The 72,089-nt window shown below is 36.8% G+C and overlaps 2 protein-coding genes across 2 annotated transcripts; both read left to right on the plus strand.

Moving 5' to 3' along the window:
• Positions 1-47,609: 47,609 nt before the first annotated feature.
• NPY2R (neuropeptide Y receptor Y2) lies at positions 47,610-48,764 on the plus strand. The gene has a single exon (XM_060011656.1). The coding sequence runs from the start codon at positions 47,610-47,612 to the stop codon at positions 48,762-48,764; it is 1,155 nt and encodes a 384-aa protein (XP_059867639.1).
• A 3,205-nt stretch (positions 48,765-51,969) lies between these two features.
• LOC132426237 (F-box only protein 22-like) lies at positions 51,970-53,860 on the plus strand. The gene is given in 4 exon segments (XM_060013154.1): positions 51,970-52,002; positions 52,566-52,750; positions 52,819-52,955; positions 52,958-53,860. Coding segments are annotated over 4 exon segments (1,104 nt in total). The 3' UTR covers positions 53,707-53,860.
• The last annotated feature ends 18,229 nt before the right edge of the window (positions 53,861-72,089 follow it).

Here is a 72,089-nt window from a genome sequence, read left to right on the forward strand (position 1 = left end):
GAGCCTTGTTGGGTAGAGAAATTTTGGCTGTAGATTTTTCCCTTTCATCACTTTAAATATATCCTGCCATTCCTTCTGGCATGCAGAGTTTCTGCTAAAAGATCAGCTGATAACCTTATGGGGATTCCTTGTATATTATTTGTTGTTTTTCCCTTGCAGCTTTTAATATTTTTTCCTTGTATTTAATTTTTGACAGTTTGTTTAATTGTGTTTTGGCCTGTTCTTCCTTGGGTTTATCCTGTATGGGACTCTCTGTGCTTCCTGGACTTGGTTGACTATTTCCTTTCCCATGTTAAGGAAGTTTTCAACTATAATCTCTTCAAATATTTTCTCAGACCCTTTCTCTTACTCTTTTTCTTCTGGGACCCCTGTAGTTTGAATGTTGGTGCACTTAATGTTGTCCCAGAAGTCAAGACTGTCCTCAAGTCTTTTGATTCCTTTCTCTTTATTTTGCTCTGCAACAGTTATTTTCACCATTCTGATTTTCAGTTCACTTATCTTTTCTTCTGCCTCAGTTATTCTGCTATTGATTCTTCTAGTGTATTTTTAATTTCAGTTATTGTGTTGCTCATCACTGTTTGGTTTTTCTTTAGTTCTTCTAGGTTTTTGTTAAACATTTCTTTTATTTTCTGCATTCTATTTCTGAGATTTTGGATCATCTTTACTATCATTACTCTGAATTCTTTTTCAGGTAGATTACTGTTTTCTCTTCATTCATTTGCCTTGTGGGTTTTTACCTTGCTCCTTTATCTGCAACATATTTCTTTATCTTCTTTATCTTCTCTGACCTCACCCTGAGGTCTCCTTTCCACAGGTTACAGGTTCATAGTTCCTCTCGTTTCTGGTGTCTGCCCCCAGTGGGTGAGTTTGGACCAGTAGGCTTCCTCATAGGAGGGACTGGTGCCTGGGTTCTCTTGGGTGGTACTGGATCTCTCCCCTTGAATGGGCAAGACACATCAGGTGGTGTGTTTTGTGGTGTCTATAGGCTTAGTATGACTTTAGGCAGCCTGTCTTCTGACAGGCGGGTTTGTGTTCCTGTCTTGCTTTTTGTTTGTCATGGGGCATTCAGCACTGAAGCCTCTTGACAGTTGGGTGGAGCTGGGTCTTGGAGTTAAGATGGAGACCTCTAGGAGATTTCTTGCCAATTACTATTCCCTGGGGCCAGGAGTTCTCTGGCATTAGAGCATCCTGGTCTTGGCACTCCCACCCCAGAGGCTCAGGCCTGACCCCTGTACCAAGATGCCACAAACCACCAGCTTGGCAAAAAATGGAAAAAAGAGACAAGAGAAAAGAAAAAAATGGTGGAAGAAAACAAATGAAAACAAACATACTTACAAAACTCAAGAAAAAATAGCAAAGATAAAAAGAAGCAAACAGCAACAGCAACAATTAAAAACAAACAAACAGAATCACAGAGAAATGGTAAAAGCAAAACCAAACAAACAAAACTAAAAGAAACAAAGAAACACATACACAATAAGAAATGAAAACAAAAACAGAGAAAACAAACAACAAAAGAACACCAGACAGACAGAAGAATCCCAAAATGATATCAAACAAATAAAAACAAAACTAATGAAAAGAAAAAATAAAAAGCAAATCAAAAGCAGAATGCAAAGTGAAGGAAAAGCAAAGAAAACAAAACAAACACACAAAAATGATAAAAAGAATAAAAGATAAAAAAAGATAAGATCAAGTAGAACACAGGAATAAAAGATTAAAGAAATAGAACAAAAGAAAGAAAAAAACACAGAACTGCAAAAACGTAACAGAAATAGAAACATTAAAAAATAAAAAGTATATTAAAAATATTTTAAAAATAAAAACAAATAATAATTAAAAAACAATAGAACAACACAAAAAATAGTAATAATCGTATTTTCATGGGGTCTCAGTTGTCAGTGCCCTTGCCCCCACCGTGAGTTACAGCCAACCTCTGCCTCCCTGGAAAGCCCTCCAAAACCTCTAGGTCTCTGGTTCCACTGTGGGCACTGTGGGACAGCTCAGACTCTGACCTGGCCCAACTCCTATGTATACTAGTCCTCAAGGTCCAAAGCTGCTAGAGTTAGACTGGTTTCAGTTTTGGGAACACTCATTGTCTGTTCAGATATTCCATAGATGCAGGTTTACCAAACTGATTGTGGGGATTTAATCTACAGTTTGTTCAGCTGCATGAAAAGATTTTTGTTCTTCTTCCTTAGTCACCCTGCCTCTGAGGCTCAGCTGTGGTTTTAGCCCCACCTCTGTGTGTGGGCCACCCACAGTAGTCTGCTCCCAAAGCTATTCTGGAGCACTTGGTTCTGCCCTGGTGAGGACATGGCATGTGGTTGGTATGACTGCCTGGTTTGTGGGGGTCCCATTAGTGACAGGTGCGTGGGAAAGCTGGTGGCTATGGGTGCGACATATCTGGCCATAGTGGAAGCTTTTCCTAGCACCTGTTGGCTGGTGTAAGAAAGTAAGCCCTGGTGGTGGCTTTTCTTAGTGCCTGGTGGTGGGTGCAAGAAGGCTAACACTGGTGGGGCCTTTCCCTAGCCCCTGGAGGTACAGGTGACCAGTGAGTGGGGAGAGAGAGGCTGCAATGGCAGCTCCACCCCCTGTGCATCACTCAACAGTGACACCTTGCTTCTATGGCAGTCTGGATTTCCTCCAAAAGCATTCTTGACTGCGTATTTCCTCCCTTCTGTCCCCTCAGGCTGTCTCCTCTCAGCCAGCTCTTCCTGTCTCATCTTGTCTAGCTTTCTGTGATTGTGGTTCCTGTCCCTCCGGCTGCAAGGTTGTTGTTCTTGCTTCTGCTATTTACCTGCTGGTGGATGAGGATGTTTACAAGGTTTGTGCAGGCTTCCTGTTGGGAGGACTTGGTTCCTGCCTGCTGGTGTGTGGAGCTGGATCTTGTCCCTATGGTGGGCAGGGCTATACTCAGGAAGACTTTAAGCAGCCTGTCTGCAGATAGGTGGGGCTGTGTTCCCACCCTGTTAGTTGTTTGGCCTTGAGGCATCCCAGAACTGGAGCCTACAGGCTGTTGGGTAGGACTAGGTCTTGGAGGGGGAAATGGCGTCCTTCAGGAGGGCTCACACCAATGAGTATTCACGGGAGCTGCTGCTGCCAGTGTCTTTGTCCCTGCAGTGAGCCACAGCTGCCTCCCACCTCCACATGAGACCCTCCAATACTAGCAGGTAAGTCTGGCCCAGTCTTTTGTGAGGTCACTGCTTTTTTCCCTGGGTCCTGGTGCATACTAGACCTTATGTGCCTCTCCAAGAGTGAAATTTCTGTTTCCCTGAGTCCTTTGGAATTCCTGCAATTCCCCACTGGCCTTCAAACCCAGATTCTCTGGGTGATCCTCCTCCCATTGCCAGACCCCCAGGCTGGGAAGCCTGATGTGGGGCTCAGGGCTTTCACTGTTTTGGGAGATCTTCTGTGGTATAATTATTTTCCAGATTGTGGGTCACCCATCCAGAGGGTATGGAATTTGATTTTATTGTGATTGCACCATTCCTACCATCTCATTGTGGCTTCTTCTTTGTCTTTGGATGTAGGGTATCTCTTTTGGTAGATTCTAGCATATTTTTTAATCAATGGTTGTTCAGTAGTTAGTTGTGATTTCAGTGTTTCTGTAAGAAGGGCTGAACTCATGTCCTTCTACTGTACTATCTTGCTGGCCAGTATTATTCTTTAAATAATTTTAAAAATTAATGTTTTTATTTCCTTCATTCTGTCTTAGGAACATGGCAAACTTGAATAACATGTGTATTAGTCTGCTACCACTGCCACAAAGCCCCAGACTGCGTGGCTTAAACAACAAAAATTTTTTCTCACATTTCTGAAGGCCAGAAGTCCATGATCATGGCCTTGGCAGACATAGTTTCTTCTGAGGCCTCTCTCCTTGGCTTGTAGATGGTCACTTTCTCCCTGTGTCTTCATGTGATGTTTCTTTTGTGAATCTGTGTCTTAATCTCTTTATATAAGGACACCAGTCACAGTGGGTTAGGGCTCACCCATATGACCTCATTTACTTTAATTACTTCTGTTAAGGACCTATTTACAAATACAGTCACATTCTGAGGTTCTGGGGGTTAGAACTTCAACAGAATTCTAGAATTTGGGGAGGACAAAATTCAGGTATAATAACAAATGAAATGAAAAACATTTATATTTTTAAATCGTAATGACTCTGAAGTACCAGGTTATCTCACTCAATACCAAGAAAATATCCTCTTAGTGAGATCGTTTATTTTCATCCTTCTTCTCACACTATTCTTTTCAGTCTTTGAAAAACAACACAGTCTGTACAGAGAGAGGCAAACATCATTATTGGGAAGTTTAGAGTAAATTTAAAAGAAAATTATGACATAAGGAAAAAGAGATTAAAATTCTATGCTGCACTTTCCCTTGAATCACAAAAAGTAAAGCACCAAAAGATTTTTGTCCTTTCAAAGAAGGGTATACCCTATGACCATCTCCTTTTCTCCTGTCTTTACTCCCAGCCTTAAGTTCATGTTCTTTGCCCACCAATTCCTCTTTCAAGCCTCTCTGCTCTTATCTCAAGCTCCTTTGCATGACAAAATTCCACTTTATTCCACAAGGGTGGACCCACAACATTCATTCTGCCACAATGCCCTATGAGTCACGCAGATCCAGAAACAACACAAGACTCCAGTCTTAGAGACATCAGTCTCTAAGCTTTGCAGAAAACTGAGGTGGAGGGGGGATAGTCAGTTGGGAGATGATTGTGAGAAAGGGATTTGTTCAGTCCCATGTTCAAAGACAAACGTTGGTTCTGAAATCTAAATGTCATTTTGTCTGCCAGTGTGCTACTCTCAGTGTATCTATTCTCCCAAAAGAGAGACATCCATTTATTTTTACCCTGGAAGTAGGATGGAAAACCTTGAAGATAAGATTAACAATGCCTCTCCCACTATTAATGTTTTTCTGTTTCCTTGCATATTTTGGGGGGTGGGGGTGGCAAAGAGAGGGTAACAAGGTAGGGTGACAGTGTAGGAAGAACAGTGTTCAGGAATTCAAGTCTTGGGACTTCCCTGGTGGCTCAGTGGTTAAGAATCCACCTGCCAATTCAGGGGCACAGGTTTGATCCCTGGTCCGGGAAGATCCCACATGCCGCAGAGAAACTAAGCTGGTGCACCACAACTACGAAGCCTGCATACCACAACTACTGAAGCCTGTGCACCTTATAGCCTGTGTGCTGCAAATACTGAGCCCATGCACCACAACTACTGAAGCCCATTCACCTAGAGCCTGTGCTCAGCAACAAGAGAAGCCACTGCAGTGAGAAGCCTGTGCACCACAATGAAGAGTAGCCCCTGCTCGCCCCAACTAGAGAAAGCCTGCATGCAGCAGTGAAGACCCAATGCAACCAAAATTTTTTTTAAAAGGAATTCAAGTCTTGGGCTGATATCTCTGTGGCTCTGGGATTCAGTTTCAATTACACTGTTAGTATTCAGAGTCTTTCTCTGATAGAAGGCAAGCAGTTTGAATATGTTACTTCTGTCTACTTAATTGTAAGTTTCATGTAGTTTATGATGACTAATCCTATGCAGTACTTCATGGTCTGTAAACCCTGTTTTAGGATACATTTAAAATGTTCAAGGGATTGGGGTATATTTTTTTAAGCCAGTCACATCTCATTTTTTCACCATCTATTTAGTGAAGAGTTACTTCATTTAAGGATAGAACATATTTAAATATCAAATAAGGAAATACATTGTTAAAAGTGAAATCCATATAAATATCTTGAGTAAAAATTAATAATAACCTCCTAATTATAGCCTATGATTATTAGCTTCCAATGAGAAAATATAAGTTCTAATGACAGGAAGCATTATCAAAGAAACAGAAATATTTCATAATAAATGGTCCAACCTATCATGTATCTATAACAATTCTAATCTGTACATACCTAATAACTTGACCTCAAGCTACAAGGCAAAATTTGACAGAACTAAAGGGGGAAATGCATATCAAAATTCACAATGTAGATTTTAGTACACTGCTCCTAGTCCCTGATGGAATAAAAAGGGGAAAAAAATGAGTCAGAATATAGAAGATAATTTTTTAAGGGTAAAATTATTACTAGTCAGAATCATAGCCAAGTTTGGGGGTACAAAGGAGACTTTTGGGATTCTAGTAAATGTTATATGTGTAGACATGGGTGGTGGTTACAGGAGTGTGTTCACTTTGTGACAGTTCATTGACCTGTATCCTTACAATTGATGCTTTTTTATGGATGTTCTACTTCAATTAAAAAATTAATTTTTTTAAAAGGAAAGACTTTACCTCCAATAATCCCCTTTGCGTACTTAAATTTGCTTACACAAATACAAATATTTTTGTTTTCTTTTATCATATACAGGAAGAAAGTAACATTCATTGAATGTACACTGTACAGCTGGCAGCATAAGCTGGGTCTTGTTTTCCTCTGGCCAAAGATATTTGGATTTGGAACATGAAGTTTGAAAAGGAAGAAAATCCTTACCTGTCAATTTTCTCCTCCCCACATTTCAGTTGTGAATAGTAATTTGGAGGAAAAAAATGTCACTGAGTAAGTAACATATTTTTTCATGGACAAATAGAAAATTCAGAATAGAGAAATCACAATGTCAAAACCTTTGGTAAGAATAAAAATGTAATGTTCATGAGTCTGTAGAAGAATCAAAATTAAATATTGTTAATTCAGATTTCAGTAATCTTCAATAACAGTGACAATAGTAACAATAATAGCCAATTTTTTTTAACATTTACCCTATGTCATGTACTCTGTTAATTATCTGTAGCAGGTTAAAACAGCACACATAGATTATCTCAGTTTCTGGGGGAGGTCAGAGTTTGGGCATGGTTTATTCAGGTTTTTTGCTTCAAGGACTCCAAGAGCTGTAATCATGGTGTCAACCAGGGCTGTGGTCTCATTTGAGGATTAATTCGGGAAGGATCTGATTCCAAGCTCAAGTATTTGTTCACATCATTCAGTTCCCTGTAGGCTGACAAATCGAGGGCCTCAGTTTCTTGCTGGCTGTTGGCCAGAGATCACCTTCAGTTCCTTGCTATGTGGGACTTTCCAATATGGCCACTTCTTCAAAGCTGGGAAGGGAGAGTCTCCTCTCAAGATGATGTTACAACCTTATATAATATAATCATATACATATAATCACCCTCTCATCATCTTTGCTATACTCAACCAGAAGCAAGTCACAGGTCCTACCAACACTGAAGGGTAGGGTACCATAGAAGGTCATGAATAGCTTTGTGGAGATTACGGGGTCTATCTTAGAGTATGTCCTCCATATGTACAATTCACATGGGTTATCTCGTTTATTCTTCACAATAGCTCTATGAGGTAAGTACCATAATTGCCTCTATTTTACAGATGAGGAGACTCTGGCCCAGAGTTAAATAATTTGTCCATCTATATGTGTTGAAGCTGTGATTCAAGTTGAGGCATCTAGAAATTGAGGTTATTTGCCTTTACTGGGTTGTCTTATTATTTCATAATTAACAAAAATTTCATAATAAAGTATATTACAAAGGGGGAAAATATTTTCAACTACTTTAGAAAGAATACATTTTTTTAACATCTTTATTGGAATAAAATTGCTTTACAATGGTGTGTTAGTTTCTGCTTTATAACAAAGTGAATCAACTATACATATACATATATCCCCATATCACCTCCCTCTTGCGTCTCCCTCCCACCCTCCCTATCCCACCTCTCTAGGTGGTCACAAAGCACTGAGCTGATTTCTCTGTGCTGTGCGACTGCTTCCCACTAGCTATCTATTTTATATTTGGTAGTGTTTACATGTCAATGCTACTCTCTCATTTCGTCCCAGCTTACCCTTCCCCCTTCCTGTGTCCTTAAGACTCTGTAGGAAACTAAGATCCCACATGATGCATGGTGTGGCCAAAAAAATGAAAGAAAAAGAAACCTGAGAAAGAATACATTTTTAATAGATCATTAATGGACTTAACCCAAACAAGGAGTAAGTATATTACTTACTACTCAAACAAGGAGTAAATTCCCTCTCAAGATTAAAAAAATTGAGCCTGAAATTATTTTTTGTCGGTTTATTTGTATTAAATTAATGAAAAACAGAGACTTCTAGTATTTTATTCACATATTCATGTTGGTTACAGGACTGTGCATTTTAGTGATACAGTTTCACATATCAAAGATATATTTAAACCAAGAGATGGAACTTATTTAAAATATTCATTACCCTTGTTTCAGAACATGATTTTGAATTTTTTTAATCACTTTTCTAAAAGGAAAGTGAGAGAGAGAGAGAGAGAGAGAGAGATTACCTGATCCTAAGCATTTCATTACTAACTGGGTTAGATTTAAATCATGTAATGGCACACTTAGGTAACTGCAGTCGTGAGGAGTAAATTCCTTGTGAATTCTTCTCATTTTATCCATTTGAGTTCTATGAAATATAAAATAAGTGTCAGAAAGTAAGGTTTTAGTAGACTAAATAACACATTTTGGAAAACACTCACCAAGATACAGTACTCATTAGTAAATATTTTGCAGTATTTTTCCCAAATAACTAATAGCAGAGAGTGATGACCAATAACTCTAATTCTAGCTTTCACTGAGAGTGTCAGTGGTACGCAGACCATGGGAGACATATATGTTGATAGGGCAGTGAAGGATTGCCTAATTAAATATTTGCAAGTAAATATTTCAGAAATAAATAGCATTACAAAAAAATCAGCATTATGCCAAGCAGTGAGTAACAAATTATGTACCATGGAAATGAAATTTTGAATTGGTTGAGCAATTTGCTCAAGTGTACACAGCAAGTGAAAAATATCCAGGATTTAAACCCTGGCAATTTGACCCAGTAAAATCTTCATCCAGTGTTTCTCAATCCAGGCGCTCATTAAAGCTTTGAACAAATATAAATATTTTTGCCACATATAAGACTAATTAAATTACAATCCCAGGGCTTGGGACTCAGGTATTTGTACTCCAGGGCTTCCCTGGTGGCGCAGTGGTTGAGAGTTTGCCTGCTGATGCAGGGGACACGGGTTTGTGCCCTGGTCCGGGAGGATCCCACATGCCACGGAGCAGCTGGGCCCGTGAGCCATGGCTGCTGAGCCTGCATATCCGGAGCCTGTGCTCCCCAACGGGAGAGGCCACAACAGTGAGAGGCCCACGTACTGCAAAAAAAAAAAAAAAAAAGTACTCCAGGGATTCTAATGTATAACAAGGGTTGAAAAGCTGGGCTTTTTTCAATACATTGTCTTGCTCATATATCACTAAATTTTAGTACTCCATCAATTCTCTTAGTTATGTCTACTTTTCTCCTGTTTTTATTGTTTGTTTTTGTTTTTTAGACTTCATAATTAAGAGGACATAAATATTATGTATTTGGGAAACATATTCAGAATAAGCTTCAGACACAAATTCTCATGGAAACCTATCAAACATAAACAAGTAACAGAATGTGCATTTTTCTTTTTACAACAGTATCTTTTTAGTTTTGATTAATTTTGTTTCATCTCCTCTGTGTTACTTAAAAGAAAGATTTCATTTCTCCTGTGATCTTAATTCAAGCCAGTAAACATGGGTATGTTCTTTTCTTTTCTTTTTTTTTAGATTAAAGTGTTTTTTTTAAAATAGATCTTTCTTTCCAGCATTTACTGTTTCTAGATTTTTAAAAAATTTTTATTTATTTATTTATTTTTGGCTGTGTTGGGTCTTTTGTTACTGCGCACAGGCTTTCTCTAGTTGTGGCGAGCGGGGGCTACTCTTCGTTGCGGTGCTCGGGCTTCTCATTGTGGTGGCTTCTCCTGTTGCAGAGCACTGGCTCTAGGCATGTGGGATTCAGTAGTTGTGGCTCATGGGCTCAGTAGTTGTGGCTCACAGACTTAGTTGCTTCGTGGCATGTGGGATCTTCCCAGGTCAGGGCTCAAACCCATGTCCCCTGCATTGGCAGGCGGATTCTTAACCACTGTGCCACAAAGGAAGCCCTCTAGATTTTTTGATAATGGCCATTCTGACCAACGTGAGGTAATACCTCATTGTAGTTTTGATTTTCTTTCTCTAATAATTAGTGATGTTGAGCATCTTTTCATGTGCCTCTTGGTCACCTGTATGTCTTCCTTGGTGAAATGTCTATTTAGGTCTTCACATGGATATTTTATAACCCCAGTGCTCATGTGCTTTAATAATTGTTCTAATCGCTTCACAAAACAGAGATTTAAACTGTTCAAACCACTTTGGGATTAAGTTCAAATTAATCGTTGTTCAAACGTCAGCACAAGCTGAAATTTTAAGGGCATCTATAGGTGGTTCATTTACCTGATTTCTGAGCCATAAAAGATTTTTCCTGGCCTTCTGATAAAAGTTTCACATTGATATTACTCAAGAAAATTCTAGGCCTAGAACATTGAATTAGTGAATTTCTGTCACTGATTTTGAAGAAACTAAGAACAAAATTTTCCTTAAATAATTAACTCCAGTTACAAGTTAACTAAAATATATGTACCAGGTACTATGCTAGGTACTTTTATTATCTTATTTATTTCTCACAAATATTTTATTCCTATTTTCCAAAAGCTATTATTTCCCACTTTATAGGTGAGAAAACATAGGTCTCCTAGCTAGTGAGTGACAGCTCAGATACATCTAGACTGAGATATTTGGAATATCAGACTATGCTTTTAAAAATATATTTCATATCCGTATTTTCAAATGTGTTTTCAGTCAAAATATATTTTATGAGGTACACAGCCTAAGAAGAATACTTTTATTATGTAAAGCATAAAGGAAGACTGTAGGTTAAGAAAATACATTTTGGGAATTGAAACTATACTGACACATTCCATGAAGAATATTCTACTCCATCCCTAAAAACTCTGAGATACAATCAAAAAGGAATCTGAGAACAAGAGCAAAAAGTCTGGAAGAGTCTGCTTGAGGAAATACAATTTGAAAAGTTCAAGAGAAGTAAGAATATAAATGTGGAATTTCTGATACTCGGGCATTGCCATGATTTAAATAATTACTTATGATAACATGAAAATTATCCCACAATACTAAATTTGGCCATGATTGATTCTTATTTATTATGACTCTTTTATTACAAGGATGTGAAATTATACAGAATAGAACTGAGTTATTCTGAAACCACTCTCTAATAGAAAACTTTAAGATCTTTAAAAATGGATTTGGATCTTAATGCTCTATATGAAAGGGAAGAGATACCTCATTCTATGATCATTTTCCCACAGCTTGAAAGTTTTGTGCAGAATATGACTGAAATGTAGGGCAGTAATTTTATGCTATCATTAAGGCAAATTTGGTTAGATAAGAGCTATTTGCAGTTAACAGAGTGTGATTTTCACATTACAATCCAAAAGAGTATGGAGAAAGAAAAAGAAGTGATGCCAAGTTTGGTATAATTTGCCCAAGTGTTTGTTAATGCACAGGAGAAATGCAATCAGTGAAAACTGCATTATTTTCAAAGTTTTTAAAAGCTAAGGGGAAAATAAGATTAATCTATGTGAATACCAATTAAACCCCAATAAAGAAAATAGTTCTAACTGCATTAAAACTAACCTCAGTTCTGGGGTCTGATCATGTTTTTACTATCCAAATCTTATAACCTGTCTTCTCAGTATTGCTGAGAAAGTGGAGAGATCCTTTTGCTTCAAATTTGAATATTAGATTTTAATGTTGATAATGACAGTTAATTGCAATATCTAGATGGTAGTCACTTAGTTTTTATGCATAATTTTTGTTAAAAGCCTGGTCTCAAGTGTAGCTTTTAATGAAAATGACAAAATGGTAAACTACTAGTTACGCTTGGGTCACATGCCCTAGAAAGTGATGTGTACTAGTTTGTATTGGTTGCAAGTAATGTAAATTGAACACAAACCCATTTAAGCAAAAAAAGAAAATTTAGTGGGTCATATACCTGGGAAGTACAATGGGTGGTGCCTCTTTCCCGCCATCTCTCAGTGCTGCTTTCAGCTGTGTGGTTTCATTCTCAGGCAAGGTCTTTCTAAGCTCCAAAAAGAAAAACTTGAATTTTCCATATGCTGGTGACAATTTGCATAGCATTTACCTTGCATTAGGTCTTATAAGTAATCTAGAGGTAATTTAAAGTTTATGGGATGATGTATAGGTTATATGCAAATAATATATAATTTTATATAATGGACTTGAGCATCCACAGATTTTTAGTATCTGTGGAGGTCCTGGAACCAGTCCCCCATGGATACCAAGGGACGGTTGTATTTTAAAGCCTATTTGAAGCATATTAGACACATAGGCATTTAGGATTATCAAGACTTCTTAATAAATATAATTTCTTCTCTTTATTTTAAGAGTTCCTTTTTGTTTATGCCCATATTCTTTGTTCTGAAGTCAGCTTCGTCTGATATTAGTTTTCATTATATTTGGAAAATTTTCAGACATTATTCCTTCAAATTTTTTGCTGTCTTTCCTCCTTCTCCTTTGGGATTCCAATTGCACAAATGTTAGGCAACTTGATGACCCACAGTTCACTGAGTTACTATTCATGTTTAGTGTTTTTAGATATATTCTTCCTTTTTGCTAGCTTTGATTGTTTTACCTTCAAATTCACCATTCTTTTTTTTCCTGCAGGATCTAATTTGATGGTAATCTCATCTAGTAAAATTTTTATTTTGAATAATGTATTTTTCATATCTAGAAGTTACCTTTTTCATATGATCCATCTCCCTCTTAATTATGAACATTACGGTGTTTCTGATAATTACTGATAATATTCAACATACTTAAAATGGTTGCGTCATTGTCCTTGTAACTGAGCAGGATCCTATGGGGCCTTCCTGAGGCAGGTCTTTCCCCCATATCCTCTGCTTTAGTTCCTCTCTCGAGTACCTAGATAACAACAAATGGAAGTTGTTAACTACTTGGTGACCATGAGTACATAACTCCAAAACTCTTGGAGCCTAAGGACTGATAATGTTAACACCTGTGACACCACTTTGTTACCTCCCCATCAAACAATCAGAGAATTGTGCACAAGCTGATCCCATACTCTGTGACCCTCTTCCCTCACCTGGCCTTTAAAAATACTTTGCTGAAACCCTTCAGTTAGTTTGGGGTTTTGTGGGGCATGAGCCACCTATCTTCTTGCATGACCCTTGCAATAAACCGTTCTCTGCTCCAAACTCTGACGTTTTGGTTTGTTTGGCTTTACTGTGCGTCAGGAACATGATCTTGTGGTTGCTAACAATCTTGTCTGCTAATTCTATCATATTTGCCATTTCTGGGTCTGTTAATATTAACTGACTTGTTTCCTGCTTGTGGGTCACATTTTCCTATCTCTTTGGCTACTTATATTTGACTACATGCCAGGTATCATGATTTTTATATCGTTGAGTGCCTAATTTTGTTGAATTCCTTTAAATACTGTTGGAATTTGTTCTGGCAGGTAGTTGAGTAACTTGTGGGACAGTCTGAGTCATTTAAAACTTACTTTTATGCTTTTTTTTAGGGGCCTGTCTAGAGTATCCTCTACTCTTGGGTAAATTTAGTCTCACCTCTAAGACATGACCCATTTTAGGATCTCTATTGATTGCTCTGTGTATCTAGTGGGTCCTCTCAACTCTGGCTAGTGGGAACTCAAGTGATTCATTTCTCTGGTAATTGTTCTTCCCAAAGAAGTTCTTTTTCTAGTCTGATGAGGTCTCACCCTATGCATACACAGACTGGTGTTCATAGACTCAAGAGGTCCCTATGCAGATTTTATAACTCTTTCACTGCAATGTTCCTTCTTTTATGACTTTCTGTCTTGTAAATCCTTGACCCCTTGGCTTCCCCAAACCCTGATCACTGTCTTCTCAACTCAGTGAAAACAATTTCACTCCCTCTGTAGCAGTCGAAATTTTCTCTGGGAGGAAAGTTGGTGGGATCACAGTGCTTACCTTTGTGTTCACTTTCTATCAAGGACCACAGTCCTGAACTGTCTATTTTTTAATCTGTAAGTACAGTTGTTTCCCTTTTTTTTGGGGGGGGGTTAATTTTCTAGTTGTTTACAGCAGGAAGGTAATTCCAAATTCTGCTACTTTCACATGGAAATGCTATCAGTAATTTTGAAAATAACATTTCCTCTATGAATGTTACCTTCCTTATAAGACTTACATGTGCAATATGGAAGTATTTTTTTCTTTTAACAAAAAAGGGTGCTCACATCCACTTGTCATGAAAACTTGCTTGAATGCAATTCATTACACAGATGATTTTCTACATTTTTCCTCATCTAGAAACAATATAATTGCTCATTAGAGTAGATAGAATTATTTTATTTGGTTTTTCTTTCATCATTGTACTTCTCATACAGCTGGCAAAATTAATTTTTCACCAATTGTATGGTTTATACAGTTCCTAATTTTGTTATTTTCTAAGAAACAATGAAATCTTTATCCTTTTGACAAGCTTATTTCTAATATTCTAGGGAGAAAAATTACTTCCTAAGTCTTTAAATCTGGGAACTTCAATACACATATTTGATTTTTCATGAGTATTTTTTCTTTGCAAAATATTAAGCTTTGTGTTCTCATGGTAATAGAGTACGAATGTTAGTACCTGTCCATTTTTATGCAAAATTAGAAAACCCAATTTTAAATATTCACTTGAATATTGACAATTTTTCTTTATATTTGACATTTTAAATTATATGATATAGACAGACAGGTAGATAGATAGAAGGATGGATAGATAGGTAGGTAGATAGAGAGAGGGTAGATAATCTGTGATAGTAATGAAGCTGAATCCAGCCTCTGTACTCCAACACTGAATTAAATCTTGGAGACAGTGTTTTGGGTGAAGTAGGAAAGAATAGTTTTATTGCTTTGCCAGGTAAATGGAGCCACAGCAGGCTAATGACCTCAAAACTGTGTGTCTCAACCTGGAGGGGATGTTATAGTAATGGTTCAAAGAGGGCATAATCAGCTCATGGACATTCTTCTGACTGGTTGGTGGGGAGGTAATCAGGAGTCAGAGTCATCAACCTTCTGGTTCCAACCTATCTGGGATCTATGTGACTGTGGGCAGCATACAGTTAACTTCTCTCATCTGGTGGGGGTTTCAGTATATGCAGAACAGCTCAAAGATATAGTTATGTGTATCCCTTGCAAGGGAACCAGGACCCTGCCCCAAGGCTGCACTACTGTTTCTTGACTGATCTTCCCTTGTCTCTGCATCCTCTCCCTTTCCCGATTACCAACTGTTTGAACCTGCCTGTTGGAACTCAGGGAAGGTCATGGAGGCTGAATGAAGCTTATTTCCTGTAATCAAGAAATGAGGGACACAGAAAGTCTTTTGTGCCCAGGATCCCCACAGGGTTGTGCTGTTTTAGTAACACCTATAAATTTGAACTGATAAAATTATGCTATGGTAATTCAAATAAAATAAGCAGCCTAATGGTGATGAAACTTACCAAAATGATGAGCAACTCTCAATAAAGTTGAGCACATAAACAAATTAAAGTATTCCCTCAACTTCTATGTCTCTGTATTACTAGAAAAGTCAGAATGTTTTAAAACTGCAAAAAAAAAATACTCTAATTTTTATATGACATGGAGGTAGTTCCCAGGCTCAGCAAAGTTTTTACATTCACAATTAGCCTTTAGTACATTCAGAAACTCTATGGTACACAGGATAACTTTTTGTACTGAGGACTTGTCCTGATACTTCAGGATGCCTAGAATTCTACCCATGATCTCACTCACTAAATGGTAGTAGTATCCTCCCATCCTTGTGTCTTCCAGAAAATCCCTCACAAATTTTCAAAACATACCGTTTAGGATGGTATTACCAGCAGTGTGAAATATTCAGAGTTAGGGAAAAATAAATGTTAGTGTGCATGTGTAATGTGCCAACCATTCATCCATCCCCTTAAATCTCTTTCCTAGAAGAGCATAGAGAAAACCTCCCTCACCAGGACATTGAGAAAAACTTTGATGAGAACAGCACAAACTTCTTTGAGAAACATGGTAAGGGATATTTTTTGAGAGCAAGGATAAATATGAAGAGGCTGCTATTAAAACAGGTTCCCTGGTTTCAATAGATAATGGAACCCCCAATGGAAGAAAGCTGAAAAATAAAATTTAACTGTCAGAGGAAAAGTGGGTATGTTTTCCATAATAGGCAGTAGAATTGGAATAATAAGCAGAATGATTTGATTCACCTAATAAGTTAATGGCTAATGGTTAATTACTCATGAGGTACTTAATACCAAAAGAGTTGTCCTCCCTCTAAGTTACTGTCTAAATTAAATCATATAAATTCTTGATTCCTGTCACCTTGCTCTGCTTCCACCCCACCAACACCACCACCAAAGGAGAAAAAAAAAAAAGAAAAAAGAAGGAAAGGAAAAGAAAGCTGGATTGGATCTGATTTTAGTCATCATGAGAGAAAGTCATAGACTCTTTCTCATTTCTTGGACCTGAGTCAGTTCACAGACCTATAACTCCTTCAGTGAAGAGAAAGTGATCCCTGAGGCTCAGAAGTCACTCTGTTCCATTATTCACGGTAAGGGTTAACTAGGGTAACTTAGTTTAGGTAATAGCCTATGTAGGTAATAGCCCATGACTCCAAAATGTAACAATTACCCCAATTCCTGAATGTACAGTAAGAATTAGTCTACTCAGCAACTCTCATAATCCCCACATTGACTGTCCCTTCTGTGTAATGATGGCTATATTGAAGGGCTAAGTAATAGTGTGTGAGACCTTCTTTTCTTGTCCAAAGTGACTGCTTTCACCAGGAAATCACAGATATTAGTGCCACCATCAAATGGAAAAATTATTCAGGAGTAAGTGATTCATCATTTGTGAGTATCTTTGGATTTCAGAGGTAACAAAAAACTGCATTTGGTCATATCCCTCAGCTAATATACTAACAATCCAGAAACTGGATTCAATTTGAATGGTGCCCAGGGAAAGAAAAGCATTTGTGACTTGATCACAGAGCACCACAAACTGATGTCACTTGGCAATGTTGATCCAACAGATCTAATGATGCTTTAGGTGTGTCTATGCTATGCAGATCCTTTCACAACCCCAACAGGAGAATCACAATGACAGTCCTTTGGGTTTTAAATAAAAGTCTTTTTGGTCAAAAAATTTTGTTTGAGATACAGCCCATTGGTTTCCAATAGAAACTACGAAGAGAGTGACCATCTGACCATGGCACACCAGGAGAACATGCAATCCAAACTTCCTATCATGAGGTCTTTTGTTCTTAATCTACCAAACCGCAAAGTTAGATTTTCCTAGTAGCACTACATCATCAAATAAATGTGTTAAAAGCAATCCTGTTGCCTGAATAAGTAATGACTATACACATTTCATAAGCAATTGGCTTGCACTCTGTATGTGCTGTTGCAACTTTGACAAACTGATGCCTCTCTTTCAGGACACATTGAAAGTCTCTTGTGGGAATTCTCTATGACAATGTGACTGAGAATAAAAACTATGAGTTGCTCAAGTCGGACACAATTCAAGTGGAATATCTGGATTTCACTGTTTTTTCTGGAAGAAGAGATGGCCAAAATCATAGACTTACATATATTTGTGGGCAATTTCTAATGATTTTTTTGAAGGAGCTATAGAAATGGTGATAAGGAGGCTTGCAGGAGGAAGGTATCCATGGATGTTCCAGAAAGGGCCTGGACTGAAGACATTTGTGAAACTTTCTCAAAGCCTGAAGGCCCTCAATAATCAAGTGATAAGAAGCATACTCTGCAAAGTGCTTACTTACTGGATTCATGAACAAAATGCCAATAGTTATAAGGATAAAATTTACACATGGACTCAACAATGTAGACTGCCTTTGCAAAACACTGTATCCTCAAATCCCCTAAGTTACACTCTAAACAGATCAGCACACCCCTTACTTCACAATTAAAATAAAAACTATAGAGTGTATCTTTAGTGAATTGTATCCTCTCCGCAACCTACAAATATATAAAGTTAACCTTCGTCCTCTTGCCACCACTCGAGACTTAGATTAAGAGCTGTCCATCTAGTTTAGGGATAATACCTCTCCTCTGCTCTTGACTATTTTGTTCCATTTTATTTAAGACCAGGTTCCATCTATTATTCCTTTTGACCTTTCTACAGGTCCTTCCTAACTACAGTCAAGTTCTATCAGTCTTTAAAAAAACGCTCTTTTAACACTGCACCTCACCTTTAGCCACCAATCAATATTTCTCCTTTCATACCCAGCTAAGTCCCATGATAGATGGCTTAATGTGGCTGCCCCCATTTTCTCAAGTCTCCTTCACCCTGAGAATCCAAAGGTCGTTCTTTGAATCTATTCTTACCAGATTAGAGCCATAGAGTATTGAGTGATTACTGATGCCAGAGGAATAACTTCTACTTAGAAATGTTTGACGATATCTCTGGTTGAACTTTGAAGATGCTGTGTTATTTGATTTTATTTCAAGGCTAAGAAACAAAGCCCAGTAAACTATCTCAACCTATCCATAAATTTGGGTGAATTTTTCTCTCCTAGAGATCATCCAAAGTATTTACTGTTTCTGCCAAGAATGACCTCCATTGAGCTGTGAAGTAGGGATCCCCTAACACATAAAAGAGGTATGAGACCTATACAGTAAGTCTCCTACATACGAACCTTCAAGTTGTGAACTTTCAAAGATGTAAACCTGCGTTCACATGTCCAATCACCTAAGTTAGTTCATGTGTCTGGCGTACATTGTCACATGCGTGCATCCTCTACAAGTGGTTGTGTGTTTGTGTACTTTACTGTACAACACTGTATAGAGTACAGTATCTTTATCTCAAGCCCAGGATGTCCAGAAGCAAACGTAAAAGCAGTGGTGATGTAGCTGGTACTGCTAAGAAACGTCAAGTGACAATGATGGAAACAAAAGTGAAAATAATTGAGAGAGTGGAGCAAGGCAAAAAGATGGTAGACATTGCTTGTTCTTATGACATGTATTCTTCAACCATCAGCACGATTCTAAAGAACAAGGACAAGATCATGGAACATGTGAAGCCTGCTGTGCTGATGATATCGACAATACTGTATCCTAAAACCTTTACTAGATACCTGGTTACCTACTGGTGGATATTCAAAAACAATGATACAGTATTAAACATCAAAGCTATGGACACCAAGGGGAGAAAGTGGCGGGGGTGGTGGTGGTGGTGGGATGAATTGGGAGCTTGGGATTGACATATATAAACTGATATGTATAAAATAGATAACTAATAAAAAACTGCTGTATAAAAAATAAATTCAATGAAATTCAAAAAACAAACAATAAAAAACATGAAAGCAATTATTTTTGAGATGTAAGAGGTGTGTGTGTGTGTGTGTGTGTGTGTGTGTGTGTGTGTGAGATGTCAAATACACACTAAGAGTGGACCAAGATCTACAGAAAAAGTGCATAGGACTTTAAGAATAAAAATGGATTTTTTAAAGAAAATTATCAGAAATATCAAGATCAAGAATATTAAATTGGGTATTACAAATATCCAAAGCAATGATTGTCATGTTCACAAGCAAGCTACTGGGATTTTTTTCACAATGTCTTTATTAATATATATTCACCCTATTCAGGAAGATTATACCATAGAATTAATTATAGTTTTTCATATGCTGAGGAAGTAAGACCCTTTACTTACTTGAGGTTTCTGAAATAAATGATAGTATATCATTTAAAAATAAGTTCTCAAAAACATACTCTTACACATTCATTCCATATTTTACTCTATGATCTCCTAATATTTATTTTTGGGAAAAAAATCTCTCTAAGTCCAAACAACTTTCATTTATTCTTAAGAAGTGGAGAATTGTTGTTTCATGACCTCTATGAAAAGGATTCTTAAACTGGAAAACTAGAGTCTGTCATACAGAGTGAAGTAAGTCAGAAAAAGAAAGACAAATACCGTATGCTAACACATATATATGGAATTTAAGAAAAAAAAATGTCATGAAGAACCTAGGGGTAAGACAGGAATAAAGACACAGACCTACTAGAGAATGGACTTGAGGATATGGGGAGGTGGAAGGGTAAGCTGTGACAAAGTGAGAGAGAGACATGGACATATATACACTAGCAAACATAAAATAGATGGCTAGTGGGAAACAGTCGCATATCACAGGGAGATCAGCTCAGTGCTTTGTGACCGCCTGGAGGAGTGGGATAGGGAGGTTGGGAGGGAGGGAGATGCAAGAGGGAAGAGATATGGGAACATATGTATAACTGATTCACTTTGTTATAAAGCAGAAACTAACACACCATTGTAAAGCAATTATACTCCAATAAAGATGTAAAAAAAATATATATATATATGTTAGATTCAGTGCATCTGGAGTGAGGCCTGAGATTATTCTTCATTCTTCAGGCTTCCAGGTAATGCTGGTCCATGGACAACTCTGAATAGCAAAGCTCTATACAACAACATTATGGACTATAATTTAATTTAAATTATTTAAACTTTATTTTATTCTTCATAATAAAAATTGTCAAACATGAATATATATATATATATATTCACCCTAAATCAGGCAAGTGGTAGTCTTACACACTTCTCCTTGCATAATTTCAAAGAGAATTGGCAAACTCTTGGAGTTCTAAGAAGTTCTAGGAGGTACAAACTTTCAAGCTTTCTATATGGCCTTTTAAATATAAAATTACAGGTTTTATCTATGGGTCATATTACCAAGCAAAGCAAGTGCATTCATCTCTGCCAGCTGTCTTGAATATGACATTAATCCTGTTTTGAACAACAGTACTTGTGATCCAAAATTACTTCACAATTTCATGACTAATGCACAATGAATTTGAGAGCCCAATGTTACCTTTAACTTAAAGAAAAATGCTGGAAATACGAATTCATGGAAATACAAAATGAAAGTTAACAAGCCTCACCAGAAAATTAACTATGATGGCTTACATCCTATTATGCATAAAATGATGACTCTAAAACTCATCAAAGATAAATGGTTGCTGGAATAGCCCTAAAAATTACCAAACAACGTTTTGTTTAGCAAAGATTTACTGAGTATGTTCTGTGTGCCAGTCACCTTACCAGTCACTGGAATAAAGTATAAAAAAATTACAATCCTTGTCCAAAAGGTTTATAAACTAGTTAAAGAGCTGACTGTATGAAAAATTAACTAGGTTGCAAAGTGATAAGTGTACCAGAAGTCCACAAGCCACAAATTAAAGCTAGAGAAATGCATGGTTAATTTCCCCAGGGAAAAGTAAAAGTGCTTTACTAGAGATAATATCTGAGCAAAGGTTTGAAGAATGAGTAAGAGTTTGCCAATTAGTCATGGGAAGAGAAAACACAAGTATCTACCTCTAATGGTGTACTTGGCACAGTTTTAAACCCCTATGCCTTCTCCTTCCTCCTACTTCTTTCAGAGAGATGCATCTACATTTTTTTCTTCGCCTCATCCTTTTGTTCCTTTGCTCCCTCGTTCTAAAGTTTTCTGTAAAACCAAAGGTGCTTTATCTCTCCCAAGTGAATATACAGTTACCTAGTTGAGAAACGCTGCAATACATGACTTTTAAAGTCCCTTCTAGCTATAAAATTATGTGATAATTAGGAAACAATTATTCTTTTTACATATAAGATTTAAATTCTGAAAATGGAAATAAGTTCACAAAATGGAAATATCTAGTGAGAAATTCAAACAATAATAACTTTTTAATGATTTCTGTACAATGAAAGAGCCAATATGGGGGGAAAAATACCAATTTGCTTCATTTTCCCTTAATAAGACATTTTGATATTGAGCCACCTGCTTGTTTTATTCATTTGATCAATGTTGATATAACCCCATATATTAAAATTCTGAAAAAGCACTCAGGTAAATTCCAGTCAAACTGCTATTGATATTTGGCAATCCAGGCTTAGATCACTAAATGAATCTTTGGGTTAATTATGCATGGAATGTTTCTTTGTATTTTCCTAATTCCTAAACTCTATTCTTTTGTATAGATAGTAAGAATTTCAAGTGTATTTAAAAACTACATAGGAGTATCTAAGACAGGAACAGATACATAAAACAAGCATCCCCATCTGACTTAGCTTTATCTGTTCCTTCTTCATCAATAGGAAACAGGCAGGGTAAGGCCAAAAATAAGAGGACTGCGGCAATGAAAGATGTTGCCTGTTTATTCTTGAGTAGTCTCTCAGTTATTTAATCTACTTTATAATTACAGAACATGTTTTCAATACTTTCCTCAAAAATCTGAATAGCCATGTTCTTGACCCTTCCACTTAAAGGAAATAATATTTGAAAATGGGCATCTAACCCACCCCCAAGCACTAGAGTGCTAGTCTTTAATTTTCAAAGCATTTTTCCCTACCAGTTAAGAGAGCCAGAAAGATAACTTTTTCTTTAACTTGAAATAAGGATTTTAAAATTTTTATTGAATTAAAGTGTTTCCATGTAATTCTTACATTGTCATTGCATTGTTTTCAAGAAATATTTAAATGTCGATTTCCATATGGGCCTGAGCTGTATCTTCTCTTCCTCTGGGGAATTAAAAATTGAAGTATTGGCCCTGATGTGTATTCAGAGTCTAACATAAAAGAAAAAGCATTTGTCTAAATATGTAATTTGATAAGACTAAATACACATGAGCTCTGCTTTAAAAACAAATAGCTCAGTATAACTTAAGAGCAAGAAAGTGTAAGCAATATTGAAAATAACTTTATGCTCTCAAAAGGATTTGTTGCTTTACAAAAGAGTTACTGAATAATTCCTTTAAATGAAAGTCAACCATATTATTTGATTTATAAAATATTGAGTTAACAAGAAAAAATATATGTTAAGAATAAGGGTATGTATAGCATTTTATGAGCAACTAAGGCTGAACACATTTTTTATTCATTCTGTATTTCATTGAACAACAATTTTGTGGCATGAATTTGCTCTATGCACATGATGGATATCTAATCTTTAACAATGCTGCTGTAAACAAAGATTGATGTAATCAGGTCTAGGCCATGTGAAAGCCCATAATTTACTGCTCAAGAGACAAATTATAAAAGTTGATTATGTCACAAGGTTTTATGTCCCATAATAGATATGTGATTCACAGAGGAGATGAAATTTTATCTGTATCTTGTAGATGAGGAGTTCACAATTTGATGGAAGCTAGAATAGAGGGTCGAAATTCTAAGTAGTTGAAACAAGAGTAGCAAATGCTTGGTGATAATAAAGGGTCTACAAGCAGGACCAGTTGCATATAGTTTAAGATGCCTTTTGTGGGGTGACTGGGAGATTTTATGGGGAGATAAATAGCAGCCAGATAATTTAGAGTGTTGAACTCTCTGTTAGGTAGTTGCATTTTATTGTATTTATAATATGTAGTCATTGAAAGGTTTAAAACAACAAAAAGTGTGGTCATTTTTGAGTTTAGTAAGAACATTCTGTTAGCAATGTAAAAGTTTTGGGGGGAAGGAAGAGTGCAACCTAGAGCAGTTATACACAGTCCAGACAGATCGTAATGAGAGAATTACACAGATAGCTTTAAAATACTCCACAGATATCTGGTTACCACCCTAAATCTAAAGAATCACATGGGACTTGAAACTGAGAATCTATATTTTAAACAATCTCCCTTATTAGTTATATATTTCTGCATAAGAAATTACTGCAAACTTTGCAGCTAACACAACAGACATCTATTATCTCAGTTTCTGTGGGTCAAGAATTGTAGCATGATTTAGTCAGGTCTTTTGCTTCAAGTTCTCTAACAAGGCAACAATCAAGACTTTGGCCAGGGCTGTGGTTTCATCTGAGGCTCGACCAGAAAAGGATCAACTTTTAAATTCAGCTGGTTGTTAGCAGGATTCAACTGAGAGCGCAGCTCCTTGCTAGCTGTTGCCTGGAAGCTTCCCTCTATCTCTCTTTTTACATGGGCCTCTCTACGTGGAAGTTTACTTCATCAAATTTAGTAAGGGAGAGCATCTGCTAGCAAGAAGGAAGTTATGATTTATGGGAGAAAGCTCCCATCACCTTTGCCTTCTTTTACTGATTAGAAGAATTCACATGTTACCCACACTCAAGAGTAGCGTATTACACAAGGGATTGAATACCAGGATGTAGGAAAAATTGGGGACTGGATTAGAGTTTGTCCATGACACACTTCATGTGATTCTGACACTCATTCAGGTTTGAAAACACTGACCTAGAGAATTTAGGACACATACATACAAAATAGCTAGGATGAAAATTAGAGGACATATCTCAAAAATTTTGAAAAAGAAATATCCCATAGATCAGGTGATTATTTGTGTGCAAGGGGTGGTGTTAGGGAGGAGAGTGCTTGATTATCAAGCTTTGAACTTGGTGATTGAGTATATCAATGCCAGTAACAAAAATAAGAAGTCAAAAAAAAAAAAAGAAGAGAAAGAAACCTGTTTTGAAGAATAATGCTGGAATTGATGTGCCTATGGGATATGTTATGAAAATATATTTACAACTTTGAAATATGCCCCCCCAAAACAATAAGTGGCATGTCTTTTCAATGATATAGAGTGACATTGTTTACCAGGCCTACCGAAGTTTTGTTTTACTATCCAGGAAAGTGTTCTTTGTTCAACTTACTGTTTTTACAACTGCTTAAAGTCCCCAGACGTAGTGAGGTTACACTTTAACTTGTATATTTTTGTCCAATAGAGTTACAAATAATTTATTTCCAGTACAAAAGATAACCCAAACGTTATGGCTTACTTTTCTGTAAGACATTAGTACTTCTATAACTAAATTAGCAATTGTATGTTAATATTCCTTCATCAATTGACTATGAATAACTAGATCCTCAAATGCTCTCTGAACCAACCTTACCATCTCACTGTCATTATTTGACAAGTTGAATAAAATATTTGACACATTTATACTTGTGTGAGTCATTTTATTTCTTCAATTTCACTTTTTGAAAATTATCCTTTAGTGATTGTGGAGGTACCACCAAGATGTCCAAGTGAACTCACTTATTGGAGCCAATTACACTGCACTGACCATGAGATTTCTCTCTGTGTCTCTCTCTCTTCCTCTCTCCCTCTCTCTCCCTCCTTCTGAAATTATTTTAAGTGACAATAAAACTTTACCTTTGTTGACTCTCTGATTCTCTACGTTTAATTTATACTGATTTCTTACTTTGTTTTTGTTCACTCAGGTTCCAGTTTGCACATAGCAAATGTCATTCTTCAGTAATGGCAACAATGACCAGAAAACCGGTTTTATAATCTGACCATTTGATAATTTCTAACAAGGTGACTGAGATCTATTCTCTGTTGCATGATAAAGACAGGGAATTCAATTTCTTATTGTTTTATGATAATCTATTTGTGCACAAAAATTACTATGGAATCATTTGGTGACCACTACAAAAGAGGAAATCTTTTTGAGGTCTGGAGTAATGGATTTTTGTCTTTCTGTGTTCACTCTACCCAGAGCTGAGGTTGTAGAACTGAAACTATAAGTTGCATGCTTGTGGGTCTGTAATTGAGAAAAAAGCCTTTATCTTTTGAACGAGTCCTACTTCCATTAGGTACTAACTAATTAGATTTTGAAGTTCCTCTAATTAAAGGAGCTCTGTTGTAATTGGTTTAGAGAATAAGACTAGTATAATTCTCATACTCCCCCATGTTTGTAGAATAAAGAAGCTGAACTTTTCATATTATCATGTGCCAGAATTTTAAGGAAAATTTTCCTTTTCACTGGTATCTAAGAAATATTTTATATAAGAATATAAGTTCATGCAATCAAGGTAAATCCTGAGATAAATCAAATTACTTACATAAGTTTGATTTACTTTGAGAGGAGCCAAGATGGCAGAGTAGAAGAACGTGCTCTCACTCCCTCTTTTGAGAACACCAGAATCATAACTAGCTGCTGGATAATCATCGACAGGAAGACACTGGAACTCACGAAAAAATATACCCCACATCCAAAGACAGAGGAGAAGCCACAATGAGATGGTAGGAGGGGTGCAATCACAGTAAAATCAAATCCCATAACTGCTGGGTGGGTGACTCACAGACTAGAGAACACTTATACCAGAGAAGTCCCACTGGGGTGAAGGTTCTGAGCCCCACGTCAGGCTTCCCAACCTGGGGGTCTGACAATGGGAGGAGGAATTCCTAGAGAATCAGACTTTGAAGACAAGTGGGAATTGATTGCAGGACTTTGACAGGACTGGAGGAAACAGAGACTCTATTCTTGGAGGGCACACACAAAGTAGTGTGCTCAACAGAACCCAGGAGAAGGAGCAGTGACCCCAGGGGAGACTGAACAAGACCTACCTGCTAGTGTTGGAGGATCTCCTGCTGAGGCGGGGTGAGGCTGTGGCTCACTGTGGGGACAAGGACACTGGCAGCAGAAGTTCTGGGAAGTACTCCTTGGGGTGATCCCTCCCAGAGTCTGTCATTAGCTCCACCAAAGAGCTCAGGTAGGCTCCAGTGTTAGGTTGCCTCAGGCCAAACAACCAAGAGGAAGGGAACACAACCCCACCCATCAACAGTGAAGTGGATTAAAGTTTTACTGAGGTCTGCCCACCAGAGCAACAGCCAGCTCTACCCAACACCAGTCCCTCCCATCAAGCCTCTTAGAAAGCCTCATCCACCAGAGGGCAGACAGCAGAAACAAGAACTATAATCCTGCAGCCTGTGGAACAAAAACCACTTTTACAGAAAGATAGACAAGATGAAAAGGCAGAGAACTATGTACCAGATGAAGGAACAAGATAAAACCCCAGAAAAACAACTAAATGAAGTGGAGATAGGCAACCTTCCAGAAAAAGAATTCAGAATAATGATAGTGAAGATGATCCAGGATCTCGGAACAACAATGGAGGCAAAGATCAAAAAGGTAAAAGAAATGTTGAACAAAGACCTAGAAGAATTAAAGAACAAACAAACAGAGATGAAAAATACAATAACTGAAATGAAAACTACACTAGAAGGAATCAATAGCAGAATAACTGAGGCAGAAGAACAGAGAAGTGACCTGGAAGACAGAATGGTGGAATTCACTGCTGCAGAACAGAATTAAAAAAAAAAAAAAAAGAATGGAAAGAAATGAAGACAGCCTAAGAGACCTCTGGGACAACATTAAACACAACTACATTCACATTTTAGGGATCCCAGAAGGAGAAGAGAGAGAGAAAGGACCAGAGAAAATGTTTGAAGAGCTTATAGTCAAAAACTTCCCTAACATGGGAAAGGAAATAGTCACCCAAGTCCAGGAAGCACAGTGAGTCCCAGGCAGGATAAACCAAGGAAAAACACATTGAGACACATAGTAATAAAATTGACAAAATTGAAAGACAAAGAAAAATTATTGAAAGCAGCAATGGAAAAAGACAAATAACATACAAGGGAACTCCCATAAGGTTAACAGCTGATTTCTCAGTAGAAACCCTACAAGCCAGAAGGGAGTGGCATGATATACTTAAAGCAGTGAAAGAGAAGAACCTACAACCAAGATTACTCTACCCTGCAAGGATCTCATTCAGATTTGATGGAGAAATCAAAAGCTTTACAGACATGCAAAGGTTAAGAGAATTCAGCACCACAAAACCAGCTGTACAACAAATGCTAAAGGAACTTCGCTAAGTGGGAAACACAAGAGAAGAAAAGGATCTACAAAAGCAAACCCAAAACAATTACAAAATAAGTCATAGGAACATACATATCGATAAATACCTTAAACGTGAATGGATTAAATGCTCCAACCAAAACACATAGGCTTGCTGAATGGATACAAAAACAAGACCCAAATATACGCTGTCTACAAGAGACCCACTTCAGACCTAGGGAAACATATAGACTGAAAGTGAGGGAATGGAAAAAGATATTCCATGCAAATGGAAATCAAAAAAAGCTGGAGTAGCTATACTCATATCAGATAAAATAGACTTTAAAATTAGAAATAAAAAAGGAGAAGTTACAACAGACACCGCAGAAATACAAAGCATCCTAAGAGACTACTACAAGCAATTTTATTCTAATAAAATGGACAACCTGGAACATATGGACAAATTCTTAGAAAGGTATAACCTTTCAGACGGAACCAGGAAGAAATAGAAAATATGAACAGACCAATCACAAGTAATGAAATTGAAACTGTGATTAAAAATATTCCAACAAACAAAAGTCCAGGACCAGATGGCTTCACCGGTGAATTCTATCAAATATTTAGAGAAGAGCTAACACCCAACCTTCTCAAACTCTTCCAAAAATTGCAGAGGAAGGAACATTCCCAAACTCATTCTATGAGGCCACCATCACCCTGAGACCAAAACCAGACAAAGATACTACAAAGAAAGAAAATTACAGACCAATATCACTGATGAATAGAGATGCAAAAATCCTCAACAAAATACTAGCAAACAGAATCCAAAAACACATTAAAAGGATCATACACCATGATCAAGTGGGATTTATCCCAGGGATGTAAGGATTCTTCAATATATGCAAATCAATCAATGTGATACACCATATTAGCAAACTGAAGAATAAAAAACATATGATCATTTCAATAGATGCAGAAAAAGATTTTGACAAAATTCAACACCATTTATGATAAAAACTCTCCAGAAAGTGGGCATAGAGGGAACCTACCTCAACATAATAAAGGCCATATATGACAAACCCACAGCAAACATCTTTCTCAATGGTGAAAAACTGAAAGCATTTCCTCTAAGATCAGGAAGGAGACAAGGATGTCCACTCTCACCACTATTATTCAACATAGTTTTGGAAGTCCTAGCCATGGCAATCAGAGAAGAAAAACAAATAAAAGGAATACAGATTGGAAAAGAAGTAAAACAGTCACTGTTTGCATGTGACATGATACTATACATAAAGAATCCTAAAAATGTCACCAGAAAACTACTATAGCTAATCAATGAATTTGGTAAAGTTGCAGGGGATATAATTAAGGTCCAGAAATCTCTCACATTCCTATACAATAATGATGAAAAGCAGAAGGCGAATTTATGGATACATTCCCATTTACCATTGCAACAAAAAGAATAAAATACCTAGGAATAAACCTACCTAGGGAAACAAAAGATCTGTACGCAGAAAACTATAAGACACTGATGAAAGAAATTAAAGATGATACCAACAGATGGAGAGATATGCCATGTTCTTGGGCTGGAAGAATCAATAATGTGAAAATGACTATACTGCCCAAAGCAATCTACAGATTCAATGCAACCCCTATCAAATAGCCAATGGCATTTTTTATGGAACTAGAACAAATCATCTCAAAATTTGTATGGAGACATAAAAGACCCCACATCTCCAAGGCAGTCTTGAGGGAAAAAAACGGAGCTGGAGGAATCAGACTTTCTTACTTCAGAGTATATTACAAAGCTACATTAATCAAGACAATATGGTACTGGCACAAAAACAGAAATGTAGATCAATGGAACAAGATAGAAAGCCCAGAGATAAATCCATGCACCTATGGTCAATTAATCTATGACAAAGGAGGCAAAGATATGCAATGGACAAAAGACAGTCTCTTCAATAAGTGGTGCTGGGAAAACTGGACAGCTACATGTAAAAGAATGAAATTAGAACACTCCCTAACACCATACACAAAAATAAACTCAAAATGGATTTGAGACCTAAATGTAAGATCAGACACTATAAAACTCTTAGAGGAAAACATAGGAAGAACACTCTTTGACATAAATCACAGCAAGATATCTTTTGATACACCTCCTAGAGTAATGGAAATAAAAGCAAAAATAAACAAATGGGACCTAAAGAAACTTCAAAGCTTTTGCACAGGAAAAGACACCATAAACAAGATGAAAAGACAACCCTCAGAATGGGAGAAAATATTGCAAACAAATCAATGGACAAAGGATTAATCTCCAAAATATATAAACAGCTCATGCAGCTCAATATTAAAGAAACAAACAACCCAATCCAAAAATGGGCAGAAGACCTAAATAGACATTTCTCCAAAGAAGACATACAGATGGACAAGAAGGACATGAAAAGCTGCTCAACGTCACTAATTATTAGAGAAATGCAAATCAAAACTACAATGAGGTATCACCTCACACCAGTTAGAATGGGCATCATCAGAAAATCTACAAACAACAAATGATGGAGAGGGTGTGGAGAAAAGGGAACCCTCTTGCACTGTTGTCGGGAATGTAAATTAATACAGCCACTATGGTGAACAGTATGGAGGTTCCTTGAAAAACTAAAAATAGAATTACCATATGATCCAGCAATCCCACTACTGGGCATATATCCAGAGAAAACCATAATTCAAAGAGATACATGCACCCCAATGTTCATTGCAACACTATTTACAATAGCCAAGTCATGGAAGCAACCTAAATGCCCATCGACCGACGAATGGATAAAGAAGATGTGGTACATATATACAATGGAATATTACTCAGCCATAAAAAGTAATGAAATTGGGTCATTTGTTGAGACGTGGATGGATCTAGAGACTGTCATACAGAGTGAAGTACGTCTGAAAGAGAAAAATAAATATCGTATATTAACACATATATGTGGAACCTAGAAAAATTGTACAGATGAACCAGTTTGCAGGGCAGAAATTGAGAGACAGATGTAGAGAACAAACATATGGACACCAAGGGGGGAAAACCACAGTGGGATGGGGATGGTGGTGTGCTGAATTGGGTGATTTTGATTGACATGTATACACTGATGTGTATAAAATTGATGACTAATAAGAACCTGCAGTATAAAAAAAGAAACAAAAACAAAACCTACTAATAGTAAACTTTCTTTGGTTACTTGTATGGAAATATGTTAATATAAATGCTCAGACATTACATGAAATTTCTAAAAATCTTATGTTCTGGTATAATGTTATAATTCATAATTCTAGTTATTACTTTAAAATGTATATCTCAGAAATAACTAAATTTCCTTGTCAATTGCATGATTATGAACTTTCATCAAATCTTTAACTGTGGTCATTTTTTTTTTTCCTGTACGCGGGCCTCTCACTGTTGTGGCCTCTCCCGTTGCAGAGCACAGGCTCCAGACGCTCAGGCTCAGCAGGCATGGCTCACGGTCCAGCCGCTCCGCGGCATGTGGGATCCTCCCAGACTGGGGCATGAACCCGTGTCCCATGCACCAGTAGGTGGACTCCCAACTACTGCACCACCAGGGAAGCCCCGTGGTCATTTTTTAAGTCTTTTGTCCTTTACAGAAAGTTCTGGGTGTACTCTGATGCTTTCGCAAAAATGTTCCTATAAAAGGGTTTCATCTTCAAGGAATTCATGGGAAAGACTCTGACAGGTACAGGTTTCTGGTAACTGACTATACTACTGAACTGAATGAATAAGCATTTTCAGAATTCTAATGGAAAACTGATGAGTTCATAAAACTGCTAACAAAAGATCAAGATAAAAAAAATTAATTACATGAGACTGAGTGAACTGATGAGGATGATTATAATTTTTGTGACTTTCTGTTTGAATAAAAAAAAAATCCCACAAGGACTCAGAGGCAAAAAATATACAAATTTATTTTCACTGCAAAGTAAAGGAGCTGTTACAGTGGAGGATTACTGGACTGAATGTCAATATTATGACATAGTATGAGTGTGTTTTGTGTTTGATAATTGCAATCGTTTTTGTTGTGGTCATCCATTTACAATGCTTGGTGTCAGTTTATTTATCTCTTGTAAAAATGTAAATAAATAAATAAATAATAATAAAAATTAAAACACAGCTCTGACTTTTCCCTGATGTAATTATCAGATGTGTGTTTGTTTTAATACTAATTGATATTAGTTCGTCTGAACTTCCTAGATTTCTTATACTGTTTTACTGATCAAATAAGCTAACACAATGTTGATGATTATGGATAATGTAAAATTGTGTTAATCTAAATTAAACCAGTGTGACAAATTATTTTATATGAGCAGTAATCATGTTTCTAATGTGTCAGCTTAAAACATGATATTGAAGATCCTTAGTTAACTTTACAACCTTGGACTAATACTAAACCAGTTCATAAATAATATTTGGATCCCTGGATAACTTTTTACTTGAGAAAGAATACTGATACCTTAGCCATAAGGCATAGTTTTCATTTTTTTATTTTAAATTTTTAAAATTCTTTTTGTTGTGATTGTAAAAAGGATTGTTTTCTTAATTTATCATTCCTGATAGTTCATTATTACTGTATAGAAAAGCAACAGATTTCTGTATATTAATATTATATCCTGCAACTTTACTGTATTCATTTATTATTTCCAGTAGATTTTTGGTGAAGTCTTTGGGGTTTTCTATATATAAAATCATGTCATCTGTAAGTAGTGACAGTTTCACTTCTTCCTTTTCAATTAAGCATAGTTTTTCATTATATGTCACTTCGATCCTTAGTTTAGTGTATTAAAGTGGCTATACTTTGGGGTCTTGCTAATGAATGTGTACTGTTATTTTTGTCACTTTCCAGAGAGATAAAAGTGATGTGTGTGACTCTAGGGGGTGAGATTTTCTTGTCTGCTGAATTGCTTGTGTATGATAATTACCATTTATATACTCTCAGTTAAATAGAAGGTAGCTAATTTGGTTAAATGCTATAGTTCTTATTGGTATTTGAGCCTCTGGTAGGAGCATATATGTGTGTGAAATATGAAGTTTTCTGTTGTTCTCAAAGGAAGAAGAAAAAAGATTTGTTCTAAAATGAAGTGTGAGATTGTCCCAAAATATAAAAGAATTTAGTAAAGGGCAAAACTTGATTTTGTACAATTAGCTGAATAAAGTTTGAGAGAAGTGAAATTTATTACTTGGTTTATATTACTTAAGATATGATGGAATTATTAATTATGTTAAAATATTGGCAAAGTTCACTCAGGTTGAGGGTTTATTCAGATAGTATTTTTTAAGGAGCTTACAATCTTTTTATTTTCAAATATCATATTAATACATCTAGAACATGGTTTTCTCTCTGGTAGAATAACATTGTGTAGAGCATTTAGCTTACCCTTAACAAGGTATAGTAAATCATTTGTTTGTTTTACCTTCTATTCAATCTGCCCAGATTGTATATAATCTGTAATAATTTTCTGTGCTGGGGATTGACTGCATTATGCCTCTGATTATTTTAAAAATGCTATAGAAAATAAAAAGGTTTATTCATTCACATTATAAAAGGGATATGAAAACAATTAGATTTTTTGTTATGCTTCATATTTCTTAATTAGCTCCAAGAGTATTTGTAATATTTCCAGGCACAGAGTTGTTCAAGAGAAGGATAACTTTGTACACTAAAATGCTGCTAATATAGATCTTTCAGAGATTACAGATAGATTGGAGGATTTTGGAGGTGTTTTAACACCCTCACTGATGATAATGTGTCTTTAGGCTCAGGGGAAACATAAAATAAATTCTTATAGAAGAGTTGTATGTTATACCCAATAGCAGAGTTTACTCTCTCCCTTTCCAATATTGTTGATTATGGCAATAAATGAACTATAGTCATTCTGTTTCACCTGCAACTATAACATTTACTCTGAGGCTTTTAGCCTTACTATAAGCTCAGATCAGAATTTTTGTCTTAAGCCAAGAAGAACAGCTTCAGAGCTTCAAGGAATGGACTGTAAAAGAAACTCAAAAACTGATACTTCAAAGAATAAAGTCTTGTGTACAGATTCCCAGGCTGACTCACCTTGTGTGTCTTTGAGGTTGTGCCAGGGTACTGAGTCAAGATTTCTAGGGCTCTTTTTAGTCCAGAAGTGGACAACTTTATGAAAGCAGAGGAATTATCCAAGATCCAGTGGGTCAAAACTTAATAGGACCAAAAATACTGAAAAAGGACATTTTATTTTGATTATTTATTTGCAATATTGTTGATATTATGTTTTTGTCTTATAAGGAATATATGGGGAGGCCTTATTTCTTTCTTCTTAAGCTATCTCTAGCCCTCAATTTAGACTATGCATTTATAAACTGAATTTTAAACTATGCATTTGTAAAATGAAATATATTTTTAAATGGTATCTGATTCTCACTTACCCTGCAGAATTTGGAAACAAATATTGTGACTGAGTTTTCTTACTTTACAAAGCAATATAGTTACTTGCATAGGTTTAATAATAATCTGCCCTACATTATGCCAAGGCACAATTGGGCAAATTTATTATGCAATGAAGACCATTATACACAATACAATATTTGAGGATGATTCTCATTTATTCATGTAAGACAGGCCCACTACAAAGAAACAAGGATTGTACTTTATGTATGGAGTCACTACCTACAAACCCAACTAAAGAATACTATATGTAAGACCGCAAGAGTTGCACAACTCTTAAGATTAAAGTTAGTGCATAGCAAAGCATTCTAAACTCTCAACCCCAGGACAGCTAATCTTTTCTAGACCTAATCTCTGGACATGAGTTTGGGGAGGAAATCATTGAGGTTTTAGAAGGGAAGGAAAAAAAATTTGGCCCAGTGTTTGCCTGGTATGGATAATAACCCATTGTAGCTTTACAATCACCTGGAATATATTTGTAGGAATGAGTATCTACTTTTTAGTAGATAAGAATAAAGTAGGAGGTAAGGAAAGAATAGTTTTAAGAAATGTGGTGTTTAAGAGTAAAGATGTAATGGAAGAGATTATAGGATCAGGTAAAGGTATTTAACTGAGAACTGACATGTAGTGGGAGAAGGCAAGATACCTATTTGATAGTAATTACTAATACTTTCTAAGAGGCTACTCTGAGCTAGACTTAACACTCTGCAGTGTCAGATACTCTATGTATATTGTCCCATCTATTAATCTTTGCAACAGCTTTATAGGTTGGGTATTATTAACTCTGATTTCCAGATGAGGAATATGAAGCCCAGAAAACTTGCCCAAGCAAGTTGCCCCAAAATGGATGGTGAATAAATGGCATAATAAGGATTTAAATCTAAGTAGGGTAACTCCAGCCCTTTCACACTTAACCACTAGGCTGCAGCTGCCTCTCAGATGTGTGAGTGATTATTTATGTCAGGCACAAGCAGGGATTAACTTTAGAAATAAGAACTTGTGTGAAGAGTGGAATCGAGAAGGAATCGAAAGATTTGCATCCCTGAGTCAGAAGAATATGGACTTTCTTTAGCAGTTCAGGGATACCTAGTTTCTCAGCAGTTTAGGAATATATACTTTTCTTGCAGTGGAGAAGGATAACTTGTGCTTAGAAGAGGAGGTGAAGAAGGAGGGAGAGATCTGCTCAGAATTGTCTGTAAGAGAAGTGAAATCTAACTGGGCAAGGTAATGATGGAGCAAGGAAGGGGAAATGAAGAGAGATGGAGAAGATAGTTTCAAAAAATTTGTGTAATGATGTTAACTGGTTAAAAGGAGGAATATCTGGAAGACTACCTTTTCATACCTCTCCTATACATGCAAATGTACAAGATACATTTAGTGTCATCTGTTTATGAGGCACTGTGCTAGAGGCAAATGATACAGTGGTGGCTAAATCAGAGTTAGAGCTGCCCTCAGGGTCTCAAGTTCTAGTTGGGAAGATAGTTGTTCATCAGGTAGTAAAAGCATCACATAGAAGTGCACAATTCAAAGTGTTACATGTGTTGAAGAGCCAAAGGGGAGTAAGAGCTCTCTGATAGGCAAATTTGACCTGTTTAGCATGGTGAGGGACTGTTTCTCTACGGAAGTGATTCTCTGACTCCTAACTAGAAAGTAAATTAAGCAAAGAGATATGTCCCTAAGGAATTTACACTGGATACTTTTATATCTACAAATAATTTTATCTATGGAAACAAAATGCATTATCATATTAAATCTGTATGAACAGTAGGAAGTGAAAAAGTGCCCAGCAATTTCTGAAGAACATAAAATGTCTAAATAATACAGATAAAATTCTGTTCTGTCACTCTTGTTTATTTATTTGCCCCTTTATTTATTGGCATAAGAGAGATTTCCCCCTAGATTAGTGCTTGTCAAAAGTAGATATATATTTACATTATCTGGGGGGCTTGCCAATTGCAGAATGCATCTCTTACCCCAAGAGTTTCTTTGGCTGCATTGTCTACGGTAGAATCTTGGAATCAGCATTATTATGAGGGACCTCATACGATTTTGATGAAGGGAACCCTAGCACCACCGTTTGATAAAAATAGCCCTAGTTCATAATTGTATTCCACATTTGTATTTTTTCCACTATGTTTATCTAGATATACTCAGTATCATACCTAGGTTACAACATATAATCCACTTAACAGAAGGCAATATTTACATTTTCTGTATGCTCTCCGCATGACAGGTAAACTTAATTAAGTAACTGGTGTCTCCAAACAAAACAATTTCTTTATCATATTTCAGTGTGCTAGCAAACCAAGAGCAGGATGACTGAATCAGTCAAAAGCCTTATTATAGCTATTTTTTATACTCTCACAAAATGGAAGAAATCAAAAAGATGCCAGAGGACAGAATTGCTAGAAGGTTATGTTTCTATAATATTTGCTTTTAGTTATTAATGTTGAGAGAATAACTCAGTGATGATAAAGAAAATGTAGACTAAATCCCAGGAAATGAATTTCTTATTCAAGTGTGATCTAGATGTTAAATGATTAAATTGAATGTCTTGGTAATCATTTCCAAGAATTCAACAAAAGATTCTGAATATATCACCCATGCATGATACTTTGGTTTTCAGAAGGTTATTTCCAACAGAAAATGGTATCCAAGTGCTGGGTAAAGCCAAGAAGGCCTCTATCTAGGTTTACATTGAGTTGAGTTACTTCCTGCATGAAATACTTCCCTGATTCTTCCCCTTCCACTCACACAACTCTTCTTATAAACAAAAACAAAAACTGAACATTCCTTCTTCGTGGCCTCAAATTGAAACTGAGCAGGACCCTGTGGGGATCCTGGGCACTAAAGCCTTTCTGAGTCCCTCATTTCTTGATTACAGGAAATAGGCTTCATTCAGCCTCCATGGCCTTCCCTGAGTTCCAACGGGGCAGGTTCAAACAGCTGCTAATCGGGGAAGGGAGGGAATGCAGAGATAAGGGAGGATCAGTCAAGAAACAACAGTGCAGCCTTGGGGCAGGTCCTGGTTCTCTCTCAAGGGATACACATAACTATATCCTTGAGCTGTTTTTCAGAGACTGAAACCCCCACCAGGTGGGAGAAGTTAACTATATGCTGCCCACAAGCACGTAGACCCCAGATGTGTTGGAACCAGAAGGTTGATGATGCTGACTCCTGATTACCTCCCCACCAACCAATCAGAATAATGTCCATGAGCTGATCACACTGCCTTTGAACCATTACTATAAAATTTCTCACTACCCCCTCCAGGTTGGTACACACAGTTTTGAGGGCATTAGCCTGCTGTGGCCCTGTTTGCCTGACAAAGAAATAAACCTATTCTTTTTTACTTTACCCAAAACTGTGTCTCCAAGATTTAATTCTGTGTTGGAGTACAGAGGCCAGATTTGGCATTGAAATCCATTATGTCAAAGTCTACCAGAAAATCTCAAGCTGTTTATGGTACTTCTTTATTTAAAAGTCTACATACTTGGACTAGAAACAACCAGGTCTTTGTGTCATTCGCCTTGTATGGACATCATCTGGCACAGTACCTATAACAAATTATATACTCTATAAAGATTTGTTGACGAGTTGTGAGTAATAAAATGTTTACATGGATTTTTATATAATTCTTTTTTACTACAAAGAGTAGTGAGTCCTGAATTTAATCTTACTTATATTATTCATTTCACATTTTGAAATTTTTACTTTGAATAAGCCATTTCATCATCTCCAAAATAACATGTGAAAACTATATATAAATCTTTGACTTCTCATCTCTCAAAATAAACCAATAGTAATTTAGTATGAGAGCTTTGATTTTACTTGTACTTTTTTGAGAAAATTTTAAAACTAAATTTGTTTCAAGTGTATGATTCAAAAAATACATATCAAATTATGTCTCTATGCTACAAGGATAAACACTTATTAAATAAAGTTGGTATTTCTAAAAGAGTGCAGGTTTCCCCTTTAGCCATGGGCCTCCTGTGCACGTTTCAGATAATCCAATGAACATTTGCATTGATTAAATTCTGAATTCCACATAAAAATATCCCTTCCTTTGTTCCATGTTAAAATTTGAACTGTAAGTCATTTGCATTTAAATATCCTTCTAGATTTGGCCCTTTACCAGTCTCAATATCCATTTGGATGATCACCAAAAGATAAAAATCTCAGCAAAATGCTGCATATGTTGCTTACAATCCTGCTTAATTACTTTGAATCTGTAATTAAAAATTCAAAACAAAAATAAAAATCCAGAATCCATAGAAATACAAATCATAGCAAATGATATTTATGTCCAGTTTAGGATTTAGCATACATTTCACTCTGAATGACTAGTTGCTTTTCTTGAATGAGACACCTGCCTACATAACACACTGCATACAAGGACTGTAAGAGAATCCAGACTGTGAGCTTTGTGAACTTCACTGTCTGGGCCACTTCTTGCCCACTCACATGTTTACTGGTCCACTTGTTCCAAATGAACTAAGTTTTCAATGAGATAGAAGGAAGCAGAACAAGATTACCTTTTCATCAGAACAAGTGTGATTAGACTGGCTAGTTTTTTAAAAAGGTAGACTAATTTAAAAGTTATTACACTTGCAGCTCCATTTACATAAACTAGTCTCTTTTTCTATGTCTACTTGGTACATCCTCCATTGTATCTGTTCAGATATGAACTTAACTCCCATTGTTCCTTTTCATATCCAATCAGAAATATATCTACAACCTATTGAGAATCAACAGTATAACAAAATGGACATTAGGATAGCTAGGCTCCATAATTTTTTACTATAGGAGAGTGTTATTGAAACTTTAAAAATAATTTCTGTAGAAAGGACTTAATAAGCCTAAGAATAAATAACTAAATTTATTGAACATTTAAATAAAGCAAAACAGAGTCAGTTTCAAATATACTAAGCACTATAACTAACTGTTAAGCTAACCTGATTATTAACATTTCCTAACTAGGGACTTGTTATTAGGATTTTTTTTCAGTCTGAGAATTTAAGTACATTATTTAATAAAAGCTAATAAGCCTCACTGAGCTTTTCTTACATGACTGGGTTTAGAGAATTCCTCTGCATGGGTTTGCTGTCCTTCCTCTTTCTGTTCTTTGCTCTTCCTCCCTTCCTTGGGCTGGTGTCCTGATTTATGGAGCTTACTTCTTTCTCCTTCTGGAATCAGCTTCCACATTCCAGCTGCACTACACTATTTCATTCTGTCTGTGATTTAAGTTAGGGTTGTATGGCTTGAAGCTTATTTAATAATCTCTCAGGAAACATTGACATTAAGGGGAAAAAAATAGCTTTCTGAACTTTCCCCCAGGAATCAAAACACACTTGTTCTTTTCAGTGCTTTTATTAAAAAAATTAAAATTTAAAATTCAGTTTCATTTGCACTAGCCACATTTCAAGTGTTCAATAGCCACATGTAGCTAGTGGCTACCATATTAGACAGTGCAGATATAGAACATTTCCATCATTCCAGAAAGTTTTATTGGAAAACATTGTTTTAGATAATGTATATTTCTTTCTTTGCTCCCTTTACAATCGTTATAAATTACTTTTGTAATCAAAATAACAACGAAGTTATTTACACATTGGAGGATGCTTCCTTGCTCTCAAAATAAATTTAGACTGAAGGAAATCCATATCATGATTTACTTTATCTAAAAACTATGTATCATTAATGGCCTTCTATCCTGACATCATCTGTTTTTTTTAAATGAAGCACTTCTGTGAAATTTCTCATTCCAACCATCTAAAATACCAAATTGTTCAGTTATTCACCATGTTCTTTACTTCAGTCTCACTGAGAACACCTATTCAATCAGAAGTGGGGGAAAAAAATTACTTATTTAGCAATTAATATTTGGCTGCATTCCTTTTATGCACTGAGGAATGGTCTATGGGTAGGGAAAATGGTAGGAGAGTCATGTTTTGGATATTTTAGGAGGTTTGTCAAACATCACATACAAATATGAGAGGCTACAATATTGGAAGCCCATGGGCCAGGCTGCAGATATCTATCCATCTTTCTATCCATCTGTCTGTCTGTCTATCCCTATCTATATCTCCTTATTTATTTTGGTCTGCACAGATCTGGGCCACCTGGGGGTTACGTTTTAAAAATTAATTTCCTTCATATAAAATCTGGAAGGTTTTTAATAATATGGATTTTTCTTCTCTTAAAATATCAGATCTCACAATACTGAATCTATATTTTTGCAGGGCAGTTCAGTGGAGTCTGAGAAGCAGCCTCCTCCTTTAGAAGAAGCATGTGCTTTGTGCTTTCTGACACATGATAGCCCCCAACCCTCCCTACTGGCTACTGCAGCCTAGGCTGCTGGTATATTGAGGTCATTGGCCCAAGCTAAAGGCATCTGAGTTTGAGTCTGCTCCCTATGTGAGGAGCAATCAGAACATATTCTAGTTAGATGTGAAATTGCCCAAGGAACTAAATGAGTTGACACAACAGAAATCAGGCAGTAAAAATTGTGTCCTGTCTCAATTTGTATTAATCAATATTTCACCACCACTTCCACCACTTTCTATCAGTGTCTTGATGGGGTTTATTGGCATTTATCGGAGTGGCTCATTGCTGCTGTACTACAGTGTATGTGCACACTAAAAGATATCTGTTAGATCTTAATGCACAAAAAAGTGTTGAGTTAATTGTCAAAACTATCCTTGATAATATGACACACAATAAAGCAACTTTAATTTCCATGGATCAGTTTCTCATGCAATTGTGTACTTTATTGGAAAACATTAATCAAAGAAGTCATGCAATCTTAACAGGACTGCTGATTAGATGTCTGTGGAGCTATGTGACTCTTCTAAGACACATACGTGTCGGTAAGAGAGTGAGACAAATATTTGTATGTGCTTGCTAAGATGCTTCTGAAAAACAGTTTTAAAAGGAGGCAAAGTTGTTTTGTGCAACCTATGTCAGTGAAATCTGCTGAATCCTCCAAAGCAATTACAGCACTCATCTGTTTTCCTGTGTGTTTGTTTTTGTGATTGTTGTTTTAAGCCACTCCTACTCTTCTAGAGTTACAGCTCCTTGGCACATAGTTCATTCTTCACTGGTGCAAATATATTAAGAAACGTGGAACCTGTTGCAGAAAACACATGTGTGAACAAGGAATATTTCTCCAAGGTAAAAAATGTACAAAAATATTTTAAGTGGAACTGTGTAGAACATCTTGGATATTTCCAGTTCTATGTATTTTTGTTTACTGGTAATTGAAAAGCCCAAGCTTCTTTGTTTTCTCAATAATTTCTCTTCTACTGTGGGCATAATTCTATACTAGCCAGAAGATCAATTTCAGATTAGGCTGAGTAAAAATGCCTTACATATGCAACACTATCAGGGTGTGGGCAAGCCCCCCATAGACTGAAACCTCAATGCTTTTGACAAGAGGACTTAACTAATATTTTGGAGAGTATTTTTTGATTAGCTTACTCTTTTTTATACTTCACAGAAATTTCAAGTGAAGCAGTATGATCATCCTCATTTCAGAAATGAAGAGACTGATGCATACAAGGAAAGTAATGTGTGCTAAGCCCCAGCACAAGATATTGGAGGAAGGGCTTCGGTTTCCAGTTTCAGTCTTTTGTTTTCCTAGTTCTATGGGCTCTGCTGCCCCCTCTAAAAATGAACAAGGGGAAGAGAGATTGGCTGAAAACTGCGAGAAGGAATGGCTCTGAATTAAGAGTTTCTGGGAGGAATACTGAGGAAACAGACCCGCAGCTTTGTTGACTGACTCCGCAATCTTGTTTTGCTCTGATGCTTTAATTCAGCCTGGCGGGCTCCAGCCATTAGCAGAGGGCATCGCCAGGAGGAGACTGGTGAGAGCATTTCGGAGGCACGCGCGCATCGTGGCACGAGTAGCTTGGGTCATGACCAAAGAGCGAAGGATCCAAAAGTCAGCTAACTGGACAGATCAAGGTTTAGATTTGTCTTGTTTTGTTTTGTTTTTGTGACCCTTTGTTTTCTCTTTCCTATTCTAGCTTTTGCCCTGAGCAGCAGCGTACACCACCCGGGCTGCCGGCTTTTGAATCTGAATGCGCACTACTCAACTTGTAAACTGTCAACAGACACCAGTTCAGGAAATTGCAACCAATTGATCGCGGGCAAACAGGATCTGAACTCGCTTCTGCTTCCCGTTGGAGCGCAGCGACCGCCCAGTTAGAGTTGCACCGGCGCCCTGCGCTCCAGCCCTGGCGGAGGGTTGGTCTTCCGCGCGCAGTCGTGCGGCGCTTTTCCGTGGTTCTGCGCGGGGTCCAGCCCCCCACCTCTGCTCCTATAAGCAAAAAGGAGAGCGACTCCTGGTTGCAGTTCTGGGATTTTACCATCTCCGCCAAGTCGCTGGGCTTCTGCCTCCCAGATCCGCCTCGAGCCAGTTCGAGATCTCCTCTCACCCTCAGCGCCCGCAGCTGGGACTGTCCGCCCCGCCTTCGCCCTAGCCCTCGCCCTGGCCTTGGCCCTGGCCTCTCCTCGGAGGATGTGGTGAGCCCGGCCCTAGTCCGGGGTCTGTCCTCGCCGGGCCGTCTCTCATAGAACTGAGGAGCGGGAGAATAAGGGAGGGGGTGGTGGAAGGTAGGAGTGGTGCGAACACCCAGAGTATCAAACTTGGGGGTGGCCAGTGGGGGTCAGGGGAGAAGAGAAGCCGTTGCAGGCGGCTGTGGGGTCCCGGGAGGGGGCTCTGGGCAGGGTCCCGCTGCGCGCGTTCCAAGCCCTCCAGGGGGAGAGACCTGGACTCTGTTTCCAGCTCCATCGCACGGAGAATTTCCGTCCAGCCTTCTCCATTGAGGGACCCTTGTCCCCCACCCTCCGCCCCTGTTTCTTTTTCCTCAAGGGAGGGATTCGTCTCCCGCCTCCGGAGCCTCGGATCCCCACACGCTCCTCTGGCCGCGCAGTGCGGGGCGGGGCGGTGCCCTTACGCTCTGCTGCGGAGGTGGGCTGCGGACCCCAGGGGCGCAAACCTCCTAGCGGCTCCGACTGTCAGGCGGACGCTGCGCTCTCCTGCTCTCCCGCGCGCGCGGCTGCCCAGCACCGTCGGATCGGACGGACTGGGCCTGCCTTTGGGAACCGCCCAGTGCCCTCTCCGGGTCGGCGGGCTAGATAATCATCAAACTGACAGGCGGCACACGTCTGGCTTCCACGTCTCAGCAGAAGCGCGAGGGCCGGGTCAGTAAGTGTAAGTCCTAACTGATTCACCTTCTGGTAATGAGAACACCCCAAAAGAAGCTTTCGGGTCCTTTGAAGAGGGATGGGGGAGGTCCTCATGAGTGTAGGGGCTTTTGTTCCACATTTAGGCCGAAGATGGGCATTGTGGGTGAGACCATCCCTGTTTTCTACACTCACTGGAATACTCCTCACTCATTGAAGAGTCTTGACTATTTCCCTGACTCTTCTTAGAGAGAGGTAATTATCTTTCTAGAACAGCAGGTTGTTACTCTTCCTGCCTCTTTAAAAATCAAACACCTGTTTAGCGGGGAAGGTCATACTGCATTCTCCAAAGCTGCTCAAGAACGGACACATTCATGTAAGCGTTCACTGGTTCTGCACCAGAAGGTCTCACTCCCTGGTAGGAGCATATGATGGACAAAAAGGAGGCAAAAGGAAAAGCTTTAAGGCTTTTGGAAATAGGGACACATCGTGTAAACTCAGTGACACGAAATACACAGTGCTGTTTTCAAAGGTCAGAGGCTCAAATAGACAGAAGAGGTACATTCCCAATCGCCTTGGTGAATATTTTCAACTTTCTGCTTATCAGGCAAATGGTCATGTCTTACATGCAACATTCTTGGATGTCCACACCCCCTCTCTCCAGGACTAATACATATAGGGCATATGGCATATTTTCTGGGATTCTTCCCTGAGAAAAATTCCGGGAAAGTTTTGTGATTGTAAAGGTATTAAGTTTTTACTAAGGCCAACCTGTGACAGTAAGAATACTGTTGCAAAAAAAACCCCACAAATTTAAATATGGAGTCAAAGCATAAACTTGTTTCCCACTTAGATAATTTGAAGTTCTTTGACTCTCTGGGGGAAAAAAGTCCTGAAGCCATTTTCCTATCTATGAAGAAATAGTTCTATAACTGAATCTCTAATGATTCACTCATTCAAGAAAACTACCACTCACAGTTCTCCTTGAATGTCTTGAACAGTGTGATGCCTCATTTTTACCTTATTTCATGGAAACGTTTTTCCCCTTTTCTATTCATCTTTGAATTGTTGTGCTTTTGAGTTTTTACTCTGGCGACTCCCTCTGTGTACTCTCTTATCCTCTTCCACTTTTCCAGAAATGCAGTCATAAAATGATACATTCTCTGGGTAACACTCTGACCTGGTTGAAGGCCAGTCGTGTGCTTGCGAACAGCTATTAGAATCCACATGCTAATACCCTGTATATCAATAATCATTCCTGTAGAGAAGCTTTAAAGAAGTGAATAAAGAAAATGAGACTGAAAAGAAAAAGCAAAATAAGTTAATAAATCAAATATGCTCCTAATAACCTTCAATCTTGGGCTTGCTCCCAATTTAGTTTGCTGCAAACCTCAAACTCAGACCTTCTGGAGTCTCATTAGTTCTGTTAAAGACTTGTCAGGATTGACTAATTGTGCTCTGTAGAGTCTCGTTCTTAGTCTAAGGGAAATGAAAGGGCCCATCAAATAAAACACTCCAAGATTTGAATGGTTAGTTTCCACTTTCTCTAATCACTAAAGAAAGGAGGCAAGTGCAAAAGGCGGCCTGGACTCTTTAGAACATTCTATTTGAAATGTATGCAGAGAGAATGAGAATATATCAGTAAAGAAAATGCACGAGTATGTGAAAATCTCTATCATCTTTGTGATAAGCAACTATTAGTGTATGTGTGTGTGTTAAGCCCTTGGAGAGAGAAAGTTTCCTTGTGGTATGTACTGACTAACAATTTTTAATGTTCTAATCAGAGATTATATCTTGGAACAACTTTCTTGTAGAGGTGGTTACCTGATTAAGAACAAGAAAATAAGCACAGAGATGTCATATCAGAGCAAGAATCCTATATAAGCAATTATCTTCAGTAAAGGAAAGGATCAAAATTGTTACTTTGTACTTTGCTGACCTCAATTATTCAGTAAAATTGTGCTTTCCATGTTTGCTAAGATTTAAACAATGGATGGAAACAATCCAGACTCTGTCCTAAAAGACACAGCTGTGGTGAGGAGGCTGAAGGAAAACAACTGTGATGTGTCATGTGCTCCTTGCAGGATTAGAAGTGAGCACAGGTTGTCGAGATAAGTGAATAGGGAGGGCAGAGAGGCATGAGAAAGGCTGATGTGTTGCTGGAATTGGAAGTAGTTTGGTATGACAGAAGCATCAGGTATATCCTAAGATGTCAGGAGAGATGAAGGTAGGGTTGAGTTCAAGGAAAGCTTTGAATGTCATACTGTGGAGTTGGGGTTTTCTTGTGTATGTCAGTGTTATCAGCCTGTACATGCAGCAACTGTAGTGGGAGAGCAAATTAATGAAAGCATATATGCAGGGGAAGCTCAGCAGATCATGCAAAACAGAACCTATTCAAGAATGCAAAAGAGAAGGAATTTAACGCAGAAAATTGGTTACACAAGTGATGGAAGCCAAGCAGAGGATGTTGAGGCCACACAGGGATTAGCAAGAGCAAAGAATCATTACTACCTCCAGATAGAGGGACACAGGGAAAAAGCAGTATGACTTAATCCAGGGACCTTGTGCCTCCACTGGAAACAAAATCACTGCAGGCCATTCCCGTGGGAGCCAGCCATAGAGGGATGGCTGAGGCACTGGTAAGAGGAGAGAGGGAGGGAGAAGAGTACAGTGGCTTCTGGATTCTCCCTTCCTCCTGCCTCCTAGTTACCTGCCAGTGCCTCCTGTTGGCCAAGTGCAGCCAGCATCCCAATGTCCTGGGCACCTGGAAATATGGTCAACAAGAGTCAGCCCTCCAGCATCAGGGGAAGAATGGAGCTGAGCAAACAGACTCAGCCAGACATTGTCTGTGGCATGAATAAATATGACTCACCTACCAATGTAGGTAGATGTGATTATGATTAATAAAAAACAAATTCATTTCAAAGAGGTTCTGAATTAATGGTGGCAGCCTTTTTTCATTATGAGCATATTCAAAAAGTACTACCATTATGATGTTGGGCTCCGGATGTTTTTATAGACTTGAGAAGGTAACTTTATATTAGAAACTGATTAGCATTATTTGAAGCAATTTGGAGATGTTGGGGAAATGAAGTGATCACATCTGAATTTCAGAAAAAACACTTTAATGTCAGAGTATGCTCTATTCAGTAAATGTAAGAGCTTTAGAGTAGGGGCACTATCCTGTTGTTTTTTCCCCCAGCACAAATCCTAATTCCTGACAGTGGGTTTTAAATACTTGCTGAATGCACGTTTGAATAAGTATAAGCATCATGAGAGTGGAGCCACCTCTGGCATTTAGTAGATGCTTAATTATATTAGTTAAGTGAATGAATGAATGAATGAGGAAAGAAATGAAGAAAGGAAGGATAGGGAAAAGGGAGATAAGTTAGACAACTATTAGAGTTATTACAGTAAGAAATCAAGAAGGACAAAATTAACGTGGTAGAAATAAGAGGACCATTGGGAGAGATATTTAAGAATAGTCTGAGGGTTCTCTTAAACATGTGGGCTAAAGGAGATGAAAAAGCCTGTGTAGTTACCTGCTTCTTAGCTTTACGTGGCTTAATTAATGAGGATAGTATTGACCTAAGTAGGGCACACAGAAGGATTCTGAGGTTGAGGTGGGTGACTAGAAAAGAAAGGTGTTAAAACTTTTGTATTCAGGGATTAGAGATGAAATTCAGATTGGACATATTTTCATACAGTTCCTATGTAGGATTCTGCTGTATGTCAGGTAGGAAGTTTATTTCAGATCATAAAAAAAGCTGCTGTTTTACACAGCCTACCTATTTTTAACGCTAATCCCTACATTAGAAAAACTGGCTATGAAACAGAATCTGCTCAGTTTATCTTAAATATTTTATGCTCCTAAAGTCCAAGCACCAGGCAAAGGATTTTAATATTTGTCTCTTTTCTGTGCAATTAGTTGCTATATTTATAAATGTAAAACAGTCAAGATATTGAAGCAAACTTTATCTACCTTAAAATTAATTTGATGAATTTATAGCAGTTATAAAATTAATTGATAATGTTTGTAATATCCATCTCACTTAAAATGGATTGAATCAATTTGGTCGCATTCACAAAGGAATTGTGTCTATACTATAGACATTACATTTTGCCTTCATAATATACATTTCAGGGATCTGATTTAATTCATCAATATTTGTGAATAGACCTATTAAGGGTCCACTTTATTGAAATGTTCTACTATATGCAAATTTAGGGATCAGAGGACAGGTACTTTGAGCCCCAACCAAAATGAAACCAACCCATTTGTGATATTCCTTGCACCCTTGAGTTTTCCTCGTTCCATATTTGTTCATTTTTTAAATTGTAGATTCTTGTGCTAGTTGATGAAAATGGGCCCATTAGGTGCAGAGGCTGATGAGAACCAGACAGTGGAAGAAATGAAAGTGGAGCAGTTCGGTCCAGGGCACACCACTCCTAGAGGGGAGCTGGCCCCTAACTCTGAGCCGGAGCTTATAGACAGCACGAAGCTGATTGAGGTACAGATCGTCCTTATATTGGCCTATTGCTCCATCATCTTGCTTGGGGTGATTGGCAATTCCTTGGTGATCCATGTGGTGATCAAATTCAAGAGCATGCGTACAGTAACCAACTTTTTTATTGCCAATCTGGCTGTGGCGGATCTTCTGGTGAACACCCTGTGCTTACCATTTACACTTACCTACACCTTAATGGGGGAGTGGAAAATGGGTCCCGTCCTATGCCACTTGGTGCCTTATGCCCAGGGCCTGGCAGTACAAGTGTCCACCATCACCTTGACAGTAATTGCCCTGGACCGGCATCGTTGCATTGTCTACCACCTGGAGAGCAAGATTTCCAAGCGAATCAGCTTCTTGATTATTGGCTTGGCTTGGGGCATCAGTGCCCTGCTAGCAAGCCCCCTGGCCATCTTCCGGGAGTATTCACTGATTGAGATTATTCCAGACTTTGAGATTGTGGCCTGTACTGAGAAGTGGCCTGGTGAGGAGAAGAGCATCTATGGCACTGTCTACAGTCTTTCTTCCTTATTAATCCTGTATGCTTTGCCTCTGGGCATCATCTCTGTTTCCTATATTCGTATCTGGAGTAAACTTAAGAACCATGTCACCCCTGGAGCTGCTAATGACCACTACCATCAGCGGAGGCAAAAAACCACCAAAATGCTGGTGTGTGTGGTGGTGGTATTTGCAGTCAGCTGGTTGCCGCTCCATGCCTTCCAACTTGCTGTCGACATTGACAACAAAGTCTTGGACCTGAAGGAGTACAAACTTATCTTCACTGTGTTCCACATCATTGCCATGTGCTCCACCTTTGCCAACCCCCTTCTCTATGGCTGGATGAACAGCAACTACAGAAAAGCTTTCCTCTCAGCCTTCCGCTGTGAGCAGAGGTTAGACGCCATTCACTCCGAGGTATCTGTGACATTCAAGGCTAAAAAGAACCTGGAAACCACAGAGAACAATGGTCCTAATGATTCTTTCACAGAGGCTACCAACGTCTAAGGCAACTGCCATGTGAAAATATATGGATGAATTCTGACCAGAGCTGTAAACCTGGTTGAGTGGGGTGTGCAGGTGCATCCTCATTTCCCATTTTAAGGAAGCATCTGAATGGAAGCATCTGCAGTGTAATTCATGGAAAACTGGTTGTCAGAGTCTAGTAAAAACACTCAAATTCAAAGACAAGGCAACAAAAGTTTGCTTACAGTTGCTTAGATTGTAGGTTGAATTATGAATAAAAGCAGAGAGAAATGGTTTTGACTGTTTCCCAGAGTGAAGGAAACATGAACAAGGAGTTGGTGTTATCAGCATTGCTAAGAGGTGGTGGGTAAAAAAGTTGACTTTAAAATCACATTAGGGCATAGAACGGGGATGACGTATAATTCACTGCTCCCCCCTCATCTGATGAAAAGGCTGCCAACACCAATTTCCCTAGAAAGCCACAGACTCTTCTCTATTGTATTTTGCCTTTTTGTTATTCTTCCTATGGACTAAAACCATCAGAGAACACTGCAGGTAAATGTTACCAACTATTTGAATGACTTCAAGGAAATAAACTGAAATTTTCTATGTAATTAGTGTTTTGGCAAATGATGGGGGGAATCTTTACCACCCAGTTAGCCAATTGTTTTTTAAAACCAAATGCACATTTAATGAAAAGTTTCTTCAACTTAGAATCAAAGGCTGAAATTCTCAGAGAAATGTAAACCATCATTTAACTTCTCATTTCAACTTGTCCCTGCTTTGTATAGTTACTATTTGAATAACAAGTAAGCATGCCACACAATACTTTTAATCATTGCTAATTGTAACTTTTTGAACACATTTTACTCCTATGTTGGAGCTGAATTTGTCTTCACTAAAAATTAAATCAGATTAGGAGATAGTTTTGTGGCATTTTGCGGTTATTTGTAAGCAGTTTTTGCACAGGTACATACTCTAATGTGTTTACTGCAGTGTTATTATTATTTACTTTTGAAATTCATCTTCCATGGACCCATTCATGATTCATAAAACAATGTAATTTCATCAAAATGGAACCCATCTGGTAAGAACTATTAAAAACATTACATTCATTCCACTTTAAAAATGTTCAGTTTGGACCAGTTTCAACATAAGTTATCCTCCTTTCAAAATAATTAGCTATATTTTTGGATAACTTCTGAATATATACATAATAAAATTTTACCTATAAATAGTGGAACATAGATGCTGTAATACTTTTCTTATAATGATTTTGTGAATACAATTTTTATTTCAATATTATCCAACCAAAGATGCTTAAAACCCTATTACATTCATGAAAAATAATTGAGATATTAAAATAGCTGTACTTCTTTGAATGTTGTTAATGAGGTTTCATTGTAATCATATTTTTTATAAGTATGACTGAATTTGTGAATAGATTCCTTAAATTTTAAGTAAATTCAGCATGACTGTTGCATTTAGTTATAAACATTAACTTTGTGAACAGGAGCAACTTATTTTATGGATACATTTAAAATTCGTATTATGGCTCTTACTGAATTATTTTCATGCTAGAAATAAAAGACTGGTCTTGAAGTAGACTGCACTTTTGGAATACTGAAAAAGAATGAAAACAATGGAAGTTAGATTAAGTGTAAGACTGAATAAGAAGTTGACAAATAATGTATATCTGTAACATATAATTGAATAATTCATTTTTCTCTTGGACTTGGCGTAACTGTCCCAGAAGAAGCTTTTTGTCTTTTAAATAGCAGTTACTTTGCTTAAGATGCTAATAGATAATTGTGCTCAAAGATTTTTTTTCCTCTTGGAGAATTCTTACACTGTAGGAAATGTGCATGCTACTGTATCACCTGTTGTCATAGTAAATTATTAGAATCCAATTAATACTTGTGATCTAATTAATTATGTTAACTCATTAATAAAATGTCTTTTATGTAGTGATTTTATCTATTGAATAAAAAGAATTTAGGAAATTAGAGAAATGTGTGTTAATTTATGTCAGAGTTCCTGTCCAAGATGAGATAGCCTTTGACACAACTAAAGAAAGGGAAATCATGGTGGCTCCTGCACAGTTAGTCTAGTGCTCTCTCCAGTCTGTACATGAACTTGAGTCAATGTACTCATTCCTGTGGTTGCAGATATAAACCATATTCTGACAATGCCTGAATATACCTCTATTTTCAGACCTGACCTTTCTTCTGGACGTCAAACCTCTATCAGCCCACTTGACGTGCCCACATAGTTTCTCACCAGCAGATCAAACCCAGTGTGTCTAAGTCAGAACCTGCCATTTTGATCCACACCCCACCCCACCTCCACTTTGTTTCCCTGTATTGCCTGTCCCAGTCATGACACTGCTATCCACCCAGTTCCCAAAAGTGTAAGCACTTTGGAGTCACTCTTGTCTCTTCTGTCTCTTTATAACACATGTCCAATTAATTCTCACATTTTGTGTTGATTCCTAGATGTTTCTTGAATCAATTCACTTTTCTCCATCCCTGTACTCCCCACCATAGTTCAGGCGGTGATTATCTCCCTAGACCCCTATATCTCTCAACTGGTTTAATGTAGCAACTTCCTAATTGTTCTTTCTATATCTCATCATTTTCCTATCCAATCCAACTTTGCCCACTAGCCAAGTGATTTTTCAAAAAACTCAAATTTTATCAAATCACTTTTCCCCTCATCATTCTTATGCCAAAATCTTTCTATGACTTGGAAGGATGTATAGTACCTCGTTGTACCTATATGTTTTACCCCTTGCAGAGTCTCTCTTTTTCCAATCTTTGCTACATATGGAGCATATGAAGGCAGGGGACCAGGACTGTTTTAATCATTGTGTTATCACAGGTACTTGCAGTTCCTGGCACCAAGTAAGTGCTCAGTAAATATCCATCAAGGAAATTGAATTGATGAGTCAAGTAAATATTAAAGCAGATTTGAAGATACATCCATAAGGATGTAAATGATAAGCTACACGATAGGAAACCATCTTTATCATACAACTTGTAGAAAAGTAAGGTTTTAGCTATGCTGGAATCCAGTAAAGGTGCATATTTGTTCAAGATTAGATTGGCTTTATTTTTTGAAGGCCATTAAGGATAGACATTGGCATAGTTGAAGGAGCTCTATAAATAGATTCCACTTATGGCTCACTCAGAATTATCTAGAACCTTGTACAAGGGAAGCATGTAGCAGCCAATGAAGTCTATTAGTCATGATTCAGATAGCTAAGGAGAAGCGATCACAGGTATTTCCAGTAAAAAGTCATTTAATACAGGAAATTAAAATCTTGCAAAACCATTGGAGGAACTGGAAAAGTGAAAGTTAGGAAAAGCCTCCACTGACATTGAGGAAACAAGGAAGTGCAAAATTGCAGGAAACCACAACGAATACCTACAGCAGCAATGTGGACAATACACAGGAATAAGCATAAATTTATCTGTGAAAATGTTATTGCCTCCTGCTAAAGCCACTCTCCTGCTCATCCCTCCCATAGACTCAGTAATGTCTTTTGTTTCTCTTCTGCTTTCCAAAATTCATGTGAGTATCTCTCACTTGTGAAATATAACTCAAGCCTTGCTGGCAGGGATTTGGGGAAATGTAGTTCTTAGGTTTCCAGACCCTACAATACAGGCAAGAGCTTTGAATGGAGAATATGGTGCTTAATTGCTGTCCAACAATCTGGCAATCTTGAGAACTGCCCAAATGGTGCAATTTCTAGTTGCAACCACATTTTCTCCTTCTCTGTACCTCTGGGTTCTTCAGAGTTGCAGTGATGCAAGTTAACTATGCCTTTTTTCTCTTATCCAGGCCAATGTGTTAAAGATACTCTTTAAGCCCGGCCGTAGTGCTCCCGGGGACCTTTCCCAGAGGAGCCAGGTTTTCTCTGCCCCCGGCTCTCCCTCCGAACCGGCGCCCGACGCCTCCCCCTCCCGGGGACTTTGGATCCCGCAGGAATCTCCTGCAGTTGCGCTAATGGGTGGTGGGGGCCGGTGGTTTGTGAGCCGCGGGAGAGAGGGAAGTGAACGTCCGTTCACAGCCCTTTGTGCGTTTGCGTCCCCAGCGTGTGTCGCTTATGGAGGGAGTGTGTGCGCAGAGTGTTGCGAACCCATCGGAGTGTGACCTGGATCTCCGCGCGCTTGGCGATTGCCGGCCACCTGGAGGAGCATTGCTTGGTCCGCGTGGTAGCTGAAAAGCTTGAGTGACTCCAATGGGATCAAGTAGCAATCCACCTCAGGAAATAGAAATTGGAGAATCTGGTTTTGCTCTATTATTTCCTCAAATTGAAGGAATAAAAATAAAACCCTTTCATTTTATTATGGATCCAAAGAAATTAACACTAGAAAGGCATCAACTCACTGAAGTAGGTCTTTTAGATAACCCTGAGCTTCGTGTGGTCCTTGTATTTGGCTATAATTGTTGTAAAGTGGGAGCCAATAATTATCTGCAGCATGTAGTGAGCACTTTCAGTGATATGAATGTCATCTTGGCTGGAGGCCAGGTGGACAACCTGGCATCGCTGACCTCTGAAAAGACCCCTCTGGATATTGATGCCACCGGTGTGGTTGGACTATCATTTAGTGGACATCGTATCCAGAGTGCCACAGTGCTTCTCAATGAGGATGTCAATGACGAGAAGACTGCTGAGGCTGCGATGCAGCGCCTCAAAGCAGCCAACATTCCAGAGCAGAATACCATTGGCTTCATGTTTGCGTGTGTTGGTAGGGGCTTTCAGTATTATAGAGACAAGGGGAATGTGGAGGCTGATGCATTTAGAAAGTTTTCTCCTAGTGTTCCTTTATTTGGCTTCTTTGGAAATGGAGAAATTGGATGTGATCGCATAGTCACTGGAAACTTTATATTGAAGAAATGTAATGAGGTAAAGGATGATGATCTATTTCACAGCTATACAACAATAATGGCACTAATTCATCTTGGGTCATCTAAATAAAGCCACCTGTAAAGTGGCTTTCACAATGTATAACTTTTGGGTTCTGTCTTTTCCAGAAAATGGAAACTTGGGATATGTATATTACAAACAAAAAACTTTATATGTATCTGTTTTGTAGCTTTGACATTCTGAAGATTATTTGGTAGTTTTTAATATATTAGATGAAGGACAAGTTTGTACATAATGTAATGCAAGACCGGGAGTTGAGAGCTTTTGCATCAGGCACAAGTGAACCAATTATGGCTATACTGCACCAGATATGTAGCTGCTGTGTGATAGGACTTTAAATAGTCTTCTGCATAGGAAGACTGAAAAAGGATTCATCAACAGAAAGGAGATTTAAGACATTCCAGGACTACCTCTGCAATGTTAGATGATCTTTCAGCAGACTCATGAAGATATTTTTCTCCCTTAATAAAGGAGAAAAATACACAGATGGCTTGGGAAATTTTTCTCTGCTTTACAATTTTACCATTTTTTTCAGAAGCTGTAACAAATTGCTGACTTCTTACTTATTTGATAAATGTTAAAGAACTATTTTTGTTTTAGTACTCTAAAGTTGCTTAGTCAAATAAATTGCCAAGACTAATCAGTATTTTATTACCTTATAAGGAAAAAAATTTTCCTTTTCCCTCAATAAAGAAATTGCAACAGAAAAAAAAAAAGATACTCTTTAAAACTGGCCTATTAGTACAGGTGGACTAAGGAGTAAAGTACCAGTAAAGACCATTTTGGAAAGGAGGAAGAAAGATTTATACCAAGACTTTAAAAACAACAATCTAAAAACCACACAAGGATATACATTCTGAGTTAGCCTCCTAGGATGAGCAAAGGAAATGGTGTTTCAGGGAGAAAATAATTTTAAAATTTTCAAGTTCATGAGATGAAATATTAAATTATAAGGCAACAAAAGATAAAGAGTTTACTTTTCCTTAAGAAAACAAAGTCTAAAGAAACACAAAAATAGTGGAGAATACAAACATCTTCATGATTATGTCTTATGACATTAAACAAAGGTAGGAGTTTTATTTAACAAAGGGTTACTAAGGGTTGATTTGTGAAGATTTATAAAAGACACCTGTCTGTTAGATCACTGACCTTTTTCTGCCTTGGTACACTGGTCAGATGTCCATATACTTTACAAGTTTTCCTGGGTATGGAAGAGTTTATAGGAAAGACTGTGAGTTATGACATTCACATGTTATCTGTAACTCCAACTCTTTCTTTTTAATTGGTGAATGTGTAAGTGAATGGAAGTAAACAGAAATGACTAACCCTGAATCTACTCTCCTTTATAAAAAAATCATTACGAAGTTTAAACACTTTAACAAATTACTTGCAAAACACCACATATGCTACAGGTGTGAGTTGTCACATTAAAATTTAAACATGCTGCATTATCTTCAAAAGAAACAAAGAAAAAGCAATTGAAGATTTTAAATTTGTTTTTTGCCCTTCTCATAGGAAAGTAACACACATCGTAAAAAAAAAAAGTACAGATATGTATATATGCACAAATACACACATTTAATTACAAACAAAATCACGATGATGTACACTATCATTCGATATTGTATATTGCCTGTTTATAAACCATCCAACTATGTAACAGTGGTTATTAACCTTTTTCCATATGACACACAATTCCTACCAGGGCCCTGTGAAAGTATTTACCAGTGGCCTGTGGGTAGGACAGGGTGAAGACAGTGGGGGAATGCATTTTGGAATGTGAACAAAAATAATTTGGATATAAGCTGTTCTGCATAAAAGCTCCTTGGTGAGAGTTACCAACCAGTTGATAATCGAAGATGATACATATCATACTGGTGCTTATCATTTTGAACATCAACACATTTAAAAATGTCATCTATTAGGATAGAATAAGCTACAATCAGCCTCTAAGTACACATAGATCTATTGTGCAATTATTCCTGTTCTCTGATAGAAGAAAATCGGAGTCTTGTTTTGAGAATGCAATTGAAGGGAAGAGAAAAGTGGATTCAGTGGATGTATTTAGAGTCAGGACTGCTGAGTGCACTGTGTACATTAAGTTGGAGCCAAATACCATCACTCAAAATAGATCTACAATTATATCTGGATCCCATCAGACTTGACCATATTGAGGGATGTAACAACAGGGTCTAGGGGAACAGAGATAATGTAATTTTAGATTCACTGAAGTAATAATAAGAGAGGTTTGACACTGAAGGATTTCTTCTGCCTTTTTGTTCCAGGAAAAATAATTTACTGGAAGTAAAATCTTCCTACTTACTACTACAAGGACAACTCCATGTAAACAGCTTTTGTCAAAGGCACAAAAAGCCACAAATGGACAGATACAGTACACTTAATAGCTTATGACCTCTAAAGCTCCACAGGAGATATACAAACCTGGTTTGTCTCCATTATAAGGATTTTACATTTACTTTCTGATGTTTAGCTTAAATGTCTAAAATTAGATGTAGGCATTCCTTACCTAGGAGGACCTCATGAGAATTACTTATAACTGTCATTACATTCCAAGACAACATGAAACAGATGATTATAGTCATGAGTATTCATTAAAATACAGGTCCCAGCAGCTTTTTTTTCTTCTAGTGGATATAATTTAAAGTATACTAATGGAATTTTGGAACTTTTGATATTGTGATGTGGTGCTATGCAAAAACATAGTTGAGCATATACCTTGAGCTTAGAGTTTTGCTATTAGTGCTAATCACTTGTACTGATAGATTATTCAACATCTCTTACTGATTACACTTTGCCCACCAGCACATTTTTACAGGTATGACTGTACAACAGAGTTATGTTGTCCTTGCAGAAAACTCAACAATTAATAGCGTTCTTTACAATATCTTCTGTTATTCGCAAGCGTAAGTCCCTCTCATGAGTTTTCTCCTGTTGTCCTCCTCTCCAGTTCTGTTTTCTACTGACAGAGATTGGCTGGAAGGACAAGTGAGGTGAACAGGGTTCCAAGGAGCATGTAATATACTCCATAATGCTGGGAAGACCAGTGGGTGAATCTGCATCAGGCAACGCTTAAAGTTGGAGAGTCAGAGCAACAGCCGATTTCAAGGGAGCAGTCTTAAAGGGGTCATGGAACTAAGCATCAGCATCTGAACAGGGCCTGGACCAAACCAGGAAGCAGAAACTGTGAGATAAGAGGGAGGCAGGAGCAAAGTAATAGCTGAACCACTGTGGAGAGCAATGCTAAGTGAAGGGTCCTGGACAAAGGTGGAAAATCTTAGATAAGTATCTCCTTATATAAACTGCATATACTCATGACAGCAACACTCAATCCTTTTAGTTAAAATTATCTGCAAGCTCTCATAACTCTCTAGAAGAAAACATTTTAATTAATTATCAGGGTTTTTTTAAATAGCTGGGAGTTCATTCATTCAACACATAATTACATAAGTTTACTGAAGCTTAAAATAGAAAATTCTTGTGATAATTACTTCCTGATTTTCACCCTATTCAGAATGAGGTGTAGGAGAGAGAGTGCTTTCTATGGAGAGAGGGAGACATGGAGGGGAAAAAGCAGACAAAACATTCTAAAGAAAAGGGGCAGAAGACACCCAGTAGTTTTCTGTTTGCCTACATCAAATTGGTACCAGTTCACTGGAATATTCACTGAATTTCTGCAGCACTGCTGAAATCCCAGCCAGCCCTAGCACTCAGTCAAACCCCTACCATTTTATATTTTAATTAAAGTAAAATTTACAGTTAAAGGCACAGATTTAGGTACATAATGCCACGCATTTTGATAAGTGTATACACATATATAACCACTTACCTCAATCAAGATATAGATGATTCTCATCACTTCATAAAGATCCTTCATGTTCATTTTCAATCACCTCTACCCTATTCCAATAGCAAGCCATAGATTAATTTTGTCTATTCTTCAATTTCATACAAATGGAAACATAGACTATATATTGTTTATATCTGGCTTATTTTACATAATATAATGCTTTGGAGATTCATCCATTTGTTGTACATTCATTCATTTTTACTTTATTACTGGGTCATGTTCAATTTTGTGAGTACACTACAATTTATTTATCCATTCTCCTCTTGATAGACATTTGGGTTATTTCAGGGTTTTGGCTGTTATGACTAAATCTGCTATAAATTTTCTTTCCTAAGTCTTTTCATGCACATATATTTTTATGTCCCTGAGGAAAATACAAGCAGCAGAATTACTAGGTCATGGAATATATATATAGTGAACTTTATGTAAGAAACTGCCAAAACATTTTTCAAATGGGGGTTACACTCTTACTTGAAAAATATGAGAGATCCAGTTGTTCCATACTTTTGCAACATTTGGTGTTGTCAGATGTTTAAATATTTTCCATTGTAGTGGAAATTCCATAGTGCTTTCGATTTGCACTTATCTGATGATAAATGATGTTGATCACACCTATTCATCATTCATATATCTTCTTTGGAAAAGTCTATTCTTTATTCATGTCTACTGTACATTTTTTAAAATTGTATATTTTTGTTTTTTATTGAATTGTGGATCCCTATAAATTCTGGATATATACTGAACATAAACTTGATATATTCTCCTAAATACATGTATCACAAATGATTTTTCCCAGGAAGTGATAAAAGTTTTTAATTTTGATCAAATTCAATTGATCATTTTTTCTTTTAACATTAGTATTTTTTGTATCCTCTCTGAGAAATATTTGCTTACCCCAAGGCCAGAAAGATATTCTGTTTTCCCAGAAGCTTTACAGTTTTAGCTTTCACATCCATGATTCATCTCAATTAATTTTGGGTTTGGATTTATTTATTTTTCATATCTTTATCTAATTGTTCTGGCACCAATCACTAAAAAGACTTTAATGAAAAGCAAGAAGAACTACAATCCTGCAGCCTGTGGAACAAAAACCACACCCACAGAAAGATAGACAAGATGAAAAGGCAGAGGGCTATGTACCAGATGAAGGAACAAGATAAAACCCCAGACAAACAACTAAATGAAGTGGAGATAGGCAACCTTCCAAACAAGAATTCAGAATAATGATAGTGAAGATGATCTAGGACCTCAGAAAAAGAATGGAGACAAAGATTGAGAAAATGCAAGAAATGTTTAACAAAAACTTAGAAGAGTTAAAGAACAAACAAACAAAGATGGACAATACAATAACTGAAATGAAAACTACACTAGAAGGAATCAATAACAGAATAACTGAGGCAGAAAAATGGATAAGTGACCTGGAAGACAGAATGGTGGAATTCACTGCTGCAGAAGAGAATAAAGAAAAAAGAATGAAAATAAATGAAGACAGCCTAAGAGAGCTCTGGGACAATATTAACTGCACCAACATTTGCATTATAGGGGTCCCAGAACGAGAAGAGAAAGGACCTGAGAAAATTCTTGAAGGGATTATACTCAAAAACTGCCTTAATGTGGGAAAGGAAATAGCCACCCAAGTCCAGTAAGTGCAGAGAGTCCCATACAGGATAAACCCAAGGAGAAACATGCTGAGACACATAGTAATCATATTGGAAAAAATCAAAGACAAAGAAAAATTATTGAAAGCAGCACAGGAAAAACAACAAACAACATACAAGGGAACTCCCATAAGATAACAGCTGATTTCTCAGCAGAAACTCTACAAACCAGAAGAGAGTGGCATGATATACTTAAAGTGATGAAAAGGAAGAACTACAACCAAGATTACTCTACCCGGCAAAGATCTCACTCAGATTTGATGGAGAAATCAAAAGCTTTACAGACAAGCAAAAGCTAAGAGAATTCAGCACCACCAAACCAGCTGTACAACAAATGCTACAGGAACTTCTCTAAATGGGAAACACAAGAGAAGAAAAGGACCTACAAAAACAATTAAGAAAATGGTAATAAGAACATACATATCGATAATTACCTTAAATGTGAATGGATTAAATACTCCAACCAAACCACACAGGCTTGCTGAATGGATACAAAAACAAGACCCATCTATATGCTGTCTACAAGAGACCCACATCAGCCCTAGGGACACATACAGACTGAAAGTGAGGGAATGGAAAAAGATATTCCATGCAAATGTAAATCAAAAGAAAGCTGGAGTAGCAATACTCATATCAGATAAAATAGACTTTAAAATAAAGAATGTTACAAGAGACAAGGAAGGCCACTACATAATGATCAAGAGATCAATCCAAGAAGAACATATAACAATTATAAATATATATGCACCCAACATAGGAGCACCTCAATACATAAGGCAACTGCTAACAGCTATAAAAGAGGAAATCAACAGTAATACAATAATAGTGGGGGACTTTATCACCTCACTTACACCAATGGACAGATCATCCAAAATGAAAATAAATAAGGAAACACAAGCTTTAAATGACACAATAGACCAAATAGATTTAATTGATATTTATAGGACATTCCATCCAAAAACAGCAGATTACACTTTCTTCTCAAGTGAGCATGGAACTTTCTCCAGGATACATCACATCTTGGGTCACAAATCAAGCCTCAGTAAATTTAAGAAAATTGAAATCATATCAAGCATCTTTTCTGGCCACAACACTATGAGATTAGAAATGAATTCCAGGGAAAAAATGTAAAAAAAACAAACACATGGAGGCTAAACACTACATTACTAAATAACCAAGATATCACTGAAGAAATTATAGAGGAAATCAAAAAATACCTAGAGACAAATGACAATGAAAACACGATGATCCAAAACCTATGGGATGCAGCAAAAGCAGTTCTAAGAGGGAAGTTTATAGCTATACAAGCCTACGTCAAGAAACAAGAAAAAATCTCTCAAAAAAACTGCCTAAACTTACACCTAAAGAAACTGGAGAAAGAAGAACAAAAAAACCCCTCAAAGTTAGCAGAAGGAAAGAAATCATAAAGATCAGAGCAGATATAAATGAAATAGAAACAAAGAAAACAATAGCAAAGATCAATAAAACTAAAAGCTGGTTCTTTGAGAAGGTAAACAAAATTGATAAACCTTTCACCAGACTCATCAAGAAAAAGTGGGAGGGGACTCAAATCAATAAAATTAGACATGAAAAAGGAGAAGTTACAACAGACACCACAGAAATACAAAGCATCCTAGGAGCCTACTACAAGCATCTCTATGCCAATAAAATAGACAACCTGGAAGAAATGGACAAATTCTTATAAAGGTATAACTTTCCAAGACTGAACCAGGAAGAAAGAGAAAATATGAACAGACCAATCAAAAGTAATGAAATTGAAACTGTGATTAAAAATCTTCCAACAGGGCTTCCCTGGTGGCTCAGTGGTTGAGAGTCCGCCTGCCAATGCAGGGGACACTGGTTCGTGCCCTGGTCTGGGAGGATCCCACATGATGCGGAGCAGCTGGGCCCATGAGCCATGGCCGCTGGGCCTGCACGTCCGGAGCCTGTGCTCCACAACGGGAGAGGCCACAACAGTGAGAGGCCCACATACCGCAAAAAAAAAAAAAAAAAATCTTCCAACAATCAAAAGTCCAGTACGAGATAGCTTCACAGGTGAATTCTATCAAACCTTTAGAGAAGAGCTAACACCCATCCTTCTCAAACTCTTCCAAAAAATTGCAGAGAGGGCTTCCCTGGTGGCACAGTGGTTAAGAATCCGCCTGCCAATGCAGGGGACGTGGGTTCATGCCCCGGTCCGGGAAGATCTCACATGCCGCAGAGCGGCTGGGCCCATGAGCCATGGCCGCTGAGTCTGTGCGTCCGGAGCCTGTGCTCCGCAATGGGAGAGGCCATAACAGTGAGAGGCCCATGTACTGCAAAAAAAAAAAAAAAAAAATTGCAGAGAAAGGAACACTCCCAAACTCATTCTATGAGGCCACCATCACCCTGAGACCAAAACCAGACAAAGATACTACAAAGAAAGAAAATTACAGACCAATATCACTGATGAATAGAGATGCAAAAATCCTCAACAAAATACTAGCAAACAGAATCCAAAAACACATTAAAAGGATCATACACCATGATCAAGTGGGATTGATCCCAGGGATGTAAGGATTCTTCAATATATTCAAATCAATCAATGTGATACACCATATTAGCAAATTGAAGAATAAAAACCATATGATCATTTCAATAGATGCAGAAAAAGCTTTTGACAAAATTCAACACCAGTTTATGATAAAAACACTCCAGATAGTGGGCATAGAGGGAACCTACCTCAACATAATAAAGGCCATATACGACAAACCCACGGCAAACATCATTCTCAATGGTGAAAAACTGAAAGCATTTCCAATAAGATCAGGAAAAAGGCAAGTGGGTCCACTCTCACCACTATTATTCAACATAGTTTTGGAAGTCCTAGACATGGCAATCAGAGAAGCAAAAGAAATAAAAGTATTACAAATTGGAAAAGAAGAAAAAACTGTCACTGTTTGCAAGTGACATGAAACTATACATAGAGAATCATAAAGATGCGACCAGAAAACCACTAGAGGTAATCAATGAATTTGGTAAATTTGCAGGATACAAATTAATGCACAGAAATCTCTTGCATTCCTATGCACTAATAATGAAAAATCAGAAAGAGAAATTAAGGAAATACTCCCACTTACCATTACAACAAAATAATAAATTACCTAGGAATAAACCTACCTAGGGAGACCTAAGACCTGTATGCAGGAAACTATAAGACACTGATGAAAGAAATTCAAGATGATACCAACAGATGGAGAGATATACCATTTTCTTGGATTGGAAGAATCAAAATTGTGAACATAACTATACTACCCAAAGCAATCTACAGATTCAATGCAATCCCTATCAAATTACCAATGGCATTTTTTACAGAACTGGAACAGAAAATCTTAACATTTTTATGGCGACACAAAAGACCCTGAATAGCCAAAGCAGTCTTGGGGGAAAAAAACGGAACTGGAGGAATCAGACTCCCTGATTTCAGATTATAATACAAAGCTACAGTAATCAAGACAATATGGTACTGGCACAAAAACAGAAACATAGATCAATAGAACAAGATAGAAAGCCCAGAGATAAATCCATGCATCTATGGTCAACTAATCTATGACAAAGGAAGCAAGGATATACAATGGACAAAAGACAGTCTCTTCAATAAGTGGTGCTGGGAAAACTGGACAGTTACATGTAAAAGAATGAAATTAGAACACTCCCTAACACCATACACAAAAATAAACTCAAAATGGATTTGAGACCTAAATGTAAGACCGGACACTATAAAACTCTTAGAGGAAAACATAGGAAGAACACTCTTTGACATAAATCACAGCAAGATCTTTTTTGATCCACCTCATAGAGTAATGGAAATAAAAACAAAAATAAACAAATGGGACTTAATGAAACTTCAAAGCTTTTGCACAGGAAAGGAAACCATAAACAAGATGAAAAGACAACCCTCAGAATGGGAGAAAATATTTGCAAATGAATCAACGGACAAAGGATTAATCTCTAAAATATATAAACAGCTCATGCAGCTCAATATTAAAAAAAACAAACAACCCAATCCAAAAATGGGCAGAAGATCTAAATAGACATTTCTCCAAAGAGGACATACAGATGGCCAAGAAGTGCATGAAAAGCTGCTCAACATCACTAATTATTAGAGAAATGCAAATCAAAACTACAATGAGGTATCACCTCACACCAGTTAGAATGGGCACCATCAGAAAATCTACAAACAACAAATGATGGAGAGGGTGTGGAGAAAAGGAGACCCTCTTGCACTGTTGTTGGGAATGTAAATTGATATAGCCACTATGGAGAACAGTATGGAGGTTCCTTAAAAAAGTAAAAATAGAATTACCATATGATCCAGCAATCCCACTACTGGGCATATACCCAGAGAAAACCATAATTCAAAAAGACGCATGCACTCCAATGTTCATTGCAGCACTATTTACAATAGCCAAGTCATGGAAGCAACCTAAATGCCCATCGACAGATGAATGGATAAAGAAGATGTGGTACATATATACAATGGAATATTACTCTGCTATAAGAAGGAAAGAAATTGGGTCATTTGTGGAGTCGTGGATGGATCTGGAGACTGTCATACAGAGTGAAGTAAGTCAGAAAGAGAAAAACAAATATCATATATTAATGCATATATGTGGAACCTAGAAAAATGGTGCAGATGAACCAGTTTTCAGAGCAGAAGTTGAGACACAGATGTAGAGAACAAACGTATGGACACCAAGGGGGGAAAGTTTTGGTGGGAGGGGGTGTGATGGTGTGATGAATAGGGCAATTGGGATTGACATGTATACACTGATGTGTATAAAATTGATGACTAATAAGAACCCGCTGTATAAAAAAATAAATTAAATTAAATATCTTTTTTTAAAAAAGAGACTGTCCCACATTGAATTACACTGGCATCTTTGTTAAAAATCAATTGACTGTAAATGCTTCAAACTGTTTCTTGCTATTATATCCACTTGATCTATTTGTCTCTCCTTAAACCAATTCCACACGCTCCAGATTACTTTTATCTTAAAATCTGGTAATTATATCTGCCAATTTTTTTCTTTTTTGCAACATTATTTTGGCTATTCTCAGGCCTTTACATTTCCATATAAATTTTACCAGCTTGTCAATTTCTGTAGAAAAACACTCCAGAATTATGACTGAGGTTACATTGACTGTGTAGATCAAATTAGGGAGAATTGACATCCTAACAATATTAAGTCTTTTAATACATGACCATAGTGTATCTTTTAGTATATTGTCTTTTAATACATGACAATAGAATAGTGTTTATTTGTATTATTTAATTTATCTTAATATTTTATGCTTAGTGTAGCTGTCTAACATACATTTTGGTAAAACTTATCATGTATTTTATGCTTTTAGATGCTATTAAAGTTGGAATTGTTTTCAATGTCATGGCCCAACTAGGCATTACTAGTATACAATTAACATCTTTTTTTGACATTGAAAACTTCTCATATTAATTTTAACACTGCTTGTGCAAGTGACAAGATAAGTGATGTAAATAATTCTACTCTTTGTGAATGAAGATGGTTTTTATTCTTCTTGCCAAATCTTAATGCTATTTATTTCATTTTCATGCATTATTGCTCTGGTTAGGACCTCTAGTAAAATGGTGATAGAAGGGTTAATAGTGAATATCTCATTTGTTTCCAACCTCTGGGATGGTTGGGGTGAAAATGTTTAATATTTGCCCATTAAGTATAATAACCATTGGGGTTTTTTGTAGATGCTGTTTACCAGATTAAGGTTGTAGTTTGCTAAGGTTTTCTTTTTTCTTTTTGAAATATCTAATGGGTTTTCAATTTTCTCAAATAATTTTTCTGCATCTCTTGAAATGATATGTTTTTCACTTTTGTATTTTAATATTATGAATTAAATTGGGTTTTTAATGTCACATCAACCTTACATTCCTGGTATAAGTCTCACATGGTTTGGCTGTATTCTTTTTTTAATGTATTTTTCAAACCACTTTGCTAATATTTTGTTGAAGATTTTTGTATCTATGCTCATAAGGAATATTAGTCTATAAAATTATTATCTTGAAAACATTTTAGCTAGTGTTTCCTCCTTTTCTATTTTATGAAGGAGTTTGCATAGTTAGTATTGTTTCTTTCTGAAGTATTTGACAGAATTCACCGATGAAATCATCTAGGCTTAGAGGTTTTCTCTGTGGGAAGGATTGTTCCTTTAAATTCCAATATCTATGTTAGATATTGGACTGTTCATTTTTTCTCTTTCTTCTTAGCTTGGTTTTGGTATATTTTCTCTTTCAAGGAATTTGTTTCTTTCATCTAAGTTGTTGACATTTGGACATTAAATAGATTATAGTATTCCCTGTTACTTTTTTTTTTATAGCAATCCCTTTGACTGCTCTCTCAAAAGGGGCAAGAGCCCAAATAGAGAAATCTGTTAAGAAGTCAATCTAATGAGTGATGATCAGAGCCTGGTTTTTGTTAATCTAGTGGGTTCATTAAAGAGATGAATAAATTAGAAACATTTTAGAAATTGAATGGACAAGAATTGCTCTGTATTCTGTAACTTTCGTTCTGTCAATACATCCTAAAGTAGGGTCTCCATATCTAAAGATTGACAGTACTGATACTCGGTATATTTTTTTAAATTTGATTAGTTTATTTAAACTAAAAAACAGTTCACCCATTTCTCCCACTCCCCCTCTCTGCCTCTTGCAACCAGCAATCTATTCTATGTATCTATAAGCCTGGGTTTATTTTTGTTGTTGTTTTTTTTTTAGATTCCACATATAAAAGAGATCATAGTATTTGTCTTCTCTGACTTATTTCACTTAACATAATGCCCCCAAGGTTCATCCATGTTATTGCAAATGGCAAGATTTCATTCTTTTTATGGCTGCATAATATTCTGTTTCATGTTTTGAGATATATAGATATATAGATATATATATCACCACTTGTTTATTCATTCATCCATCAGTGGACACTTAGGTTGTTTCCATATCTTGGCTACTGTAAATAGTGCAGTAATAAAAATGGGGGTCCATATTTATTTTCTTTTTCTTTTTTTTTCTTTATTGGAGTATAATTGCTTTACAATGGTGTGTTAGTTTCTGCTTTGTAACATAGTGAATCAGCTATACATTTACATATATCCCCATATCTCCTCCTTCTTGTGTCTCCCTCCCACCCTCCTTAACCCACCCTTTTAGGTGGTCACAAAACACCAAGCTGATCTCCCTGTGCTATGCTGCTGCTTCCCACTAGCTATCTATTTTACATTTGGTGGTGTATGTATGCCCATGCCATTCTCTTACTTCGTCGCAGCTTACCCTTCCCCCTCCACATGTCCTCAAGTCCATTCTTTATGTCTATGTCTTTATTCCTGTCCTGCCCCTAGGTTCTTCATAACCATTTTTTAAAATTCCGTATATATGTGTTAGCATACAGTATTTGTTTTTCTCTTTCTGACTTACTTCACTCTGTATGACAGACTCTATGTCCATCGACCTCACTACAAATAACTCAATTTCGTTTCTTTATATGGCTGAGTAATATTCCATTGTATATATGTGCCACATCTTCTTTATCCATTCATCTGTTGATGGACATTTAGGTTGCTTCCATGTCCTGGCTATTGTAAATAGAGCTGCAAAAAAGTCATGTACCACATATTTCTTTTCAAATTAGTGTTTTCATTTTCTTTATATAAATGCCCAGAAGCGGAATTGCTGGATCATATACTATTTCTATTTTTAATTTTTTGAGAAAACTGTATTCAATAGTGGTTGCAACAATTTACATTCTCACCAACAGTGCCTGTTTCCTTTCTCCACATCCTCACCAACACTTTTCATTTCTTGTGTTTTGGATAACAACCATTCTAACATGTGTGAGGTGATATCTCATTGTGGTCTTAATTTTCATTTCTTGATGATCAGAGATGCTGAGCAACTTTTTATGTGTCTGTTAGACGTCTGTATGTCTACTTTGGTAAAATGTCTACTCAGATCTTCTACCTATTTTTTTAAAATCAGATTGGATATTTTTTGCTATTTGGTTATATGAGTTCTTTATATATTTTGGATATTAGTCTTTTATCAAATTTATGATTTGCAATTACTTTCTCCCATTCAGTAGGTTGTCTTTTCATTTTCTTGGTAGTTTCCTTGGCTGTATAGAAGTTTTTAAGTTTTATGTAATCCCACTTGATTATTTTTGCTTTTGTTGCTTTAGCTTTTGGTGTCAGATTCAAAATTCCTCACTAAGACCAATGTCAAAGAGCTTACTGCCTATCTTTTCATCTATGATTTTTATGGTTTCAGGTCTTATCTTCAAGTCTTTAATTCATTTTGAGTTAATTTTTGTGTATGGTGTAAGACAGTTGTCTTTCATGGTTTTTTTTTTTATTTCATCTAAGTTACTACAATTTTGACATTAAATTGGTCTTAATATTTCCTTATTCTTTTAATTTCTCTTAGGTGTATATTGTTATCCTCTCTTTCATACTTGATATTGGTAATTAGGTTTCATACTTAATATTGGTCATTGGTAATTAGGTTGCTCTCTTCTTTTTTCCTTGTTCATTCTGCCAAGAATTTACCAATTTTATCAATCTTTTCAAAAACCCAACTTTTGACTTTGTTCGTTTTTCTATTGTTAGGTGTTTTCCAGTTCATTGATTTTTGCCATTATTTTATTATTTCCTTTATTTGCTTTGGGTTTAATTGAGAGTTTTTATACCTTCTAAAATTTGAAGCTTAGATCAATTAAGTCTTTCTTGTTTTGTAGTGTAAGCATTTAGAATTAAAAATTTTCCCTTTTCAGTTATATTCCTTTCCTGAATTTTGATATGCAGTATATTCCCTATTATTCAGTTAGATTTTTTCTTTTTTTTTAATTTTTATTTTATGTTGGAGCATAGTTGTTTAACAATGTTGTGTTAGTTTCAGGTGTACAGAAAAGTGATTCAGTTATACATATACATGTATCTATTCCTTTTCAAATTCTTTACCCATTTAGGTTATTACAGAATATTGAGCAGAGCTCCCTGTGCTTACAGTAGGTCCTTGTTGGTTATATATTTTAAATATAGTAGTGTGTATATGTCAATCCCAAACTCCCAGTCTATCCTTCCCTCCCACCCTTCCCCCTGGTAACCATAAATTTGTTCTCTGTGAGTCTGTTTCTGTTTTGTAAATAAGTTCATTTGTATCACTTTTTTTAGATTCCACATTTAAGCACTATCATATGATATTTGTCTTTCTCTTTCTGACTCACTTCATTCTGTATGACAGTCTCTAGGTCCAGCCATGTCTCTGCAAATGGCACAATTTTTTTCCTTTCTATGACTGAGTAATATTCCATTGTATATATGTACTAAACCTTCTTTATCCATTCATCTGTCAATGGTTATTTAGGTTGTTTCCATGTCTTGGCTATTGTAAGCAGAACTGCAATGAATATTGGGGTGCATGTATCCCTTTAAACCATGTTTTTCTCTGGATATATGCCCCAGAGTGGGATTGCTGGATCATATGGTAGCTCTGTATTTAGATTTTTAAGGAACAGCCATACTGTTCTCCACAGTGGCTGTACCAATTTACATTCCCACCAACAGTGTAGGAGGGTTCCCTTTCTCCACACCCTCTCCAGCATTTATTGTTTGTAGATTTTTTAAATCTACAAACAGTTCATGTGGCTCAATATCAAAAAAACAAACAACCCAATCAAAAAATGGGCAGAAGACCTAAATAGACATTTCTTTAAAGAAGACATACAGATGGCCAAGAAGCACATGAAAAGATGCTCAACATGGGTAATTATTAGAGAAATGCAAATCAAAGCTATAATGAGATATCACCTAACACGAGTCATAATGGCCATCCTCAATTAGATTATTTTCTTTTATGATCCCTTTTTGACCTATGTCTTTTGGGGGCATGTGTTATTTAATCTTTAAATATTTGGAACTTTTTTAAACCTATTATTGCTCTTGATTTCTAATATAATACTTTTGTTGTTGAAAACATATTCTGTATGACTTCAGTTGCTTACACTAAACATTAAGTAATGATCACTGAGAGATGGGGGAAAAAATAAGATAAGCCTGACAATTGTCCCAGATTACTGTCTTTAGAAAGTCCCCAGGGTACAACACATAGAGAGGGAACACAGATAGAGACCAAGAGTTTCCTTGAGTTCAGAAATTAATTTGAAATTTGGGAGAGGAGAAAAGGGATAGAATTTGTAGATCAGAGTACAAGATAGTAAAAAGGTGCACACAGAGAGGCCTACAGAGAAACATAGGTTTCCTTTGAATATTCATCTATAGATCAGTAAGCTTGTCAAGAAAATATCCAAGATTAGAGAAAAAAACTACCTTAGAATATTAGAGGTATAGTACACAGGGAACATGCAAAAAAGAGTGATGTTCCAATCAGCCAGAGTGAAAAACTTCATAATTCACAGGGCACTGGGTAGGGTACCCAGAATATTCTTGCCTAAATAGTGAGGAATAATTAGACTCAGACAAAATTCTGCTGTGGTTCTTCCCAGGAAATCTTGAATGCAAGACCTGAAAGGATCAAACTCTTTCCAAGTAACCTAACTGCATTACAAAATATAGCTCAAAATGCTTATATTTATACCAAATACATACAGGACTATACAGGGTAAAACTAATAAATTCTGTCATCTAATCAAAGATTACAAGGCATATGAAAAACAAGAAAATATAATCCATGATGACAAGAAAAATAAATAAATCCAAACTGACCCATAACTGACAAGATGTTAGAATCAGCAGACAAGAACATTAAAAACACTTGTTATAACAATTCCATATATTAAATATTTTAGCTATAGATATGAAAGTACATAAAATTATTCAAATCAAGCTTTCATAGATGAAAATTACAGTGGCTGAGATAAAAACTCTCCTGAGTGGCAGATTAGGGAAGCAGAAGAGAAAATTAGTGAACTTGAAGACATAGCAATAGAAATTATTCAAAAGGAAACACACAAAGAAAAAAGAATTTTTAAAAATGTAAAGAGCATCAGTGATCTGTGGGAAAACTTCAAGGGGCCTTATATATAGATAATAATCCAAAAAAATAGATAATATGGATTCATAAAAATACTCAATAATCCAAGAGTTAACAACTAAGGGTAAAGAACAAAAAACCAAATGGGAATATTATAAAACAAATAGCAAGATAATTTATATATAATTTTATCAGCAATCACATTAAATGTGAATAGTCTTAATACTCCAATTTAGAAGGCAGAGATTGTAGTAGCTGAAAACTGAGATACAACATAAGTGTGCATCCACAGTACATTGGATAAATACATAATTATACATTCACATAGTTAAGTACTATAGAGCAATCTTTCAGCTTTACTGAGGTAGAATTGATATCAAAAAATATGCTTATATTTAATGTGTACAATTTGGTGAGTTGGACATACATCTAACCCAATGATACCAACTCCACAATCAAGGTAATAAACATATTAATCATCTTCAAAAGTTTTCTGTGTCAGAAGGAATGAACCCTTGCTGCATGAAACAACAGGAATGAATCTCACAAAACATGACAGCATAAGAAGCCAAACACAATGGATTACATACTATATAATTAATTTTATATAAAGATAATAAACAGTCAAAATAAATCTATTTTGTTAGAAGTCAGTAATAATGGCTACCTTGGTTTACCAGAAGGGGTCACAAGGGAGGGTTCTGTAACTTATTTTTTTAATTGAGATATAGTTGTTTTACAATGTTGCATTAGTTTCTACTGTACAGAGAAGTGGAGTTCCCTGTGCTATACAGCAGGTTTAGTTATCTATTTTACACATATTAGTGTATATATGTCAACCTCAGTCTCCCAATTCATCCCACCCCTCACCCCCCACTCCCGGATTTCCCCCCTTGGATGTGTAATGTTTCTAATGTTCTGTTTTTTTGATTGTATGTGTTTATATTTTTAAAGTTCTCCAAACTGTATTTACAATTTGTATATTTTTGTATACATATATTATTCTGCAATAAGATGTTGCAGATGTTGAATGCCAGCATTCAATGCTGGTGAGATTAGGAAAACTAAGGCTATCTTACATCATTGATGGAAATGGAAATGTCAATTACTACAGCAATCTGGCAATTATTATTAAAGTTTAACATAAATGCATAATTTGAAACAGCAACTCACTTTTGGGAATCTGTTCTGTGAAGAAAAGGCAGCAGTATAGAAGGATACATGAAAAAGAGATATTTGAAGTGCTTAAAAACTGGAAATGATTCTAAAATCCATGATTAGGAAAATGGTTGAATAAACTAGCCATGGTTTATTATGCAGCTATTACATAGAATGTGTTTTATATATAACTGATGAACTGGATATATAACTGATAAGGAATTTCCATTACGTGTTATTAATTGAGAGATTCCTAAAGCAAATACACACAAATGTCTTCAAATGTGCATTTCATGATATAACCAGATTATTAACATTGTTTAGCTACAGGGAATAAGGTGGAAAAGGAAAGAGCAGGGAGAAAAGAAAATAAGTTGAGAAAGAATATATATATATATATACACACACACATATATATACACACACACACATATACACACACAAAGGTGAAACCTTGAAAGTAAGTCTTTGTTCATATAAGGAGTGTAAGTTAAATAAAATTATCTGGTGTCACTAAAGATGATGATAGTGATAATTATTATGGGACATGTGTGTGTTTGAACATAAAATAATGTGTATTATTTAATTGTTAAGGAAAATCTCTGGTTATAATACAGCATTATGACATGATCCCACCTATTTATAATTTTAGATGAATATAAAAATTACCTGAGCAATATACCTCAAAATATTAAAT

This window comes from Delphinus delphis, chromosome 5 (assembly GCF_949987515.2).
Source record: "Delphinus delphis chromosome 5, mDelDel1.2, whole genome shotgun sequence".
Classification (NCBI taxonomy): Eukaryota; Metazoa; Chordata; class Mammalia; order Artiodactyla; family Delphinidae; genus Delphinus; species Delphinus delphis.

Coding starts and splice junctions, on each gene's coding strand:
- NPY2R (XM_060011656.1), top strand. CDS start 47,610: ATGAAAATGGGCCCATTAGGTGCAGAGGCTGATGAGAACCAGACAGTG.